Source organism: Ochlerotatus camptorhynchus, unplaced genomic scaffold (assembly GCF_037179485.1).
Source record: "Ochlerotatus camptorhynchus isolate MF236.1 unplaced genomic scaffold, CSIRO-AGI_Acam_v1.1 ptg000130l, whole genome shotgun sequence".
In the NCBI taxonomy this organism is placed as follows: domain Eukaryota; kingdom Metazoa; phylum Arthropoda; class Insecta; order Diptera; family Culicidae; genus Ochlerotatus; species Ochlerotatus camptorhynchus.
This window is the reverse complement of record NW_027040620.1, coordinates 2659647-2721195: the sequence shown is the minus strand read 5'-3', so window position 1 is coordinate 2721195 and position 61549 is coordinate 2659647. Positions and strand designations below refer to the sequence as shown.

At 38.9% G+C, this 61549-nt stretch overlaps 2 protein-coding genes across 2 annotated transcripts; both read right to left on the bottom strand.

Moving 5' to 3' along the window:
- Nucleotides 1-4110: 4110 nt before the first annotated feature.
- Nucleotides 4111-5052, bottom strand: LOC135700182 (heterogeneous nuclear ribonucleoprotein L-like). Its single transcript, XM_065220601.1, has 2 exons — nucleotides 4260-5052; nucleotides 4111-4145 (listed from the first exon to the last, which is right to left on the bottom strand). The coding sequence occupies exons 1-2, from the start codon at nucleotides 5050-5052 to the stop codon at nucleotides 4111-4113; spliced, it is 828 nt and encodes a 275-aa protein (XP_065076673.1).
- A 6663-nt stretch (nucleotides 5053-11715) lies between these two features.
- Nucleotides 11716-13146, bottom strand: LOC135700217 (uncharacterized). Its single transcript, XM_065220660.1, has 3 exons — nucleotides 12737-13146; nucleotides 12407-12582; nucleotides 11716-12347 (listed from the first exon to the last, which is right to left on the bottom strand). The coding sequence occupies exons 1-3, from the start codon at nucleotides 13114-13116 to the stop codon at nucleotides 11719-11721; spliced, it is 1185 nt and encodes a 394-aa protein (XP_065076732.1). The 5' UTR covers nucleotides 13117-13146; the 3' UTR covers nucleotides 11716-11718.
- Between the last annotated feature and the right edge of the window lie 48403 nt (nucleotides 13147-61549).

The window sequence follows — 61549 nt, the reverse complement described above, 5'->3', positions numbered from 1 at the left end:
CCCAAAATTGACCCAACAACACAACACGACATTAAGACAGTGACGATGAGCTTCAAATGAGAAAGGGGCTCTTCAAATTATGGTCACGTGAGAATTCGTTTTCACAGAAGTGATTGAATGGTTGTATTGGTTCATTTTCAATCGAATGATATGACAATTAACAGCACGATTCGTAACCCCCATTACTGGCAATGCGCGAAAAGAAGACTTAGAAAACCTAGCGACATGACTTGTAAAGCAATCAAAATGGAAGTTTCAGTCTATCGTTATTCAGCCTTTTGAATATTCAGCCTTACGAGGTTCAGCCTTTTGTTGCAAATCCGTTTCTAGGTACATAGTGTCTTTGGAACAGTTTTTTTTTTCATTTATTTGGGCAATATTTTTATGTGCAAGACATTAAGGTGGACCAGTTGAATTTGAAATGAGATGGCTAATTGTTTTTTTCAACTCTGGGTCACTGTTATACCACACACTTAGAAGTTACACGTGACGGATTCCATCTTTGACATAAAAGATAAGATGCTCGACGAAAAGTACGTTTGATTGAGCTTTATTTCGCTTCTGCTATGACTCAAATTTATGTCAAAATTGACGCTCGTATATGTCACTCTCAGAGCCACTAAATTTACATGATTTTTTTATAAGTGTGCAGCCACACATAACTCTCTTCAGTTTAGTAGTAATTTTTATTAAATCGAAGAAAAAGCGTTCTGAAAATCGAAAAAAAAAATTTCAAATGGGTAGTGAACTTTCTGTGTCATTAAAATTTGGATTTATTGCTGAAAAAGAATTTATTTGCTTGATAGGCCGAATTGAGGGGTTAAGCCTACACATTTAGAAATACCTAATCTTACATGTGACGGAATCCATCTTTGATATAATGGATGAGATGTAAAGCTCGAAAGTACGTTTGATTGAGCTGAATTTCACGTCTATTACGACTCAATTTGATGTCAAAATTGACGCTCGTATATGTCGTATGCTCAGAGCACCTAAATTTACATCATTTTTTCTAAGTGTGTAGTTTACATCCGTAACCCTATTCGATTTGATGTATTGCTATTTGCTATTGGCGTTGACGGCGACTCTGTAGCTCTTTACTCCTATGGTAAAATCCATAGCTAACGTCAAACTGTGCGTGAAACATGGCGGACTTCGTACTATCCTTTCACTCCACTGAAAATTCCCATAAGAAACTGTCAATCTTTGCTAGAAGAGACGATTTTTCGGCGGTGCCGTCAACGCCAATTGCATGCGATTTTGACTCATGTCAGATTCTCCTACCTTCTTCGGGGGCATCCACAGCATGTTCTAGTATGGTTACTGTGATTATGACCACTCAATAAGGCAATCAATAATCTTTATTTTTATTATTTTTTTTATTTGTTCGTGCTTTGAAGTTTCCCATCACAAATTCTAACCACTTTCTTGAGGATACCCAGATCACATACCAATGATTTTTTTTTGAAATTCGCAAGTGATTTGCTGTGTCGCATGTTGGGACTGACACGATTTATGTTATATCTACCTTCCAGATACGTGCTCTTCGGAAAATGACTTATCCATTTCTCCGGAACCCGTGGATAGATTGTATTCTATGGCACGATGATTCGTTTCATTTGACGTTAGTTTGGTCAAATTTGTTGAAGATGATTTCGAAAAACATACACACAAATGCAGACATGGTCTCAGTTCGTCGACCTGAATCGATTGGTGCATAAGAAATTCTCGCTGGAATCAGTCCCCTAGTTTTACGAAGTTCTAAAAGTCGGATAATTTAAAACAATATAATATTATTTTATAAGATTTTGTCTCTAATTATTGAAATTGCATACCATTCCATATGAGATATTTTCGAAAAATAAGTTTTTCATATTAAATTATATTCGAGTCGGATAACATTATTATAAAACAATATTATCGCTGAAACACCCACCGATCAAAATCTTAGGTGCCCCTCTTTCATTTCAAAATGTTCTATCGGAGGTAATTTTTCCATACATTATTTGGGCTTCAATGGTCGAGAGAGTCAAGCTTTGGACGTGATTTACACAGAAAAATACGAACAAATTAAAAATTGTTCTTGACCCCCCCCCCCCCCCCCCGATAGTCTCATACAAAAGGGGTGACCTTCTGCTAAATAAGTTTTTCTTTCAGAGACACCATGGAGTAATTTGTTCATCGGAAGAAAACAGAAGAAAATGAAGAAAATCAAGCTGAAATATGAATAGAAATATCATCATTGGCTTAAACTTGAACACCTAGGATTCCAAGTTCCATTATCTACGTCTAGTCCGCTCAAATTACACGCATTCGAGTGATGATTCGCGTTCGTCAGCTTTGTTCAAATCACTTCTTTACGGACTCGAATGGACATTGCGCGTTCTATTCTAATGGCGACCTACACCGCATTTAGACGTAAGGAAGAATAAGGCACTGGGTATAAAGTATGCGGTTGTACATTCACGCGCATTTGCAGAACGTTGAGCATGTGCGATACACAACACGCTACAAAAGGAATTCTAATGGTATTGGATGCGGCACCGCCTACGTGATTTTTTTACGTTGCGAGTGAAATTGAAAGCTTACGTGCTGTTGGTGCCATCAAGCTCTTCTTCTGTGACTGTTACGCCTTAACTGATTCTTTACCCTGCTCTGAACTATCATTTTTGCTTTCGTATTGTGTGCAAGCATGACAAACTCAATATTTACTCAATACAATCTCAAGATGAGATGCATTGTCCCACTTAATAATTTCCACGATTGTACTGAACTTAGGGGAAATGTTGGCTTCGGCAATACCTTATCCTATTATCATCAGGGGGGTAAACAACGTCCTTGAGAGCTCAATTTTGGTATGTGGATACATTGTGTTTCAGAGCATCTATTGGCCAAATTTGAGTACTCTAGGACTTTGTTTACCCCCCTGACGATAAAAGGTTAAGGTATTGCCGAAGTCAACATTTCCCCTATATGAGTGTACGAAATGTGAAAATATGCATGTTATCGTGTTTTAGTAAGATTGAGATATTCACGATTAATGAACAAACTAAATTTTTGCTTGCTATCTCATCAGCCTCGATAAAACTTTGTACAGCTTTTCAACTCAGTAGCATTTATTTTAATTTGATAGCATGGACATAAAACAAAAATGTGATAGCATGTCACTCATTTGCATGAATGAAATTAGGAAGTTCATATGCCATCAAAGTAATTTGACACGCATGGTTCGTCTGTATAAATGATTAGTGTTTTCTAAACTGTTCTGATAGAATGATAGCGGAAGCTACTTATAACTGGAGCAGAATTTTGGGTACTGTCTGGCACGTTCGTATGTGATGTTACATATTTTCACGTAATTAGATAGTTAATCATATGTTACTTTTCCACAGACATGCGTTTTTCTTTTCATTACTTCCTGGCTCATTGTCGATGCCAAAGTTTGTTGCAGTGTAAAGGTTTGCTTTTTACAACCACATCTAGTTATCCTATAAAAATCAACTAAGGACAGTCAATTAGCAGTATGAACATACGGAGCCTGTTGCTTGTGAAGATTTATACTGAATCTGCAATAGATCTATAATCTTCTAATTACCTAGCTAAAGCTAGTTACAGTTACCACCAAAATAGATCTAATTCACCCTGCCCACTAACAAAAACGTCTTTCCTGTGACAACCGTGGAGATGCAGAGATATACTCGGTCTCTGGAAGCAACAGGTGTCGAACTAACAATTTTATCCCTCCCCGATGACCGTACGGACTTGGTTGCGCTGTTATTGACCTAAAACCAAAGATTCGCCTGATTTTACACACTGGATTGCTAATCCCAAGTTCCATTCATATGGTTTTATGCGCAAATTTCGCTAAATCTAGTCAATCACGGCGTAGTAACTACTGAAATATATGGTCGTCAATGCTCATGTTAATGCTCATGCAAATATCTTGATTATACAGAAAATGATCAGTAGAATATATTTCTTGAACTGAGATATTTTTGGTTTTGTGGTTTTCCCAAGGGGTTGGTCACTCCGCACAGTGTGTCAAAAACAAGCTTGGGTACACCTAGGCAGAGTAATTGGCACTGTTTGGTACCCATGGTTCCAATTTTTCTAATCTTTAAAGTAACACTGAACTTTTTCTGCGTCTGCGCAATGTGCATGTGTCAAAATGTGTTATTGATGTTGCCACAATATAATCATTTTTTTTTAAAAACACAACCGGTTTTGTTTTCTTTCTAAGGACATGAACTTCATCTTACATTGGTCATCGTATTTGGATTTGAGATAATCGCCCGTCACCGAAATGGGCGTCACACCACCGGACGCTGCTGCCACGGCGGAGACTGTCGCGGCCGCTGCCGACATTGGGTTGCCAAGTGCCAGTGCCATGCCCATGTTTTCGGTGCTCTCGTTGCTCCAAGCACCGTTAATCGTCTTGGACGAGGAGAAGCACAGCTTCATAATGAACGGGAATTTTGTGCGTTTGTGATCGATCGCGCTGTGGTTGCTCTTCATGATAACATTCACCGCCAGGGCTACGCTCGGGAACTCAACCAATCCGGAAGAGGAACGTTCCGATTTCAGCGGGAACATTCGCACTTGCGACGGGTGGCAGTCCTTGGTGGTGAATGCAGTCAGCAGCAGATCCTCGGACATACCGGGTGGGGTATTGAAGAAGTGAAGAACCTTGCTCGGGTAAGGAAGCGATTGTTCTTGGAGGCGCTGTAGTCCTTGAAGCTGATCGAATTGTCCAGCAGAGCGTAGGGGTTGGTCGACTCTGACAAGTAGTTCTGCTTGGAAAATGCAATCTGAATTGGAATGTTGTTCAAGTGCTGGATGCTCTTTGGTCTTCAGGAACTTTATCCTGACAATATTTTCGTACAGGCAGAACAGATTGTACAGCTTATCGGTGATGACTGTGTTGTTATCGAGTCCGTTGACCATCATCACTGCGCCCTGTTGCTGTGCCGGTTGAATGAAGTTGGCTGGTCCGTTTCGGTTCAGCGGTGCTTCCTTCATCAGTTCGACATGTGTTCCGGTGTTGGTTTCCATTTTTCAGACGGATTAAACTCAGGCGGTTAAAGATTCTGTGCAAATCCGTTTCCTCCATCGGCTCCCAGGAGGGCTAGTTTAGGACCATGGTTGACTAATGATTGAAGGTCGTTGTACGGGGTGGGCCTTCTGCCGAAGATAGTAGGAGCGTGGTGCAACGGAGCAGGATATGGTTGGGCCGGGTTGCTACCTCGCGTTTTTGCCGAGACTCATGTTACGTTGAGGTTGTTGTTGTTCCGGCGATTGAGCGGAACCGTCTCGATCATCTCCTGGCCGGTACAGAGGCGCTTGTTGTGCGGTCCGTCCTGGCCACTGCCGGCACCTTTTCCATTGAACGCCATGATCGAAATTGAACTTTGTTTGCTTCACTTATCACTCGGGACAGCCTACGATAATAACCGCTCACTCGTACTAGGTGAAGCTCAGTGAAACTCCACCCGCAAGGTCCGTATCTCGGAACGGAAATGTCCTTCCTACTCCCGGGTCATCTCAGGTTTCGAAAAACAAAACAAAAACAAGCGCTGTTAAAATACCGGGTTGCCAAACAAGGCATTATTCTCGCGTCACTTTTCAAATAGACCAATGTAACAAATTTAAACAAACCGAGTTAAGCGATACAAACTGTTGCTCTTCTATCATTGTATGTCATACAAAAACATCCATCCAAATTCACTTTCATTTATTTAAGATAATCATAGGTAAAAAATTGTCCAATGCACAGTTTGACATGATGGGTACATGATTGTTACTTCGGTCATTCGGACTGCCTAACATGATTGGTGCTCATTTTCCAAAGGCGGGGCCAATCTAAAGTAAGGTACTATACTCTGAAATCTGTGAAAGGGAATCTAGTATCATGTAGACAAAACGTCCAATGTAACACTCATTGATTATGTCATTGAGAAAAATCGTCCAATGTAACATGTCCGATGTACAACTCGACTTGTCAAAACGTCCTATGTGGTTTTTTCTATGTTGTAGCATGAAATTCATAGTAAAATTGTGATTTTACCGTTTCTTCTGAATTTTCAACGTTATTATACACTGGCTACATTAAAAATAGTATTGCAAAATGTATTGTTTTTAAACAGTTAAATTAATAGTCTGTCGAACTTCAACTTCGATTTTCTCAAAATGGTGGATATGTTACATTGGTCTATTTGAAAAGTGACGCGAGTATTCACAAAAGTCAGTTCAATGACTTCTCGCCACTGCAGCGCCACTGGAACAGCTGCGGCACACTGAGTCACACTGAAAAAAAGTTGGCGCAAAATAATTGTGTAGAGTGACCACCCCTTGGGTTTTCCGGATTTTTGCATAGTAAAGTGATATTGATGAAGAACAGAGACTCTCTGAATAGAATTCCACAGTATCCGGATTGTATCAGACCGCCAAGAAGTACTCAAGACTACTTTCGGAATATTCTATGCAAGCTCTACCACAAACCGGATTAGTTCATATCGGCCCTCGTGAAGCGAACCGTCTTAATCTTTTCATCCTTAATTTCCGAGTACTAGTGATATCGGCGGTGAAATGGGACGTGTTCGCAATCTCGGTTAGTTTCGGAAATCATGTTGATTTTTTTCGCCGAGGTCATTCCAAGTGAATAGCTTCTGTACTACCGTTTTTTCACTGATCTTATGTTTTGGACAGTTCATCATCGTCGTCGCCGGTTTTTAATTAATTTAATATCAACTTGATCACACGTGGTGTGTTGTGATCAGGGTTGAAAAAATCATGAAAAAATCACCAGCATTCACTATGAAATGAATTTTTCATCCATAGTGAACTTTGATGAATTTAAGTGATTTTTTCAGCCCTGGTTGTGATTATGTGGCACGTGATAATTTTGGTTCAGCTTCGGTTGTGAATGCAGTTTTTTTCTAGTTCTGTTTTGCTCATTAAATTAGAAATTTGGGGAACATTGGAGGCATTTGGTGAAATCCTTCTATTATACTATATTATATAATTCATTATTATTATTCATTACATCACATATGATTGGTAAATTCACTCTTACAAAACTCGGAACGTTAGGTACGGTATGTCCATGCATCCTTCCACCCCTGTAGATTCACGAAATGCATCACTGTTTGAATATATTTATTTAAACTCGAATAATATCACAGAATCATCTTTATGGCAAATGCAACACAGTAGGCTTGACCGTTTTGATGTTTGTGTCATATCTCAGATATGCTGCAAACATCAATGCACTTTACTATCGGAAAGTTTCTTCATATTTTTTGGCCAATTTTTTCGTGTTAGTGAAATTAGGGTGGTCCATATAATTGGTAAAATGTTTGATGTTTTATAATATAAGCTAGCGTAAACCGTAGAATAAAGGCTATCTTTAATTATCTTTTCATACATTGATTTTTCGCAAAAACTTTGTTGTAGACACTTTTAGAACTTTTGATGCCGCACATTTTTGCCGAAGCAATTAAGATACTATCTTCTTCATTTGAAGAGTTACAGCAGTTTTTTGCATAAAAATATTATTTTTTTTTAAATTAAATGAACAAAATAATGATCTTTCGAATGGAATTAAAAACTTGAAAATCGGTTCGCTCCTTTAAGAGATATTGACAATTAAAAAAATGCCAGTTTTTTTTGAAAAAATCACCTTTAACTTTCCAATAAAAAAGATAGCAACTTGGTTGCTTCAGCAAAAATATTTTTGATTAAAAGTTCTAAAAGTGTCTAGAACATTTGTTTTACGAAAAATGAACGCATGAAAAGATATTCATTGAAAACCAATTTTCAGGGACCACTCTAACTTGATTGTTTAAAAAAAATCATAACTCATGAACCATAAGAGATGGAAGTTTGGTGTCAGCAAAGGTCCCGCAAATTGAAAAGAGCGCAATTTTCGCAGAGTTCCAAAAAAAAACCTGTAATTCGTGATTCAATAAGTTTAAAAAAGACCATTAATGGTTGCTTTACAGTACTTTTATTAAAGCTTCAAAGTTACAGCATTAGATGGTTACGTTTCTCCAGTTCGAACGAAATCTCTAACCTTTCTCTTGATGGAGCCAATCAGCGCCCGTACAGTGGAAACGGCCACGGAATCAGCGCATTTCTTCCATTTTGCCCGCATTTGCTGGATGTCCTTGACTGCCCCGCCGCTTTGTCGAAGTCGCTGCTTTGAAATTGCCCAGTATTTTTCGATAGGTCGAAATTTCAGGAAATTCGGAGGATTTATCAGTTTGGGGACAAAATCGATCTTGTTGGCAGCATACCATTCCAGAACCACCTTGGAGTAGTGGCAGTTGGACTTTGCCCCTATGCTTGCGGATGGACGGCAATACACGCTTTTTCAGGCATTCTTCGATGTAAACTTGGGATGTAATCGTCGAGGATGTGACGAATGGTTCCGTTTTCAGACCACAACTGCAAATCGCTTGCCAAATCCCAGCACATCTCCACGTCCAATCGCGATGTAAAATTTTTGACCGGGAAGCTGCTTAAAATCGAGTTTGTCATATGTTTCGTCATCGAGCAAAGTGCAGCCTTGCACTTTTTTTTGGCCACGGAATTCTGCTTCATGTGGTTCGGATGTTTACTGGCATTGTACGACTTGCATCCTTCCCTGGCAAGGATGTTCCCCACCGTTTGAATGTAGGCGTTGTATCTTCTGGCCACATCTCGGATCGAAAGACCTGGTTTGGCTTTAACGCACCTCAACACCTGACGATCCCTGGCTCCCGGTTTTTCGTAGGTCCGCTGTTTCCTTTCCACACTCAGGTGTTTTCGGCATCTGCAGCACTTTAGTCAGCTCTCCGGATTTATCAGGTGTTTGTGCACAATATTTTTTCTTCTTTCGAGTTCCATTTGACGTTATTTCTAAACGCGATCGACTACTTTGATCAAACTTGCACCCGTTGTTCTCTACATAAGTGTAAATAAACCACTGTCAAAGATTTTGGATTCCCAACACTAGAGGCGTAAAAGTAAATTAGTACGCCTCTCGCGCGCGGCTAGCACGTGAGTCAGCCTTTAGTTAAAATTGTTAGTTGGGATGGAAACGACAAGGTTCACTTCCAAATCCAAAGTTGATCCACTCAAACCCCAGTCAATTCCTTGATTGAAGCTTTGCGGAGCACTGCTAGCAGCACAAGTTCTCGAGAAAACTTTACCAAAGACACGTAACGTCTAAATATTACAGCAAAAGCTCTGGGACTTTTCCGGCTAAATTCCTATTCTGAACTACTTAAAGTTGTTTAAACTGTCAAATAACGCAACTTTGCCCAAAACGGCAGATTGCTATCATCAATATACATGACGGAATCTAGGAATATTCAGTGTAAGTATTTTGGTACAGGGTCGTGAGGGGGCGGCTTGATTTCTTCACAATTGTTTATCATTTTTCATGTACTTTCATATCATTACTGAACTGTTTTTGCTTGTTTATGATTTGGAAGTTGAGTCATTTTCGTATAAAATAACGTATCAAATATTGTTGATAGCAAGATGCTCCGTAAAGTTAACGCGATTGAGCCTTCCAAATAAACGAACTAGCCTTTTTTTAAATGCGGTACACGGGCTTACAAAAATAACTATTACATTTTAGTTGTTGGGTGATTAATCACCAAACTGCTGATAATAAGATGGAGATTTGCATACCAAGATACATTCTTCAAGACGTCCAACTTCTTAAATCAACCATTTCAGCGCATATAATAAAACGCCTGTTTTGATACCCCGACACCCCTGCACAGTAGTTCAGAATAGGAATTTAGCCGGAAAAGTAGTCTTTGGTAAAGTTTTCTCGTCAACTTGTGCTGCTAGCAGTGCTCCGCAAAGCTTCAATCGAGGAATTGACTGGGGTTTGAGTGGATCAACTTTGGATTTGGAAGTGAACCTTGACGTTTCCATCCTTATCATGACTTCGAATGTTGAAACATCCACCGTATGCCTTCATATTCACATTCGTGACGCATAGAATCTAGATTTGTACCTCTCGAGGAATGAATGACTACGAAACGATCTATCCGGATAATGTTGAGGATCGGTAGTTGGACGTGCAATCTTTTCCGACTCTTCATCCATCGTCGAAGGCAACGGTTAATCCCAATCTAATCTTTTGCCGCCTGTATCTTCCAACGTCTATAGGAGTTGCATGTAGACCTTGGCAGTTGTGATGGTGGCACCGATGAAGCCCAATATAAAATTTATAATTTAGTCAATGAGTATGAAAGGATTATGGATTCATTCCAAATAGACAGTTTTAGCTCCAGGATAGTTTATAAGGTATGCAGCTAAACTTATTTGGTTTGGTTTCAACAGTCATACTAGGTAATTCTCGAGCAAATAGAGCCTCTGTCATCGATAGTATGTGTTGATCAGTATTAGCATAGAGGTAACTCTAAGACTAGGGGCCTCCCTTAGCTCAGTCGGTAAAGGCGCAGCTACAAAGCAAGAGTATGCTGGAAGTGGCTGGGTTCGATTCCCGGTCCGGTCTAATAACTGTGGAAGTGCATCTAGAACACTAAGTTGAGAGCACGCAATAAGCTAATATGCGATAAGCCATAAGCTTGAAATGCGAAGAAGAAGAAGAACTCTAAGATTAGAAGGTCCCGAAGAAACGTGCTCAACTTTTTGGCTCAGCTCTGGTACTCTCTTCGGTCCCAAGCTAATCGATGTACCCCTCGAAACATAGGAAAATCAAAGAAATGCTATATTGATGAAGCCATTTCCATCTTCTATATAAAGCGGAATACGATCATCTGCGAAGTCGCGTCTTTGAAATAGCACATGTACATACGCCTGAAATAGCACATGTACATACGCCTACATACACAGAAAATAAACCTCAACCTTATTGGAATAACGAGGTTTAAAGTCTTCGGATGGACAATTGAAAGCGTACCCGCGAAATTCCTCAACATCTTCGTTACGGGGGAAAGACAGCCAGGCGGTCTTTCGAAGTTTGTAGTGTGCGTCCTCAGTGTTCTCTCGAAGTGTGTAAAGTTATAACCGTCCACTCTACGATTTGAATGAATTTAAATACTACTTCTCCCAAGAAAATGATCTCACTGGACCTGGATTGCGTGGATGTGTTTTTGATTCTAGGAAAATTTGCGTTTTAAGCCATTGTTTTCGTTTGGTTGTTCCACCTATTTCAATTGTTGGCCTAGATTGACTTGGAACATCCACTTTATAAATTGTAGACTGTAATTTTCACAATATCAACTTTATGCACTTGAGACATATATGCAATTACAGGCGGTACCAGTGATAGTACATCATTCATGGCTTTCTCTAGCATAACCAAAGGCGCATTTACTACGGTCTAACGACTACTACGCGTTCGTTTATTTTCCATCTATCAACCATCGTCAGTCGACTAAAGACTTCCATATGATCCAACGATTTTCCGTTTTCGCGTGCATAAGTAAATCAGCCGAGCCTCGTTGCAGCTCGCGAACTGCTTAGCACTCATTTTCACCTACATCATAATCTTCATCTTATTCTCACGCTTATCTCTAATTTAAACGTGATTCGTTTGTGTTCGTTTTATCAGTCAGTGCTGGCGCTAGTCGTCAGTTGGATTCAAATTTTCTAGTAAACTAATTTTTATATAATAAATAAAAAAAAACACATTCGCTTTTGCTTGCGACCGCGTGTGAAAACAGACACTTCGCTTTCAGGGTACGGTAAGATTCATTCCTTCTCCGAGGGTTTGCTCCTGTCCGTGTCCGAAATCGTCAGCTTAGGTGTCAACACCGATGGTTTACTGTTTCCGGTCAGTACGCTAGATTCTTCGGCTTCGATATCACGAATGTGCTGCGAGATCCTTTTGGTTCTTGGTGGCGGTACAGGTGGGCTGATGGATATGGCCGAGTCCTGTGCGCTCGCTTCCATATGTTGGGCCATCTTTTGGTTCTTGTCGCGGTTCCAGCGCATCAGAGCCTTTATCCGCCCCCCATGATAGTGATAAATATAGAGTGCAGCAAATCCACATAGGACAAGAAAAAGCGATAAAATGGCAACCAGTGGTCCCATGTACTTGACGGGTGGCATTTCCTCGTCGACGTTTGTTCCGTTGCCGGTTGCTCCACTCGCACCCTGGTCCGGTGTGACGGCAGGCACTCTGGTTGGCGTTGGGCGATATCCTGGTCGAAGCGGAGTACGATTCCCATTGTCACTGGTATCGCCAATTGACACATCAGAACAAGCACGGAATTCTTCCTGAGGGCCACAACCGACCGCCCCATTACCATCCGGACACATTCCCCAGTTGTTACCGGCAATGTATTTCCACTGGATAACGCAATTGGTGCACTGAAAACCTAAAAGAAAGAACCAGTGATAACCGTAAAATTCGTACAAATTCAACCGCAATAGATACTTTGAGGAAGTTCTGCCTTCATTTCGTAAATTCGACTGCCATTGCGAGGATAAAAACGAGTCTCCAAATCGTTCGGGTGCGGTATACTCGGTGTACCGCTGAGGATCTTCAAAACATGTTTGTCCAAACATTCCTGCTGTGCTTTCACGTTCTCGCAGATTCGGAACTCAAAGTATCTGAAAAAGGAGATTTTTTATTTTTATTCTATCATCCCAACCAGTGTTGGAAGAGTTCGCGATATTTCACGAAGTTCACCAAGGGAAAAGTTCGCGAGTCATAGTGAGTTTTCGCGAACTTTTCCATCACTGATCCCATCCATCCATCACTTACCCCATGTGACTGGCAGTGAGCTCCACTCTCACCGTAATCACCGATCCAGCTTTGTAGCGCCTCACAATCACTCCTTGACCCCATTTGCCACCGTACTCGTGAGGTCTCGGTTTCGGCACGTCGAACGCATCGCCACACTCGCCGCACTTGCCGTCGTTCTTCTGCCATTGCCGATTGAATCCCCCGCAGTACAGCTCATGGTCGTTGTAGTTTGGCGGCGTCGAAAATCCGTACCTCCAGGCGGACGCTCGACTCGGTGGCTCTATCAGTCTACCATGACCGTTGCAAAGTGTCACCAAGGTCAGCAACAGCAGCAGGGCAGTGAAACCCCGTACAGCTTCCAGCAACGGGGTTTGGGCGTCCGCTTTCCGCCCCGTCATCGTTCGCAGTCCGTCAGAGTGAGTATCTGCAATTAGACCGATTAAGAAAAACGTGCGAATTAGATGCTAACCAGAAAAGCGTTAAGCTATTGTTGGCGAAGACCGGGGGACACCGACCGTGATCCAAACTCGACAACGACTGGTTGCTGTTTGCAAGAAGGTGGAGAACAAAACGACTCTTTATGTTGAACCATATGGGGGGAGAGGGAGGAGTCTTTAGGTGAAATCGAGTTTAGATTTTTGGTTTTCCTTTGCAATAGTCTTCACTGACGGCTAAGACCAGTTTGGCTCATCTCACCTTTAGATTATTTGTTTCTTGCTGCGTAGCGTGTCTTGACGTGCATATTGGTAATGGAGAACAGCCCATAATGCACCCCTGGGGTAAAATGCCCACTTATAGAAAAACAGCGATAACTTTTCCTCAGATGCATTTTCCGGGTAATGGTTTGTGATTGTTTTCAACTGGAGGTTTAACAAATAATTCTTGATCATAAAATCATGTATTGACTTACTGATTCCTTAAAAAAATTGCATTTTGTGCAAAACAGGACACAGTTGTTAAAATCATCGACTGTAAATTAAGCTTTTATCATCATGTATCACAAAAAAAAATTAAAAAATTTACGTTTCGTATATTTTTTAGATATTTTACTTGATGAATCACAGTTTAACATTCTATTGAGATTTTGAGACCTTATTTCTGATGTAACATAAAGAAATAATCATTTGAAATACCGCATCCCTTTGCATTATCTACTTGCAGGGGTTATGGTTTGTTTACCATGGGGTGCATTTTACCCCAATGTTGTGGTGCGTTTTGGCCATTGTTGTCGTGCGTTTTGTCCCAATGTTGTGGTGCATATTGCATCATGAATCAGGCGTTTTGACCCGATATCATTTTGGAAGCAATTTAAAAAATACCTTGAAAGTCATGGAAAATCATCCTTTTGTAGTTCTAAATCACTTGATCTTTGTAGAAAACATGGTACTGAACCAAACGCCATTACTTTCTTCTTGATTTTAGCTTCCATTCGCCAGCCATTGACGATTTTGCTTAAACGGTGCGTTTTGCACCATCCTACCCTAAATGGTTTTCAACTAAGAATGATGATGGGTGTAACCAAGATAACTGCAAAAATGCGCCACAGTTGGATACTATGTGTCGTATGAACAAACTTTAAATAGTTGGTTTCATGATTGGTTATGATCTGGATTTGCACGAGAATTTAAAGCGTTATATGAGAAATGGAATGAAATTATGCATTTTCTTATCAAAAATCCAAAAATAGCTCAATTAATAGAACTTAGAACAACTTTGTTGAAGACTGCAAATTGATTTGACATGTATACATACAGTTGTTAACTTTTTACTTTAGACTAAGTACAACGAACGTTGAATCGATTTGCGGTCTTCGACAAATTGAGCTATTTTTTGGTTTTGTGACAAGCAAATTAAAAGTTCCTTCAATTTCCCATACATTTTCCTGTACACAATTTCAAAATTCACCCGTAAATCCAGATCATAATCAAATTCGTTCAAATTTGGCACAATCTTTGGGGACCTCAATACGCTTTGAAAGAGCATTGGAGAACTGGGTGTTGTGACCCGCAATATAAACTTGATCCACCTTAATGAATATATTTGCACATCCGTCAACAATTTCTCGCAAATAACAACTCAATCATTAAAATCAACATTACCAATAAATTGGGGATTGTCTTTTCTGTCCAATGTTGGCGTTACTTTGCGTGATTGAATGCTTGTTTGCAAGAAATCTGTGAAGGAATGCAGTATTTCATACTGCTTCATACCTTGCTTGATGCTCGGCCGATCTGTTGAGTTTCCTCCGAAAGGTAGACCTATGTCAGCAGATTTGACCTCCACCAAGTCATACATCGCTGCCGGCAGTGGACCCCTCAACAATTGGGGGTCAATGTTGGTGACTCTACCCTCGACCTCGACCTTCAAGTTTTACCAACGGCCTTACTTACGGAATTCTTAATCTTAATCATATTATGACTAGACTACCTCCCCCTTTGTCATTCGCCCCAGGAAACCCCCGACGAAGCAAATCCGACAGCTTTTATCTGACAGCAAACCAACAACAACGACAGCAAACAAGCAAGTTACTTTACCTCAAGACAGCTTAGGGGACTGAAGACCCACCCATTTTAAGATTTAAAATTACTAAACCTTGTGATTTGGGGAAACCCCTTCTGGGGTTCCCGGAGATGAACCAGCCTTGGGCAGAAATCTCCCAAATAAAGAAATCCAATTCAATCCAATCCTGTTCATAAACTACAGCATTCCCTCCATATATACAGGGTGGTACCGTCCACTAATCGCTATTTCTCGTTTGTCCTTGAATCAATTACGATGAAAGCCAAAATAGCGGTGGGTGGACGGTACCACACATATGGAGGGAATTCTGTACGTAGAAACTTGGAAGAGGGGGGGGGGGGAATTGTCGAGTGTCTCTACGTTTCTATAAAAATTGTATGGACGATTGCCTACGCGGGTGGAGGGGTCTATGTAGTTTAAGAACAGTCCTTTATCTGGCTCCTGTACAGCATTATAAATAAATATTCCGGAGATATAACCAAATAAGAGAATTTATGCACTCAGAAGCGATTTTACTGGTTCTACTTTTTTTTTGCATCTGACTTCCATAGAACTGTGACTCATTTTCCTCAGAGATGGCTCGACCGGTTTGAGTGCAACCGGTTTAATTTGGTTTGTATCTGACTCTCGTAGAATCCTGAAGATTTTTTTCTCGATCGGATGTTTGGTTCCACAGGGGCCTCCCTTAGTTCAGTCGGTAAACGCACAGCTATAAAGCAAGACCATGCTGGGGCGGCTGGGCTCGATTCTCAGACCGGTCTAGGAATTATTCGGTTTGACAAATTTCTCGACTTCTCTGGGCATAAATTGTTCTTGCCATACTAATGCAAAAATGATACACGCAAAACACATTTCTCTTACATCCAATGTAAGGTTGGATTCACTACATCCTCTGCATTTGTTTCATCCAACAAATGTAATGGCAGTTCTTGCTATGTACCTACTTTCTCTAGAGTGCATATTTTTGTATAAAACTTTCACGAGATGATTTTCTAGACGTAATGCATTTGGGGAAACAAAGACTTACCTTGCGTCACTGATATACGTTGGTCTACTCGTAACTCTCACGCAAAATGTTCCCATTTCTCACGCTCCCGAACAGTGAGCAAGCGCACGACTCATCGGTGATCTGGTACTTCAAACAAACCGATGATGCAAACGCTAAGCTAAGCTAAGTAATGCATTTGGGGAAACAAACTTTGTACGAAACATTAGCTAACATACAAATTACAAAATTATTTTAGAAACCTTCCGGCGACCATATTACAGAATCTGTTTACGTCGCCAAACATTGCAAATTTTGCATACTTTTCGACTCTCATTAATTAGCCTCTAAAAATTTAATCTCATTTGGTAAGAAACTGACTGGGCACAATCCATTTGAAGTTTATATGGAAATAACCATAAGAAATACATAGCAAAAAAATTATTTTGATATCACATCAAAGATGATGCACTTCAATCGTGTTAAAAATGTGGTGTAATATTACTTGCCAAAAAGGACAAAGTTAACTCTCATAAAGCCAAAATTGTTAAATCCTTTAAATTTGTCGAATCTCTTAACGGAATCCCTTTATGAAGAGCTTTGAGTGGGTTGGTTTATTTCCTTTAAATTAAGTTATAATTGCTTATCTTTTGACAGATACGCGTATTTCGTCTACTACTTGCAGACTTAATCAGTGCCAAGTACTCAACACCACTGAAGAATCCATCTTTTATCAATGAGTTATATACTAATCAATTTTTTGCTGATTTTTAGTACCTATTGATTAGTATATAACTCGTAGATAAAATATGGATTCTTCAGTGGTGTTGAGTACTTGGCACTGATTAAGTCTGCAAGTAGTAGACGAAATACGCGTATCTTTCAAAAGATAAGCAATTATAATGGAATTTAAAGGAAATAAACCAACCCACTCAAAGCTCTTCACAAAATTGTTACTTGGGTTATGAAACGCTGATAGCATTTATTTAATTTTAAAGTTAAAAAAATAATGCTTGTGATTTTGTAGAAAATGTACATCCATATAAACTAATTGGTCACTGTAAAAGGCACATTTTTTATTTATTTTGAAATCGATTTTACATCACACATGAAAGTTATAACAAAATGGCAACACTGCATGCACGAAGGTGCTTTGTGAGTCAGCCGGTCTATATGACGTACGTTCTTCTTCCTCTTGGATAGCGGAAGAATATTGACGAAGTGAAATAAAAATCAGTTTTTCAACAATCCAGTATTTTACGATCGCTTATGGCCGCCACAACCTGGCTGAGTTTCTGGTAGGGAACATAAGATTTGAAGTTTGTCTTGTGTCGTTTGACGTGTTAACGTTCAAATTTGAACGTTTACACGTCAAACGACACAACCCAAACGTCAAATCATATGTTCCCTACCAAAAACTCAGTCAGATTGTACCGGCCATAAGCGCTGGTAAAATGCTGGATACTCGTCATCAATATTACCTTTTCAATGATATCGTCAGTATGTCAATTTATTGTCAATGTATTGATCCGTGTAACGAGCGCTTAAGCGTGTTGTCACTCACGTTGTCAATATTTCTGTATTGATAATATTGTAAGGAAAATTGACAATACGATGTTTATCAATACATTGACATGTGTAATGGGCGCTTAAGAGTAACTACAATATCAAATATAGAAGACTCCAGATAGCCAGGTCAATAGACGGTCACAGGACCGAATTTGTGATGTAATTAATAAGTTTTAAAATAAATGTTAGATGTGTAGTGTAGTGTCTTACATTCCGCGGAACTACCATAAACCGGACTAATTCATATTGATCTTCGTCAAGCTTCGTCTACAATTTGGCTAAACTTGGTGAGATCGTTCCATTTTGTAAATTTTTATCTTTTCAAACCAGTAACGTTGGGAGATCACCTTTTTGTGGTGCGTTACTGGTATAAGTCGTGACAACTTCAAACTAGGGAATCAGGATTTTCCAGTAATCAAAGGATCACACTTTTTATGACTTGATAATAGTGGGTAGTGACCACCAGTTCTGCATTACTATATTGTATATTTCAAATCAAAAATATTGTTTATGTTCAAAGATATCACATAATCCTTTTCCCTTTGTCCTTCTTCTTTTCCTTTCCCTCTACTCTTTTCAGAAAGCGATAAAGGTGCTATACCCATAAGCAGTGGTGGCACGAGTCCTGGAGTTTAACATTTTTTCCTTAACATTTGATACTTTTTGCGATAACCATTGTGACGACATACAAAAACAAACTGGCAAGCGGCAAAAATGTCATGACATTTCTAAACTGTTTTCTGCCAGCGACAGAACATTTTCGTACAAAGAAGCAGACAAGACCGGCGGCACGCGCGACATAAATTTATGTCGTGTAGAATTTTGCTGATTTCTGGCTAATTACTGCATGTATTTGATGTTTATTGTATGGAATTAAAAGATAAGAATGAAGACTGACCACTCATAAGCATTGATGTTAAAATTATGCGTAAATAAGGGAGTTGGTAATTTACTGTCACACGCAAGCCTGCAGCTAAAATTTCATTACAATAAACTGTTTGGAAAAATCAGGCTGCGAGATTTTATTTATTCTCTACCTCCGCTGTTCGCTTGGAATGTAGTTATAAATGGCCGCCCGTGTGCTGGCTGTTTTGTTTCGCTTTGGACGATGGTTTTTCAAAAAATGTACTGTTGCCACCTCTGCCCATAAGTCATAAAAGGCTAGGACACGAGTTAGTGCTCATGCCCAACCGTCAGAAGAAAATTGAGCATCACTTAACCTTTCTAGCTTTGATGCTTCCAACGACCAACCAATCATATAATTACCAAAATCGGATCGTACGGAACAAGATTTCCACGTTTCATCCTTTTATTGGATTCTGAAGAATCGTGTTTAAATCTTCGATTTAAACAGGCCCGATATTTTCTGAAACATCTTGCCCCTTAAATGCTGCACAGTAGGCCTGGCCGTTTTATATCAAATAGACAAGAAAAATGATGTAGGAATATATACCTATATATCATTTTCCAGGATGCTTTCAAGAACTGGCTATGTTGGTGTTAGATTAGATTAGATTAGATTAGATTAGATATGAGGGGTAGTGTCTTAAATAAATTGTTTTCAATATTAAATTAACTGTATAGTTGTGTACTGAATGAATAGTGATTAGTGTCGTAAAAGGAAACCGGAAGAAATCCCAAGGAATCGGTTCTCCCAGACCGTATAGGAAGGATCTCCTTTTTCCAAAATTCCACCCAAGGAGGAAGAACCAGCACCCAGGTACAATATTTGGTCCTTCGAGCCGGATGACCGAGGAAAGATCATCCCAATTCGCCAAAACCTGATACGATCACAGTGGCCATCCGCCATTGGAAAGCGATTAGGATCGCTGAATTGCGCCAACTACACAATTCGCCATCTCGATCGCTATCCACGGTGATCGATCGCCATCGTGAAAGGTTCACAAAGCCACTATCAGCCACCCATTCTGCACTTTGAGGACAAAGGACAAAGCTGGGTAAGGGTTCACTGATTGGTCCCACAAGTGGGTACACATTAGTAATATGTCCAGCCGGAGCTACACAGCAAAAAAATAATTTTGATATCACATCAAAGTGGATGCACTACAATCATGTCGAAAATTTCATGTAATTTTTATGACCACATAAATAAACAAATGCAGTTAAAGCAGCGTAATGTCAGTTCATGCATTGTATTAATGATAATTTTGTCCTTTTTAGCAAGTAATATTACACCATATTTTCGACATGATTGTAGTGCATCCACTTTGATGTGATATCAAAATTATTTTTTTGCTGTGTAGTTTTGAAATATTGGCTAACTCTACTCTTCTCCGTACGAGCACTACACATATTGCACTATCAAACAACATCAACTGCAAGCCTAGGGAATCAATTCTGTTCACCAAAAATCTGCACAAAGTATCATCCGTCAACCAAATCATCTACTCAACCAATGGGCAGGCCGCCCTGGTTCGTCCAGGTAATTAAAAGCATAGTTATATGTCCAGCTATTGCCTGGTTTTGCGGACATTCTACACACAAAATCGTTTTAATTTCCATGAATGCACCTAAATCATCACTGGAGCAAACCAAAACAAGCAGCTGCATCAATTCACCACGAACAGCAGTATCGTCGCTTACCACCATCATCACGTTTTCACGTTTCAATATTATGAATTCGAAAACCTTTGAACAAGCACACAACAAAGTTATTCCTCTGTAATTCAAACAAATTGCACTTTTCCGAAGCGGAAGTGGCGACTTCATTACCCAGACACATCTCAACGGGTAACCCATTCTCCTTCTGTTTAGAGTTGACAAATTTCCAAAAATATCGTGGATGTCTTCGTAGGTTTTCCTGAGTTAGTTTGCAGTAGCGTTTGTACAGATAACGGTTATGATACAATAAAATAGTACTAGCACAAGCGAAATGCTGCTTGGCAAAAGGACAGTAGGTTCAGAGTAGAAACACTGGAATAAGACACCAGCGGAGAAAAAAAAAAACGCATGAATTTGGCAACAAGATAAACATCAAAGCAATCCTGGCATTACTTGCATTTGTAAATGCTTGCGAGTGACTGCGCAAATGCACCGACGAGCGAGTTCATGAGTGATTGTTAAAGGATTTTAATACTCCCCCCTAATTGAAGCAAACCATTTGTAAACATTGCAGATTGGAACCGCTTTTGACAGTTCAATTGGAATCATAACAGTGTCTCCGCTGGTCTCTTATTCCAGTGTTTCTAGTTCAGAGTACTTTGGATCTTAGACGTTTGAGTCGTCATAAATGTGTATTTCCCTAAGGTATTTTCAAATATGGTCTTCCTAGTGGAACAAAATCAACCAAGTAACTCTTCAACACACTGGTGAAGTACTCTACAGCAATCTCAATATCTTCAGCGGATTCAAGGATGTGCCAGTCAGTGTGGCGAAGCGCTTCAAATAATCCTTGAACATCAGAGCGGTGAATGTCAAGTCCAGGTTCGTCCGGGTAACTCTCAAATTCAGTAGGCTGTGAGAGACTAAAAGGCGGGATGATTGGCATCGAGAATAGAGAGCGGTTCTACAGCTTCTTCTGAGCGTTGCTTCATTCACCAAATCGAAATCCAAGATTCGCATGTAAATGGTATCAGCTAAGTAAATCATTCTTGCGATCAGGTGGATGGTAAATTATACCAATACTAACTGAACAGTGATGCAGTTTCAACATAACCCAGAGCTGTGCTAGAGATACGTTTACCGGAGTGAGATCAATCAAAAGCGTAGAAATGAGTTGCAATAGCGATCAACACTCCATCGCCACGTGATTTATTACTGTTAACATTGCTGCGATCTGTTCTGAAAACGGTGTATGAATCTCCGAAAAGTTGCGACGAAAATATTTTGTCATCGAAGCCATGTTTCCTTAAGTACTATAACGCCATAATGACAATTCGTGCGCACTCCTCGAACATTTAGGTAGTACACCTTTTATTTGTTATTAGAAACTGAGACCAGTTCGTTGCAAGCAAGCGTAACGGGAATTGACACAGAAGAATCGTTCTGGAAATTTGATCTACTTGTTTAGCATGCAGTACCATTCACAGCTTCGGCTGGACAAAAACCTAGAATGGCATCGAACTCAGTAGCAGAGTAGGAAGTATGGAAGGATGCGCAGGCAGTGGCATTGGGCCCACTGGCTGGAACGAATGCTGATGCTGTTTGCTCTGGTTCCATGAACGGTAACGGCTGAGCAGCAGGCACCGGGCAGGCATCAGGGCGTGGTACTGTATCAACTACTCCATTAATAAAAGCGGCGCTGTCAATGAGACAGATTTCAGGAAGCGAAGAAGCGATAATATAATCGTAGTTGCCTTGGTTAGCAAGTTGGAATACCCCCTCACCAGCTCCGAATACAGGAACGGAACGACTTGGATGGCAGGATCTTACCTGTTGCCACCGGAGAGTCGCGTCGATCTTCTCGTATAACCGACTAAGGATTACTTTGCACGAAACTGCATAGGTTTGAGAACAATGTTCCTTGATCGTTGGTAGACATATTCTAAGAAAGTTGAAAGGATCTTCGTGTTAAGAGTGAAAGAACTTACAAGGATGTTAGCAGAAATTTTCGTGTGTAGTTGGAAGAATCTTCTGAGGGAAGTCAATATAATCTTTCTGGTAAAAAAGTGGTGACACTCACTGAATATTCCTCACTTTTCAGGGAAAATGAGGAAATATGAGTAAAATCAACCAAACATTTTCTCAATCTTGGAGTATAAGGGCATTGATCACCCCCAATGGAAAGAGATTTTTCGGCATTTGAAATACACTTTTTACTTCTTCTTCGAGGATCTGTGAATCAGAATTGCTTGTTCAAAAGAAAATCTGTGAAGGAATGCTGTATTTCATACTGCTTCATACCTTGCTTGATGCTCGGCCGCTCTGTTGAGTTTCCTCCGAAAGGCAGACCGATGTCAGCAGATTTGACCTCCACCAAGCCAGACATCGCTGCCGGCAGTGGACCCCTCAACGATTGGGGGTCAATGTTGGTGGCTCAACCCTCGACCTCGACCTTCAAGTTTTACCAACGGCCTTACTTACGGAATTCTTAATCTTAATCATATTATGACTAGACTGCCTCCCCCTTTGTCATTCGCCCCAGGAAACCCCCGACTAAGCAAATCCGACAGCTTTTATCTGACAGCAAACCAACAACAACGACAGCAAACAAGCAAGTTACTTTACCTCAAGACAGCTTAGGGGACTGAAGACCCACCCATTTTAAGATTTAAAATTACTAAACCTTGTGATTTGGGGAAACCCCTTCTGGGGTTCCCGGAGATGAACCAGCCTTGGGCAGAAATCTCCCAAATAAAGAAATCCAATTCAATCCAATCCTGTTCATAAACTACAGCATTCCCTCCATATATACAGGGTGGTACCGTCCACTAATCGCTATTTCTCGTTTGTCCTTGAATCAATTACGATGAAAGCCAAAATAGCGGTGGGTGGACGGTACCACACATATGGAGGGAATTCTGTACGTAGAAACTTGGAAGAGGGGAGGGGGGGAATTGTCGAGTGTCTCTACGTTTCTGTAAAAATTGTATGGACGATTGCCTACGCGGGTGAAGGGGTCTACGTAGTTTAAGAACAGTCCTTTATCTGGCTCCTGTACAGCATTATAAAAAATATTCCGGAGATATAACCAAATAAGAGAATTTCTGCAATCAGAAGCGATTTTACTGGTTCCCCTTTTTTTGCATCTAACTTCCATAGAACTGTGTTGTTACTCATTTTCCTCAGAGATGGCTCGACCGGTTTGAGTGCAACCGGTTTAATTTTGTTTGTATCTGACTCTCGTAGAATCCTGATGATTTTTTTCTCGATCGGATGTTTGGTTCCACAGGGGCCTCCCTTAGTTCAGTCAGTAAAGGCACAGCTATAAAGCAAGACCATGCTGGGGCGGCTGGGCTCGATTCTCAGACCGGTCTAGGAATTATTCGGTTTGACAAATTTCTCGACTTTTCTGGGCATAAAGTGTTTTTGCCACACAATCCTACTAATGCAAAAAGGGTATACGCAAAACAAATTTCTCTTATATCCAATGTAGGGTTAGATTTACTACATACTCTGCATATGTTTCATACAACAAATGTAATGATAGTTCTTTCAATGGACTGCAGCGTACAAGCAAGTTTTTTTTTCCAGAGTGCATATTTTTGTATAAAACCTTCACGAGATGATTTTCTAGACGTAATGCATTTAGGGAAACAAACTTTGTACGAAACATCAGTTAACATACAAATTACAACATTATTTTAGAAACCTTCCGGCGACCACATTACAGAATCTTTTTAAGTCGCCAAACATTGCAAATTCTGCATACTTTTCGCCTCCCATTGATAAGCCTCTCAAAATTTGATCTCATTTGGTAAGAAACTGACTTGGCACAATCCATTTGAAGTTTATATGGAAATGACCATGAGAAATCCAAAGTTCTGTACACAGCAAAAAAAAAAAAATTTTGATATCACATCACAGATGATGCACTTCAATCGTGTTGAAAATGTGATGTAATATTACTTGCCAAAAAACTGCAAGGAACTGTAGTAACAATGTACCGTGAACGTGGGTTACTCTGCGTGAGCTGTAATTCCGCGAACTTGTCATTCAAATACCAATTTGGTATATCGAATGTTGTAACTTTTTGACAGGACACCGAAAATACACAGGACAACATGATAACACATATATATGCCTACAAAATGATCGAATTTAATCAAACTGATTGTCAATTGCGCGGAATTACCACTCGTGTGGAACAACCAAAGTTCACGGTATGCAGTTTCCCAAATATAAACTATTATGCTGATGTTTCGGTAAACATTCATAAATGAAAATCATGCATATAATTATAAATTTACCACACGTGTAGATAACCCAAGTAACATTGAAAGATTTATGGAGGATTTATAGCATTCTACAAGTCCAAATCATGGTCTACAGAACTCTCATAAAACCAAAATTGTTACTTGGGTTATGAACCGCTGATAGTATTTATTTTATTTTAAAGTTAAAAAATAAAGCTTGTGATTTTGTAAAAAATGTACATCCATATAAACTAATTGGTGACTGTAAAAAGGCACATTTTTTATTAAGTTTGAAATCGATTTTATATCACACATGAAAGTTTTAACAAAATAGCAACACTGCATGCGCAAAGGTGCTTTGTGAGTCAGCTGGTCTAAATGACGTACGTTCTCCTTCCTCTTGGATAGCGGAAGAATATTGACGAAGTGAAATGAAAATCAGATTGTCAACAATACTCGTCATCAATATTACCTTTTCAATAATATTGTCAGTATGTCAATTTATTGTCAATGTATTGATCCGTGTAACGAGTGCTTAAGCGTGTTGTCATTCACGTTGTCAATATTTATGTATTGATAATATTGTAAGGAAAATTGACAATACGATGTTTGTCAATACATTGACATGTGTAATGGGCGCTTAAGAGTAACTACAATATCAAATATAGAAGACTCCAGATAGCCAAGTCGATAGACGGTCACAGGACCGAATTTGTGATGTAATTAATAAGTTTTAAAATAAATGTTAGATGTGTAGTGTAGTGTCTTACATTCCGCGGAACTACCATAAACCGGACTAATTCATATTGATCTTCGTCAAGCTTCGTCTACAATTTGCCTAAACTTGGTGAGTTCGTTCCATTTTGAAAAAATTTTATCTTTTCAAACCAATTATCGTACTTGCCTTGGTTAGCAAGTTGGAAGACCCCCTCACCAGCTCCGAACACAGGAACGGAACGACTTGGATGGCAGGATCTTACCTGCTGCCACCGGAGAGTCGCGTCAATCTTCTCGTATAACCGACTAAGGATTACTTTGCACGAAACTGCATAGGTTTGAGAACAATGTTCCTTGATCGTTGGTAGACATATTCTAAGAAAGTTGAAAGGATCTTCGTGTTAAGAGTGAAAGAACTTACAAGGATGTTAGCAGAAATTTTCGTGTGTAGTTGGAAGAATCTTCTAAGGGAAGTCAATATAATCTTTCTGGTAAAAAAGTGGTGACACTCACTGAATATTCCTCACTTTTCAGGGAAAATGAGGAAATATGAGTAAAATCAACCAAAAATTTTCTCAATCTTGGAGTATAAGGGCATTGATCACCCCCAATGGAAAGAGATTTTTCGGCATTTGAAATACACTTTTTACTTCTTCTTCGAGGATCTGTGAATCAGAATTGCTTGTTCAATTTCTCAACTAGCAATGCTGCTAGATAAATACATGAACATTTTTTGAAAATGTATTTAAAATGGACAAAAAGTCATTTTGATCCGGGGGTGCATTTTATGTTCCCCCACTATTGAGGTGAGTGAAATATCTCTTAATTTTTATTCATATTCCTAAAAAAATTCCTGGAAAATCGAGAAACATTTTAAGTACTATTTCACTGAGAACCCCACATTTTGCAATTTTGAGTCAAATACGATTTGAGGTACTCTCATGGATCGTGAACTACTGCATTTAAGGTTGTTATTACCGGGTATGTTTTCTGGTAAATCCGGTAAAAAACCGGTAATGGACACATTTGATCATAAATGGAAAATGCTACTCATAAGCAGACAATATGCAACAATCCTTCTATAAGAAAAACACTTGAAATGATTGAGTTCTCATAGCGTATCCCTAGTCACCAACAAGGTTCTAATTATAATAATTACATGCTTACCCAAAGACACGTCTCATATAGTTAGAAGAGGTATCTTTGAGGAGAAAAATTACTTATCTGTTCCCAGGATTACTTTCACTCACTTCGCTATAAAAAATGTTTTTCGGAATTATGGAATCATTGGATGCTATTATGAAAGTTTGTACTTGTCAGTAACAAGAAGAGGTTGGAAGGTATGTATTTGACACATAAAACCTGTCAATTTTGCTTTCAGTGCGTCACAATCAGCGAATTTATGACACGTGAGCGTTCACTCAGAGTGAGCGCTCACTAATCGTAAAATCGCTGATTGTGACGTACTGAAAGCAATAATGACAGGTTTTATGTGTCAAACACCTAGTTTATAACCTTATCTTGTGACTTACAGCTACTAACTATCATTATAATATATAATGATTTCATAATTCCGGAAAACAATTTTGTATAACAAGTGAGTGGAAGCAAGTCTGTCTGTTCCTTTTAAAAGATAAATTATTATTATTGCAATTTTTAAATGATCGACCGCTAAAGATAGATGTCTCATAAGATTCCTTGTGTTAAATTCAATAATCCCTATCTTAAAAACAATATGTGGACACATCCCTACCCATCGAGCAAAATTGAAAAGATCCACGTTAAATCCGATTATCTACGCTACAACCCATGTAATACCCAGAACTGGATCTTTCCAACCGATCATGCACCAATTGTCGCTGGTGAATGTGATTATGCTCACCCCAGACAATCTGTCACCGCCATCCGTTACGTATTTACCTGAACATTATCCACCCAGGAAGGGAATCCCTGTCTAGGTAGGCACTGAACGCATATCACACTCGCCATTTCACGCTAGATTATTATGCAACTTGAGATCGCAATCTTCGATCGCAAATGTTGTCGCGCATCTTTTTCGCTCGTTACAAGCACACAATGTACTCATTGTGCGCTGTCCGCTGTTTGTTTGCTTTCTTTTCATGCTACACTGCCCCTATTATCATCACACCCATTGCTACGGTTTATTGTTGTTTTATTAGATGCACTCGTCGTCGCCGTCGTCGTTGAAATGTACCATCCAGTACACTCCAGAAGTGTTTGCATAAGTCTTCAAGAGCCTCTTTTCCCATGATGCACGTTCGAGTTTGGGTGGTTTGGTTGGTGGGTGCGGATAATTCAAAGGACCCGAAAATGAATTGCCGGTAAGTGCAAGTTACGCAAAAGCGAGTAAATCGAACAGATGAAGTCATTTTTGTCGCTCGTTACTCTACTTTTCAGTGGGTACGCCAAGTACATACTTTCCACTTCTGCTGTAATATGAAATGTTTATGGGTGGCAAACAAATTGCTTGGTACGGCAATTATGTCTAACGGAGGAAAAGTCGTGAGTGTCGATCGCACTTCGGTTGGTGCTAGAAATAGTTCGTTTCATCAACCTATCAATCGGGAAGACATAGAAGCTCAATGCCTCGATGTCTGTTGGTTAACTGATCCTACAAAATCAACAATATGTACATTTTGGTGTAACAAATTCAAAAGGAAAGGGATTTTAGTTTCGTTCCTGCTGTAAATTTGTATCAATTCTAAAGTTTGCTTGTTCTTACAATGTTCATAAAATTTTATTTTTTTTTTCTGATACTACTGAAAGCTTGCCTGGATTTTTTTTTCTTTAGTGCGTACTTTTGTTTATTTGGTTCTACATCAACAGACTGGGTTTATTCCTAAATTTGGCTGCCTTCAAGTGCAATAACTAAAGGAGGATGGTGTGGAACAGTCTTTATCAACGGAGAAACAGCCATAGACAAATGTGGAGCAGTATCGTGAGCGGTGATGAAGCAAAGGTCTAAGCTACGATTGTTCTCATTAACCACGTGGTTGATTTGCTTCAGAGTGGCGATACTGTAATGATCCAAAAGGCTTACAGCTCCAGAGTGAAATGTAGAACGATCGTGGTCCGGATACAGGAATCCACCGTAAAATGATCGCCAAGAAATGGCCGGTAGATTGAAGTTGCCAATGATTATCATCTCATCAGCAGCTGTAGTGATCTCCATTATAGCTCGAATAGACTGACTGTGGTTTTGAAAAAAATCGGCGATCACATGGAACTTCAGGACAGTTTAACTAATTTCAGAAAAATTACAGGAATTTTATAGAATTTTTGAGAAATTTAGAGCATATTAGAGTAATTTATAAAACCTCAGGAATGATCCAATATCTTTAGGGAATCGGAAATTTTTTTAAAGCTTCAGGTAAGTTCCGCGAACTACAGAAAAGTTCAGAACTTTGAGACCTACAGGATCTGAGGCTGAATTACAAATGCTACAGGGCTGTTAAATGAACTTCTGGAAAACTGGTGAACTAAGATGAAGAACAGAGAAATTCACGACAGTTTTATTAACTTCTAGAATATTTCAGGAACTTTGGAATTGTGGAAATTTTAGGGAAGTTTAGAGAACATCAGAAACAATTCGCGTACTTAAAGACCGACGGGGCTTGCCTTAGCTGAGTCGGTAAAGGCACAGCTACAAAGCAAGACCACGCTGGAGGTGGCTGGGTTCGATTCCCGGTCCGGTCTAGGAATTTTTCGGGTTGGGAAATTTCTCACCTTCCCTGGGCATATAGTTTGATTGTACTTGCCGCACAATTAGATTAATGCAAAAATGGCACAGGCATCGAAAGCTCGCAATTAATAATTGTGGAAGTACATCTAGAACACTAAGTTGAGAGCAAGCAATAAGCTAATATGCGATAAGCCATAAACTTGAAATGCGAGGAAGAAGATCGTTAAATTAACTTCAGAAGAAAAGCAGGAACTAAACAGATTTTCCAACAACAAAGTCCAGGAAACTTCAGAAAAGTTGGGAGTCCCATGACCGTCAGAAAAACTGCTAGAATTTTGATGAAGTTCTGAAATCTTTTAATTTTTTTTAACTTTTTGTTAGGTTCATTAACATCAAAGAATGAGATTTTTTAAGAATTTAAAGAAAGTTTCGAAAATTTAAGGGTAAGGCTTGTACTCGAAAAAAATGCACCATTTTTATCCGTGTGTAACTTTTTTATACGTGGGTAAAAAATGATGAAAATCTGGGTATAACTAGTTTGGAATGAATTGTTTACATGTGCAAAATTTTATAACAATCGGTTCAGTGGTTATTGAGAAGTCATCGAAACAAGAAGAAAATCGCCGGAGAATTTTGCGCGCCGTCATGGAAAAGCCGACTGCGACCATGAGATGGATCGGAATACAACTGGGAATCACCCATACAACTGTGTCTTGGGTGGTAACATCGTTTAAGGAGTCCCAGACGACCGAGCGGCGGGCTGGAAGTGGAAGAAAATCGAAGACAGCTGACCCTGTGAAGGCCTGGAAGGTGTTGGATTATTTCAAGCGTAATCCGAACCTTTCGATTCGCGATGCAGTTCTGAAGGCAAAGTATTCCGCCTGGTTCGTTCAGCAAACCATGAAATGAGCTGGGCTTCGTGTATTCAAGGTCCGGAAGGCACCGAACCGGCGTGATCAACAAAACACGGCGGCCAAATCCCGCGCAAGAAAGCTGTATCGAGAGTGGTTAACGAAACCGATGTGTGTGGTTATGGATGACGAAACCTACATCAAGGCAGACGCAAAGGAGATACCGGGGCTGGCGTTCTACGTTGCCAAATCACGGTTTGATGTTCCGGAAGATGTGGACAATTCGCCAAAAAATACTTGCTCTGGCAGGCCATATGCCAATGTGGTAAACTGAGTAAACCGTACATCACAATAGGTACCATCAACAGCGAAATTTACCGCTCCGAGTGCCTCCAGAAGCGTCTGTTGCCCTTCCTGTGGTCCCACGGAGGCGAGACATTATTTTGGCCGGACCTGGCATCATGCGCGACGTTGGATTGGTACAGAGACAATAACGTTGTTTTTGTACCAAAAACCGCCAACCCCCCAATTTCACCAGAGATTCGTCCAGTGGAAAGATTTTGGCCCATAATGAAGGCCAAAGTTCGAAAATCGTCCAAGGTGTTTAAGAACGAGCTGGAGTTGAAGAAAGAATGGATGAAAGTGACCAAAAAGGTCGGCTCCACCATTGCACAAAATGTAATGATGGGTCTTAAGGGAACGGTGCGGGCTTTCAGCGATGGAAAGGAAATTGAATAAAGTAATTCAGCCGAAACATAATCCATATGTATTAGTTCATTCCCTGAAAGTTTCAAGAAAATCCGACATAAAATAAATTTTTGGCGAAAACTTTTGTCTGGTGCATTTTTTTTCGAGTACACGCCTTAGTTCCCAAAACTTCAAGAGCGTCCAGAACTACGAGCAAGTTTTAAGATCTTTTAGATAAGTTCCGTTAGCTTCAGGGCAGTTCGTAGGATTTCAGTAAAAATTCTAGAAATTCAATGAAGATCAAAGAGCTTCAGGGCAGTCCCATTAAATCAAGGAAAACTACAGACACTTAACAGAAGTTTAAATAACTTTAGTTTAGTTAGAAGATCTTAAAGAATATTCTGAAAACTCAGACCATGATTATCAGAAAAATTGCGAGAATTGAGAAGTTTCGAAAACTCCAGGTTGAATTCCAGTGGGAACGTAGACGTAGACGTTACTGAAAACAAAAGGAAAGTTTAGAGAACTTAATTTTTTTTAACTTCACTGAAGTTCAGTGAAATTCACAGAGATTCAGAAAACGTCTGGATGTTTGGAGATCGTCAGGGATTTTTTTTTATTAATTTCTGAGAAATTGCAGGAACATCAACAGAAGAGTAGCGAGAACTTCAGGAAATATTAGAGAACTTCAAGAGAATTCACAAAAATTGTAGGAAGAAGTTCCGAGGAATAAAAGAAAATTCTGATGATTTTTGGGAAGTGTAATGAACAGACTGCGGCACAATAGGGAATAATAAACTTCGGTGAAATTTTGGGCATATCATCGTCAACTTCAAAGCAGATCCATCAGCTTCAAGGAAACAGCAGGATCTTTTAAAAAGTTCTATGACTTCAGAGACATCAAAGAAACTTCAGAAAAGTCAATGAATCATCTGAGAAGCCTGCAGAACGTTAGGAAAATTGTGCTAGCTCCAGAGATCTCCAGGGATGCTCAGAGAGATTATGTTGTTAAATTCAGCCTTTCGGGGAAGTTTAAAGGTCAGTAGTTTTTAGGAGAGGATACTAAGCAGTGGCGTCGCGTAATCTTACTTTTTAGCTGTACAACAACTCTGAAAATGTAATTTACAGCCATATCTATAATCAAATCGATCCCAAAATGCTTGGTGAATTGTAGTCTCACTGATTTGTATCGATTTAAAGCAATGTAGTTTTATTTATTTACGTTTTGAGAATTGTTGAACCGATAGATTGAGGTTAGGGTGACGCCACTCTTACTAAGTGGTGCTAAGATATGAAAATGTTAGCTTCTATAAATTCAGGACAGCACCATGAGCTTCAGTTTGAGTTTTGAGAAACTATAAGAAGTTTCGGGATTTGAAGGAAAGTCCTGAAAACTGCAGTTTTATTATTCTCATGGATGTTCCGAGCATTTTGAGAAACTCCATTAGTAACTGCAGGAACTTTGAAGATCTGCCGAAGAATTATACGATATTCCAAGAATTGTTCCAAACATTTCTGAAAAACTGTGGGGTTTTCAGGGAAGCTCCATAAATATTAAGAAAATTGTTGGAACTTAAGAGAAGTTTAGGGAACTTCATGAAGAAATTGAAACTCCAGGCAACTCCAGAGATGCTCAGGGAATTTTTTTGGAAGTTTTATGAGCTTCAATTATGCATTTGTTGATACAAACTAACTTCAGAAACATTTGGGAGCTTTATCATAGACCGTAGCAGGCCTGGGTTCAAATCCTTCGGATGGGAAGTAAAGCCGTTGGTCCCCGGTTCATGAGTTGATGGGTCGATAGGTAGGGTCCAGGTGTGGGAGCTGCCTTCCTGGCACGTCGGTAGCATTGGTGCTCAGCACGGAAAACAAGATCGACGGAAAAAACAAACCAAAGGAAAAAAAAAAAGATTATAGACTTCAAAGAAGCACCGAAAACATCTAGAAAATTCTAGACTAAAATCTAAGAAATTCTAAAAATCAATAAGATTTGTTTCGGCTCTACAGTTTTCTTGAAGCATACAGTGATTACAGTTTTATAAGCGTCAACGTTTTGATCCAGGGGGTCAGATATGAGATCTTCATCAGGTCTAAACACTAAGATTATTGAACTGATGGAAAGCTTTCAATTAACCCTGCTATTTCAAGGTAATTATTCATGACATACAAGGAATCACTTTTGACAAGACTAGTTGAAAATCGGTCATTCAACAACAGAGGGATTTCCAAACATTTTAATTTATTTTCGAAGTGTCAATTTTAAACGAAAATTCAGCAAATGGAACACTTAGCCTTATATACCTTGCTGTCTTCAATTGTAACTTCTTCGCTTTGCTGAGAGTTTAAATTTGAGAACAAAATTAAAATTCTCTACTCTATATCGAAAAAGGCGTGACTAATATTCTTAATGTGTTCTCTCAAATTTCGTATGTTTGCGAAAAAAGCCCATACAATTTAAAAATAACCTATCCACGAGATCCTACTGCATTTGCTAGTTCAATCGATACTCATTGATACAGAAGAGTATTCTTAATGGAGAACAATTACAAAATTCAGTAACGCATCAGCCAGGCGAAGAATTTCCCCAAAGAACAATAAATCGGTAATCTAAGCACTATCAATACTTCTCCCAAAATCACGATTTAAATAGACGTCTGCAAAGATGCAGATCCTCACTGTCGATGTAATCGAAAGTGAGAATAAGCTCTGCGAAATAGGGTTGACCTGATTCCCAGCCGCACCGACACTTCAGTTGAACTCAACATAGCCAGCCATCCAGTCAGTCAGGCCCGGCCATGGTTGCCGGTTGTCACCGTCGCCGGTGAGAAATAATAATGGTTGGTCTTGATTTTCTTTCTGTCTAAAAATAAACGATCGAGGCGATTGAAACAATGCCCTCACCTCACTGTTTGCCTAACTGGTTTCGGTACCCGCGAGTAGGCACACTGACTGTTGATTGATGGGTATCGAAGATTAATAAATTTACGCTCGCCACTCGGTGGTCAGGTTCGGTGCACTTGTTTTTATGGTCGCCATAATGGGTGGGAACCGCATTTAGGATATTGACGGCCATTCGCTGCTGCAGTATGTAGTGGTGCAGTCAGTGTCGCAATAGAGTCTAATATACATATAATCAATTGTATCTTCAAATTGCAATTCTTCACTTGTTTCACTACCTTTGGACTTTGTAACAATTTGAGTATTATTGCCATTGATCACGCACTCCCAATTTGTACATTAATAATCAGGTTACAATCGGTTGGTTGCGTAAAGTTTGCCATATATCTAGAGGCCATAGGGTACATTCGTACAGACAAAAAAAAATAGTGCCACATATGGAGTCAAAACAAAACGATAAACCCTTTGCCGAAGAACCTTGACCAAAAGCGCTAAATAGGTGTTGTGGTATGAATAGCGTTATTGGTATCGGGGTATGCGTTTATGATAGTAGCATATTTATACAGTTTCGCACATAAACAACAGAGCTAAGTATGAAGAAACATATGCAGAAATTAGCATTCGCCGTGGAGTGGCATATATGCAGTGATATATTTGTAGATTTTGCAATTGAGCAATTCTCACTGAAACTGGCACACTAGTTTTTCGAGGTCCTAAATATTGGATGTTTTAAATTAATAAACATTTAAAAATTCTTGCATACAATTCGAAAGGGAAACGTCAGGCCTTTGGCATGAATTTTTGGCAGCATATTGAAATTAGCCGCCATATTGGATTTTTTCGTAGAAATGGGTTTTTCATAAGCTTACCTACGAACAATTTTAAAACTAATCCTGCCATTTGAAAGCTGATGCTTTAAGGTACATATCAAATTATGATGGAGAAAATTCAATTTTTAAAGATCATATCGATTTAAATCATCCAATAACTTACACAAAATGATCTTTCCCTTAAACTGTTCGAGCCCTTAGCCCGAGGGGTCCATCGATTCAGCATTGTCTATGTTCATTACTATTTGGAAAATCATTCTTAAATCTTATTCATTTAGCCTCCCTGAGAGAATAAACTCGCGTACGAATCTGACAAACAAATCTCATGCTTGAGATTATCATGTATTTTCACGCACTCACTCACAATGCTAAAACATCATCTTAGCTTAAAACTCATAAACACTGCAGTGAAGATTGATGTGGGATTTTTTTAAACCTTGAATTAAAAAAAAAGTTTAAAGAAAAGCCTTTTGAGATCCTGGATATAGAAAAAAAAATTATTATAGCAGACAAAATATTCAAGATTCATGGATTTATTGAATTTTTGCAATTAGAACTACGATTTTATACAGACTTGGATAAATTTTCCCGTCAATGGTACGTCAAAAATACCGTATGCGTGATAATGTTTGCACCATCGTACAAATAAGGTTCCCGTTTCACCTGTGCATACAATGCCTTGGTTTTCTTTGCATGCACGTAACCTATAGCTCATACCGTAGTAGGCTGTATATACAAGAAAATGATTTACTTAGTTTGACAGTTGCACCATGACGAAGTGGCAGCGTATTCGTGATTTGTCCCGAGCGCAAATGCCGCAAAAAGACATTTCAATCGCCGTGTGAGTGTCCCGGTGGTCCATCAAAAGGGTTTTAGACCGAGAAAAGAAAGGACAACTATCCGCGAAGGTGGCCACAGATCGTCCGAGATCAGCTCGGGTTCCGAGGGTTATCGCTGCTATCAAAAGGAAGATTCGGGTGAATCCAGTGCGTTCAATAAGGAAAATGGCAAAGAAACACGGGATCAGAGACTTTACGGCACGGAAGATCGTAAAGGAAGATTGCGGGGCGAATTCGATGGCACGGAAAAAAAAACTCACATGATTACCAACCGCATCCGGGAGCTACGAGTCGAACGATGCAAGAAGATCTTGAACTTCCTTAAGCGAAAAAATCCGGTAATCCTGTTCACCGACAAGAGCATGTTTACCGTCGATCCCGCATCAAATTCCAGAAACGACCGGTATATTAGTTCTCTTCTGGTAAAAGACGTGGCCGGCGAGCACAAGAACATGTATCTGACCAAGCATCCTGCTAGCGTTATGGTGTTTGGATTGATGGCTTCCGATTGCAAAAAATGGATCCAGTGTTCATTCCAGATGGCAACAAGGTCAACACGGAGGTCTACATCGGGATTTTAAGTAAATATGTTCTTCCGTGGATCAAAGAACAGTACGGTCCGAAGCCAAATGTTGTATTTCAACAAGATGGGGCTCCGTGCCACACCTCGAACCCCACTTAGAAGTGGTTGCAGGAATATCTTCCGTTCTGGGCGAAGGATATGTGGCCGCCATCCAGCCCCGATCTTAATCCGCTGGATTACTCAATATGGCGCGTCATGAAGGCCAAGGCCTGTTCTAAACGCCACCCGAGTATAGCAAGCCTCAGACAAACATTTACCCGTACCTGGAGAGAAATGGATCCAGACTACATTATTAGAACCTGCCGTGCATTCCGGAAGCGTGTGGAGGCCGTAATTGCTGCAAGTGGAAACTCTATCGATGACTCTGACTCTGAGAGACTCTGAGAAACATCCCCCTGAATAAATAAAAAAAAACTTGAAAACGAAATTTTTTAGATTTTTTTTTTTTATTTGGCATTGCTCAATGGGGCAAACATTATCACGCATACGGTAATTATTTCTGTTAATCCATATACATTGCAGCTATAACTTAATAATTAAAAACGTGCCAGTATCAAATTAGTATTTTTTGATTCTGGAAGTGTGAATACACTTCAGATATCCATTTGATATGTGAATGTGTTCATGCGGGACTTACTGTATATGAAGATGACCTCAGAATGTACGTGTATGAACAGGCATACTTGAAATGGGTAATTGGATTTACAGTAGAGCTATTACCTTTCATCTCCCGGGCTAAAAATGTTTGCATCTATCGGTGATAACAGTTTTACCAACAAATAGGTGCAGGCAGGTTTCTTCCGTATAAGCACTGCCGGTCAGTTGGAGATGGATTGTAACCACAGACAGACAGACAGACTAATTAAACATTGCCAAAAAATACTTTTCACCGAAACTTGTGTATAGGCCCAATGTTAGGAACTCTCCAGCCGACATTAGGGATATTAACGCTTTGTTTTAAATTCGTAGAATGGAAAAAAGTAACATTTTATATTTCTTAATAGGAATTAAAGAAAGTGTTTAATAAATTGTTTGTCAAATGGCATCTGATCACTACTGTTATATTGACCTCAAATGGAAACTGTAGTTTGAGTTAAATGCAAAGACCTTTACTGCCGCTATTCGCATAACAGTCTCATGTCCTGTGCATTTTATATCTACATAGGAGTATTGTGTGAATGGCGGCAGTGCTGGCACTATATTAGAGTACGTTTTTGGAGCAATTCAAGCATAACTTTTCAAAAGGACGTAAGTCGCAAAAATAAACAAATCGATATTGTGCATCTAACCGAATATAAAATACATGCTTTTCCTACGAGTTAATGAAAAACAAGGTTTGAAATTGTAATACATTATGGAAAATATATTTAATAAACGCCCTATGTGACGTTCTTTCATTGTTTTTAAAATGGTGTTGATACACCCTTTTATTGTCAACATGACTCAACTGTTAAAATTTGATGATAACACAAAAACTGCAGATACGGTCACAGTGAAGCGTCGTATGTGAAAAAACAAAGCAACCACTATAAATCTGCAAATGCGTCAAGTTTGTATGTTTGTTTTTGTATTTCCGGGAGCAAGATGTTTATTATTTCAAAAGTATTCTAATGAAATTGCACTTTAATCTTGACTTAAATATTGAACTTTACATACCAATCTCACCAGCGCTTTCTGAATACGAAAAACACAAAACGTTTAACATCTGACAGCAGATAATGCAGTGACCTTCTCATCTCCGCTTTTAACATCGATTATTACGCAACTCTGAGTAGTTATGTAAATTAATCAACCAACCGACAATTCCTCAATGCTTTTCGAGCTGCCGACGTATCTTCACTACAAAACAAAAACCGGTGTATCTGATTTGACGTATGTGAAAACCCTTCTGTCAAATAGACGAATCATGCAGGGTGTATGTAACAATCAAGGTGTGATACCGACGAATCAATCAGGGTGTATGTGAGTAGTACACAAGTAAAAGGTGTATGATTTTGTTTTATCAAAAGTATTGTCCGTGTTTGCAAAACTCGAAATTTTTCACAATTCTCTTAAACGCAATCCCTTTATCCAACTAATAGCACAAACAAATTTAAAAAAATAGCATTAACTTTTAAATAGCATTTAATAATCTCATTTAGACATTGCTATCCAATGTTTCTAATTTCATATCCAATGTTACATACGTCCTGTTGAAAAGTTATGCTTGAATTGGTCTCAACAAATCCGGGGTGGTCAAATGAACACTTTAATTTTTCACTTCTAAGCCTTTAAGACATGCTGTTGTAAATGTATCAACCAAATCTAGATAAATATTTCAAAAGGTCCTATTGGACATTTGTAAAAAAAAATCGAGTTTAATGCTTCTCTGTACTGCAGAGCTCACCAAGTTTTGTTCTAGAAATTTTAATTATCAATATTCAGAAAATTATAAAAATATGTGAAATAAACGTCCGTTTTGGAAATTTGTTGAATATCGTCATTCAACCAAAACATTTGACAAATTCTAATAGGACCTTTGTTTCAGCTCATGTTTCACGTGGAATAGAAAAACTAAAACTAATAATAGTTAGTTGGAAATGCTATACTAATATAAGCTTAATGGTGATAATTTATTAGCTATATTTATCTATAGAAAGTCCTATGGATCAAACATCTAACCGGGAAGTGGTAGATGAGAAAGTTTCATTTACGATGCCTGTAAACAATCGCTTTGGTTCTGGATATGCCAATCGCGTACCTCTTATGGAGTTGACGAATTAATTGTGATTCTAGGAGTACACCACGGCAAAAGATTATTAAAATTTTGTCAAATCCAGCATGCGATATTACAAGCGTGGATTTGGATCCGATTGCGGATCAACCACTTGAATTTCCAAGCGCTAAATTTGACGATTTACGCTAACTGATGCCATATATCAAGCAAAAAGATTATTTTGCAACATTCCTTAAATATGTAGTTTCCGAAAAATCAGGAAGAACAACAAATAATACCGTTGTGGTCTTTGTTATCAGACCAATTCGACAGGTCCTAACTGATACTGAAAAAACCCAAATGTCCTATGTAACAAAACCACGAATTAACCCTGAAAATTATGAATAAAACGAGAAAACAAACACTTCAGTCGATTCTACGTGCTTCCTATGCATTTCACAATACAAAAGATTATCATTTTATGTCGTAATTAAAAATGGCATTTAAAAATATATTTCAAAAAATTAAATTAATTTTTCTGCAATCAGCTGCAATGTTAGATAGGACGTTTTGAAATGTTTGTCTATAAATGTAAGGGCATGCATGGATAGAGCATAATTTTTCTACTATACACATTCAAACACGGACCAAAACCTATTTACAAAATAATTCATTTCATCAACTTTCCTTCAACCTTGAACGCTGAGCACAGTTCGCTCATCCCGATGATGACCGACCACTTCATCCGCGTTTAAGATCAGCTTGAAAACACCACTCAAACCACCCACATTCAAGCTTTCAACTACACGCAATTGTTAGTAGTCGATTGTATCATCTTGTTTCAAAAGTTGGCATACATTACCGTGACGAAGCTAAAAGCAAACAACACAAAATCAATTTCGACAGAGATTTATTATCAAGTCTTTTCCATAACAATAACTTGTACGGAACTTGTGAGTGTTAAACGTAGACACCGTTTTGAAGAACTCAACAGCTGTTGCCAGTTCTGATTCGAGCGAGGCACGCGAAAATAACCTCTCCGTGTGCCAGGGTTACTACGCTGGATGATGATTCCGACACACGGCGCATGATTTTGATGAAATAAGATCGCATTAAACTGAAAAACGGCGAAAGGGTAAAAAGTTCTCATCGCAAGCGCCAGAGTTCATCTGCGGCTTGATAACATTGAAACAATTTCCACTGGCGCATGCAGCGGCGGAGGCAATGAGCCAGCTAAACTGCAATTTTCCACACTTGCACGCCGGTTCACATACATTCATATTTCCATCTCTTCCCAAGCACAGTGAACGCGTGTATTATTCAGTTGGGGCAATTAGCGCTTGATTTCCCTCCCGACACTCCATTCCGCCGGATTCACTTTCGATTTCGAACACACAAAGAAGGCACTCACGTCAAAATGCGTCCAAAATAAGCAATCACCCGACGTATCACATTGCACAGTAGGTCTTGTTATGGAGTAAACCGTCTGCGGGGTTCAAATTAGTACCCACAAAGCGCCGCACATGTGATTGAAAAATTAGCTTTCTGCTGATCCGAAAAAAAAATGGATACCACTTTCAGGGTTACTAAAATGTGTGATTTTACGATTTACAACGTGCTATTTAAATGTTTTTACACTTCTCAAACCCAAAACGAATAGAGTTGTACCTATAGTCAATTTCATTTCCGCCCGAAACGACATGGATGAGCTCTTCGCGGTAACCTATCACCGCAGCGTTGAGTCACGACTTGGCTGTGGAGAAAAGTACGGAGCTCAACCGCAACTTCCCACAGCAGAAATTCCAATCAAAGGGCAAAAACAAAACAAACCCGAGGACGCCGGCAAAACTCAACTGGCAATTGTTGTGGTTTTTGGCTGCTGGTTTGAAGAGCGCAGACGAAATTGTTTGGTAGAAGTAACAGGCATCCAACTGGAAAGCCTCAATCAAAGTTTGTTTCCAAAAACTACAACCCTGAAAGTTCCCATCATCTGTCGAGAGGCGATATTTTCTGCCTTATGGAAGCAGCCAGAGCGTTCTTAGCACCTTCCGAGACGGCTAGACACGTTTTCCTTTCGATGCATCGGTTCCGCTGCAAGGCCAATTATGACAAATGGTGAAGCGCGCTACAGAAAAGTGCATCATACAGGCAAGATGATGTACGACTGTGTGAACGTCACTGTAACTAGCTGCAGTGTTGCTGCGAATGAAACCACAAAATGTTGGTGGCATTCTGTTTTTGTTTTTCAAGCAGCCTAAAGGTAAATGCTGATATGTATTATGTTCGTTACGTAAACAATCAAGTGCCTGAGAATGGTTTCGTTATTGTTCCAACTGCTTGTTTTTTTTTTCTTTATTATAATCCTTTGTTTGCCTGAAAGAAAGTTGTCACGCAGATATTAATCAATTACAGTGCGGTGAGGTAATTAACCAATGTTAGCGCTTTTCTGTAGTTTTTGTATCATGCTTTTTTGCATATGTAAGTCCGTACCAGCATGAGTGCCAATCTACAGTGACATATGACTGAATGAGCGACTCTTGGGTCTGATGAAATTATAAATTAAACTGTTGTATAAAGGTGATAATTAGTAAGCCAGGATGTTTGGCGGATTGGACGTTTGGTCGAAAATTAAATTCACACTGGTTTACCATTTTAGTTACTCAGACTTGCTCAACTTTTTGAGAATTCGCGGAGAAATCCTCAAAACCCAATTCAGTGCTTAAACAACATGGTAACATTTTATTCATAAATGGGGAAATAGCTTAGAAACTTTCTAAACTGTTTGAAAGTGTCCTTTATTTCAGTTAAGGTCTAACTAATTCTATTCATAAATAGGTTGCTCGGGAGTCTCTGATTATTTTCTCTGGGGGAAATATTTTTGATGACTTCTGGGGAACTAATTTGGAAGAAGTAAGAGCCAGTATTGTAAGCGGTCACCGTAGTCGACACATTTTCTGTGATAATCGACTGCCTTTGTTTCGACACTTGCTCAAAGTACAGAACCAAACTAAAATGTCATATGACAGGCTCTGTCATACGACACTGTCGCCGAAGATCGTCACGAATGTATGTATTTTAGTTTTTCTCATCATAAGAGCTGCTGAAGTTGTGCTTGTGTGAATTCTGAAAATAACAAGCAACGATGTCCTAGTAATAACATTTCTGATCAGAAATGGTTTAATTTACACCAAATTGAGTGTTACCACGAGGCAATTAATTTAGCATTAAGTCTATAAGCCAACCCGCATAGTTGCATAAGTCTTAGCTGATGTCGATACCAAGGCCAAGGAAAAGAAATGAAAAGTAGGGCAACACAACGACAGCTCGCTTACATAATCACTGCACTATTTACTTAGGATGCATATTATTTGGATGCATGTTATTTAACATTTGAACTCATTTAGTGAGAAATTGACTTAGCACAAACCATTTGAAATTTATATGGGAATTACTATAGAGAAACCATAATTTCGGTTCATATCTATCTCAAAATTCACCAGTTCACCCTACTTTAGAAATATAGCTGATAGCTGAGCTTGTTGAAAATTTCTCAGCTACAACTTTGTTGAAGACCAGTTTTCGATCAAATGTAAGGAACAAAAATTATTAATGATTCAAGTCACTGATGTCTTATGATTATGCTCAATCAACTGTTCAACAGGCAACATTGGTGTTTATGGCGCGTATAATAGATGACACAAATCATGGCTACTATGCCACACTGCAGAATACAGTGTTGCCCACAATACAGTTGCATAATCTTGCCATATGGTTATCAATCTCTTAAACAATTAATAACTATTTAATTTGACGTTTGGCTGAAAAACGATTTTGTGCAAAGTTGTAGCTGATAAAAATTCCCATAAGAATAGCAATAGAATTTGTTAACAGTACAATATGTAAAAGGCTAAAAGACAATGAACAAAAAGCTTTCTTTTCCCATAGTAATTTCCATATAAACTTCAAATGGTTTGTGCCAAGTCAGTTTCTTATCAAATGAGTTTAAACTTATCAGGACCCGATTTGAAACCGTTTGAACACTGTGGAGCGAAAATTTCAAATTTTGCATCAGTCTTATGCATATGCGCTCGAGTAGGATAATCACGCCCACACGCGACATATCTGCGCATGTAGATTAAGATTAGTGTTCCCTCTTTTTTCATCCTTTACGGAGGATAATAATCTAATGTTTAAACGTTACAAATGTTCGAATTCTTATTTGTAGAGCCATATCGGATCTGAGTTACAAAAAGCAATCAATTCTTGAGCATATTTAGAAATCCCGGTTCCGAAAAGGACATAGTATATAAGGACTCGAAAACGTAGATTAGCCCTTTTTAAGCCCGCGTAGAAATTCGATTATAAATAGCAGAAATTAGCTTAAAGTTCGGTATTGAGAGGGACATGGAAAATTCCATAGTGACAGGAAATGATTTTACTTAATTAAAGATCGCTAATGTAACACATAAATTTAAGATCACCTTGTACAGAATGAAAAATGAAACTAAGTTCGTAGGTTACTCCAGATTCTTCTTATTTTTAAATCCGAAAGAACTTTCGGCCTAGAAGCGAAAACTTCTCTCCTTAACCGGAGAAAAAAGTAGTTCCTAGAAGAATTCTTGACCTAGAAGTGAAAACTTCTCTCCTTAACCGGAGAAAAAAGTAGCTCCTAGAATCAAAAAAACAGTGTCTGACCTAGTAAGCGAAAGACTCTCCCTAACCGGAGAAGAAAGTAGCGTTTGGCCGCGACATTGAGGAATTAGAACTAATGTCATATGATAGTTATTTGATAATTTTATTTTGGCTCGAATGTTGTTCTACCGTTTGTGTTGTGTGAGAGAGACGACGGTAGAGCATGATACCATGAGAGTACGAATACAAACAGACTGTCGCGCACGAGAACTATAATTAAAAAGTTTCCAAATATGAAAGCTCCAAGTCATGATGGAATTTTTTATATCCTTATCAAAACCTTCCACAGAATACCTTGTCTTTCTTTGTAAAATTAATGATGTTTCCATTTGGCATACCTTTAATTAAATTGGAAAATATCAAAGTTATTCCAATTTTGAAGCCGGAAAAAAAATCCAGCTGAACCTTTTAGCTGCCGCCCAAAAAGTTTATAACTAAGCTTTTTGTCCAACCACCACCAGTGCATATTCAAATATTATGTTCTTAGTCCTTTTCCCGCTATCCTTCTGATTATCAATTGTTACCACTAACCGCGAGCAAGCCACGGGTAATCGCCCCCCCCCCGCTACTAATTTTAGGTTTAAGAAATTTTGACAAACAAAAGACTAATTTTGGCTCCGTTAAGCTACTACGAATGAGCCTTTACAAATAAACAAACTATAAAAAAAAAAACAATTAAATGATGCATCATATCAAAACTCATTACTTTTGCAAATGAAGCAGTTTTGATTCCGCCATTGGCATTCAACTACTTATCAACTCTAAAGAGTCACTAATTTAATTCGGTAAAACAAATCTTAAAGTGCTCAACTGTAGTTGCCCTTCTTCTAGACAAAGAAAACACATTGTTTGGAACGAAGCATTGCCGAATTGAAAAAGTGTTATTTTCCATTCTACACACTTAGAAAATAATACCGAACTCGGTTTAATTTCCTACCGAACCTCTTCAATTACCAACGAGAAACCGAATAAATGGTTTAAAAACATTTTTTCAGGCGTATTTATCGTAGCAGACCCGAATTTCGGTAAAATAGTATAAATTTGACGGATAGAAATGAAGACTGAACCGAAAAGTACGGTAAAGTATCGACATTTACGAATTCGCTAAGTGAAAACTGAGAAACTCGGTTAGCTGAATATTTGCTAAAACGTGTTAAACGTCAAACGCTTAAACGTCAAACGTTCCACTTGCGCTCAACTTCACGACGGAAATTTTAACCGAAAACTAGGTTCTCTAAGCTGAGTCTAAAATTTGTCAGCCATTTTTTCACGCGTGTGCTCGTCGGACGTGTGCAAAACTTTAGTAAAATGGAAAAGTCCTGCAGCTGCAACAGGAGGATGCGCGTTTGATTGAAATCTTTTGTAAGTACCGTAAAACGGGGTAACATTGATAGTTTTTTAAAGTTTATTCTAAATAACTTTTACAGCAATCAATGTTTTTCAAATTTTGTATTTTTAAATAAGTACTGATGATCCAAGAGTCAATTCGTTAGTAATATTTTTAACGGAAAATGGAGCATTTGCACTATTTTTTTTAGATTTGTGACCGAACTTCAGTTTTTTTGATTTGGGGTTACTTTGATAATGAATGTAGAAAAAAATGGGTGAAACTCAAACAAGTTAGTTTTAAACTTCGAATGAGTATATAATCAGAAAACATCATAAACAATAAGAATACAACATTGAATTTGTGATGGCTATATCGGAAACATATTTCATAAGTGATGGTTTGAGTGCTTTTTCAAACAGGCGAAAAACACGAAAAATGTTTTTTAATATGTTTGTAAAAAATGTAACACATACTAAATAAAAACTATATACGATATCAACGAAAATACCCTAAGCTACAATATGGAACCAATGTTCCTAATTTGGAAAAAGCGCAGCGGGTAAATTTAATATTTACATTATACTATCAAAGTTACCCGCATTATCAAAGATACCCCGTTTTACGGTATTTGAAACTAACGGTATGATTTTATTTGCATGCATCTTGTGCTGTAGTTTGTTATAGATTGTGAAAATGTACAATGTAATCTTAAAAACCATTTGAATAAGAATGTCTTCAAAGTCAGTGATATTTTTTTGACTGTACTTTTCACGCTGTAACTCGCGTTACGGAAGTTTTTATTTGCCAAATAAAATAAAATAAAATGTACAAAATATTTCTTTGACAAAACTGATGTTATTTTTATGAAAATTTGAAGCAACTCATCCTTAATCAAAATTTAAAGCAGGATTTGAAGAGAAAACCGAGCGCTGCCCAAGAGAACCGAATTCCGTAATTACAACAGGTGGGTCGGTTTGTTTGACAGCGTTCGGTAATTCTTGAGTAAACCGATGTTCGGTTATTTTTGCTTAAATTTATTTTTCGTCAACCGAGACTTTCGGTAACTTTGACAGATTGTGGGTAACGAAAAGAACTAACAACAGCTCGGTTATTCCTCTTTGAACCGAACAGACCACCGAGCGTTCAGCAGATAAAAAGTCGATTGAAATAAAACCGAGCTCGGTTATCTAAGTGTGTATATTTGAAATTATTTCAAAATCATTAAACGGACAGAACTATGTAAGTAAAATATATGATCTAGTAAGAATCAGAAATTCCCGGATAAAATTCTAATGATAATGTTCGATTGGCTCAGATTTTGACAGTTCATGTGACTCAAACATTCCCTCCGTTCATCTCTTCTTCTGAGGATTTTTATGTTCAACTATCCTATACTATACTATCGTATGATTGATGCGTTTACATCGAAATCATTGATATAATTGATGTTTCTGTTTGATATGACGGAAATGGACGCTTATGTTGAAGTAGTGCTCTACCCTTTATATTTCTTATTTCCTCCATACACGGCGATATTGACAAAACAGCTTTGGTTGCTCATTCGAGCTAAGAGTCATCTTCAAGGGAAACCATATCATTTGTCAATGACAATCCTATGCTGTTTTGTAATTAAATATATTTGTAACGAAATTAAATGAATTAAGTAAAACAATTCCATGGAGCCGTTAAAGTGAGCAAGCATCAGCGTACTTAACTGCCTGGAGAACAATAATGTGACGCACAATACACGAAATTACACTTTTTGTTATCAAGTGAATCTTTGCCATTAACAAAAAAAGAATGAGATTTTGTCAAGGGTTTTTTCAAGAATCGATGTGGAGATCGTAGTGAGCTGTGCTCGAAGAGAGACTTATGTCGTTTTCGTTTTTGCGGTGTAGCTACACCGGTGCTACACTGCCGAACACCGAAAAAAATTAGGGTGTAGCTATCGGTTGCACCTTTGTTTACAAACAAATGATGATGAACTGTCAATGACTCGCACTTATTGCTGCTTACACTACACCGGTGTAGTGTAGTAAAAACGAAAACGACATTAGAAAATTTTCAACCGTCAATTTTTGCTCCGTTTTTTCTAGACTTTTGTGTAGTTGTAATTAGTGTTCCTTCAACTATTTGCCACCCCAGAGTTCTTAAACCACTGATCATCTCGGAACCTAGCACCATTGGTTATTCTTTGTGGCTCTTTGTGTTCCTTACAAGTGGGTCAGATTCTCCGATTAGCAGCCTGAATCCATTCAGCCACAATTGTGCTTTCATCATCTGACTAATCAACTGATTGGCCATACAGGATTTTTGGTTCGCTTGTCCGATACTTAGAATAGGAAAACCTATTTTCGAACCCAGTCAACCAGCCGTTGAGTATGGAGATCACTGTAACAAGACATCGTTCATGGATCAATTTGGTGAGTCCGTTGCAATTTATTCTGGTGCTAATAATTGGCAGGATCCAATATTGGACAGTTTGATGTTTATAAAGTACTATCAGTTAAAACTGTGTTTTTGAGATTTGTCTATATATATTCTTTGGTGCTTCCTACATCGGTTGCAGGACAGTGTTACCGATTTATATTGGATAATCCAAAGCTATGTTGATCATTATTAAATTTTGAATAACAACCCTAATAAACAAATACCATAAACGAACTGTATCTCGGATAGGTAAACCATCCCACATAGGGTTTGGATGATACCCCGAACACGTCGTTAAGCTCTCTTTTATGGTTATTTTTATTAGGGAAATGATAAGACAATCTTATTCAAATGTCGTAATAATACCTCTGACCAAGGAAGAATGATTTATATAGTTTTCATAAAAGTTGACGATACAAATACTAATGAGGAAAGGAATTCCGCATTTCCTTTTCCCAAGTCCTTTTTCTCTCCTTCCCTTCCCTTCTTCTCTTTTCAGAAAGCGAGTAATGGCGCTATAACCATATGCCATATAGGGCTAGGACAAGAGTTAGTGCTCAGGTCCCAACCGCTAGAAGAAAATGGTAGCGAGCAAGGGCGCTATAACCTAGGCGAATACAGCATTCCCTCCGTATAGGTTACGTCCGCACACCGCTCTCTGTTGTCCTTCGACTGAGGTCGGCTGGATCGATTGAGGGATGGCAGTGGGTTGGCGGTGCCGTCCACGCTTGTACGGAGGGAGGACTGTACGCTCGAACACAAGGGGTAAATACCTGTGTTCCATCCCAGGAGATCGGACAATCAAGGAGTGTACATTAACTTTCTTAGCTCTGTCACTCCCAACGATTTATATAGCCTATTTTCAAATCCTGCATACGGAGCGGTTGGTACGGTATGTCCCCGCTCTTTGATTACCTGTGGATTAAATGTTAACCACTGTCTATACTTATTAAGTAGACATGGTAAACATTCACTTCCACAAAAATTAACTTAACGCTACACAGTAGGCCTGGCCGCTTTATTGTTTGTTTCACATCCTTGATGTGCAGCATGCATTAATAATGACAAGAAAAATGATAGATGTATCATTTTCCAGGATTCTTTCAAGTACTGGCTGTGTATGTGTAGACTAGACTAGACTAGACTAGACTAGACTAGGGTTTTTTCAAGAATCGATGTCAAAAATAGTTTTGTCAACATCGCGTAGAGTCTTCCAATGACAATGACAAATCTCAGCACTCTCAACTTAGTATCCAATTTTTGAGTAGGTTCCGTTTTGACCGATCTGAGTGGTTTCTACTCAAATTTTGGTAGTTTTAAAATAGCATGTAAATCAAACTAGCTACCTAACGGATCGATGGCATATTATGTTGGCAACACATTTTGACTTGTTTACTGTTCAAATGCTTGAAAACTTCTAAAAGTAGATATCGTTATGAAATGGATTCGTCGCTTATTGCATAACATCACATCTTCTATCCAGTTCAATTATATTTTTAATTCTCAAATGTAAAACTTATGACAATCAAAGATACATATAATCACATAAGGTGGATTTTTGATTCAATGTCACCCATGGTGAAGGTACCAAAAATAAAAACATACCAAAAATAAAAACATTACCGAACAATGGAAAATAATTACAACGTATAACCTTGTGTAGTTATTGGCAGTCGACATCCCTTCAAAATAACCTACCTTGGAAATATCCATATGCATTAAGATATGACAAACAGTGAAGTTAATTATTCATACCTTCCATTATGTTCATCGTTTTAGACAAATCTTTATCGGCTTTGTTTTGCATACATCATCTTCTATTACACCTCCAAACTTTAGTTCACTCGCAAAACCTACCTTCCTATCGCTAATTAGCGATGCACGAAACAAAAACTAGCATCATGGCTAAATGTCGCGGATCGATGCCGCTGTTGTTGCTTTGCATGACTTCCGAGGTGCATATCAAATTCAACGTATATGCTCGTCACCAAGCGTACTCGTGATTCGAATGGTGATGGATCACACTTTAATGTTCAGCAGAAGAAATAATTCATTATCACTTGCCCAAAATGATCGCTGGTCCATTATTTTGGGGACCGGAATCAAATTGCGCCCATATGGAATGTTTTTTTTTATTACACACGCACGCATACCAACCATCCAACCCTGATGATTTGGATGCGTAGCCCTTCGTGCATAGCTGAGCTGCTGCGACGCGTTATCAATCCAAACTAGTTGAACATTGGTTGATTTTGAAATGTGCAAGTATGTTCGATAATAGCATTTATGTATGCGTATTATGCTGGAAGCGAACTGCTTCCGTTTGAAAATGCTTTGTTTCATTGATACGCTACAGTTTTGAATGCTGTTATTTTACATATCAATAGTGGTTTTTCAAGGTAATGTCTCACGCTATGTCTGAAGGCACTTATTATGCAAGTTTCATGAACCTCAGTTTTTTCTTCACAGAAAGGTTCACGCAAAACAAATTTCTCTTGCATTCAATAATTCAATATGCAATATGGATTTATTACATTCTCTGCATATGTTTCATACAACAAATGTAATGGCAGTTCTTGCAATGGACTGCAGGGTACACGCAAGATGATCCAGAATGCATATTTTTGTATAAAACCTTTACAGATGATTTTCTAATCGCATTTGGGGAAACAGAATCTGTTCTTGTTGCGAAACATTGCAAATTCTGCATAAGTGTCATGCAAATCTGTAATAGAATCTTACAGTTCCCGCTTCAGTGTAGTATTAATCTTATAAATCAAACCTGTGAAGGTTTTAACAACCGTTGTTCGACGTGTATAATCGATAATAGGGTGAAAATAATGTTTGTAAACATGGCAACCACTGTCCAGTTCGATTCATATCTCTAAAATATAAACCTGCATAAATATTGGAAAAAAATATAGGAGATGTTTCAGGGGTCGCGCCAAAGATTTGATTGCGATTACTATGGCAAATTAAAAAAAAATCACATTGTCATTATATAGGGTAGAGCACTACTTCGGCCTAATCGGCCATTTTGGGCCTATCGAGCAGAAAACTTCAAATAAATCCATTATTTCAGAGTTAAAAAGTCAATTATGCGTTTGGTACGATACTTTAGTTAATAAGCTACCGAACGAAGTCAATGAGAACGCGTGGTATGAAAGTTTGCATCCATTATTCCCAAAAACAAAAGAAGCGCTCCCACCGAATCAATTTTTATCTTCATACAATAGGCCGAAGTGAATTCATTGGCGTTTCAATTGAGTTTCAATGCGTTAGGCCGAGTTTAAAATCCGTAGGCCGAGTTTGGCGTCAAGAAGCAGTGTTGGACTTTTGACAATATCTCAACCATTGCTTTCTCGTTTTCAAATCTTATGGTACGTACGGAAAGGCAAATAAATTTGGAAGTCATCAGTAATAATAATATTCCGTTTGGTGCTGAACTGATCTAGATAAAGAAAGACTAAGTGCGTGTTATGCTTAATAGGCCGGAAATGGGGTATTTAACCCTACGTCGAACATCAATGGCTATGTAAAACACCTTTTCTCTAAAAACCCTCGAAGATATTTTTTAAAATCATCACACACACTTAGAAAAAATCCCCAAAGGTAATTCATTTTACCGAATTCTCAACAGCTGAACGGTGGGTGATGTTTTCGGTAAGGGAGAACATTTCCGGAAAATCTGTAAACTGGATCAGCAAAATTAGCTGTCAAATTTACCGAACGATCGGTAACGTTGACCGATGTGCATTGCTTGATTTGTAGTCGACTTTACCGGAGAACTGTAATTTTGAGGACGATATGCAAATCGAAAATTACCGAGAGATCTGTAATTGTTTAAAAAGGTAACCGACTAAACTGTAACTTGCTTTAATATTGTTTCAAGGTGGCGGTCACTGCAAGCCATGCAAAAATTTGGCTACAGTCGTGATCAATGTGTTAATGTAGCAAATTGCTCCACCAATGAACAAAAGCAAGTTTTTGTCGGAAGGATTCGGAGCTAAACTGAACACAGGGAAGCATTGAATGAAGATTCTAAATGTTGTTTTCAGATCATTGCCAACGGGAATGAAACTTGGACCGACAGAAAAAAAACAAGCAACAACATCGGCGATCTGTATTCGGTATTTATTTAGATAACGGAAATTCATTAATTTCGAAAAATATCTACGATTCTTTCATCTTGGTGTTGCATGACAGCATCCATAATTTCACCTTTTTATTTAATGCTTTTTGTGGTAAAACATCACCAAGATGTAGGGTGCTTAAAGTTAACGGAGATACCATCGAGGAGCCCACTCTTATTGCTGAGAATCTAGCAGAATTCTTCGAAAAAATGTCACAAACAACCAACACTAACTCGTTTCAACCTAACAAACCATCGATTTTCGACGACTCTCATGAAACAGAGGACGAATATAACAAGGACTTCACAATCGAAGAACTCATGTGGGCTTTAGACAGAGGAGGCAGCGAATCCGTAGGCATCGACAACATCAGTTACCCTATGCTCCGTCGACTTCCCTTCAGGGTGAAGGCTCAGCTCATCGAAACAATAAATGGCATCTGGAGATCCGGCTCGTTACCCCCCGGCTGGAAAGAGGGATTAATCATTCCGATACCAAAACCCGGCAAAGATCCTAAAGTTCTTGGAAATCAAAGACCAATCACTCTACTAAGCTGCTTCAGCAAAACGGTAGAACGAATGGTTAACCGTCGGTTACTCGACACACTCGAACAACGTCATCTTCTGAACAAGCACCAATTCGCCTTTCGCAGAGGACGAGGTGTCGACACATACCTGGTAATCCTGGAAAACAAAATCCATAGAAGGTGGAGAGCATTGTGAGATACTAATGGTGGATATCGCAGACAGAGAAACAATCAACACTAGATTAACAGAATGGAGCCTTCGCGGACGAATGATCAAATTCGTGAAAAATTTCCTATCTGACCGGTACTTTCGTGTTGTAGTAGGAGACACTCTCTCCTCTCGTAAAGTACAAATCAATGGCGTGCCACAAGGCTCGATTCTAGCAGTTACACTATTTCTGGTTTTAATGCATTTGCATTTTCGAGCAAATCCCCGCAGAAATCGAAATCCTAGTCTACGCCGACGACGTTATTCTTATAGTAACCGACCTTGATCCTAAAAAAGTCAGAAAGAAATCTAAAAAAGCTACAAGAATTCTGGAAACATGGAGCACACACGTTGGCCTTACTATTTCAGCGGAAAAATCGAGCCTCATGCATATCTGCAGAAAACGCAAACACCCAGAAACCCTCGAACTAAAAATCAACAACATATCAATACCAATCGTACAATCGGCAAGGATACTCGGCATTCATCTGAACAAAAACTTTAACTTCAAAAATTAAAGAGTTGTGTCCTAGACACGACCGCAGTATGACGTAGAACCTATCTACCTATCTATATCTATGATGCATGATATCAAGGGTGATACGGTCAAAATTTGGTCAAGGGAAAACGCGTGTAAATCGGTGAAATCGTTTATTTAAAAAATCAAATTAAATTTCTTTTTCAAGTTCAATTAGTATAAAATTCAGGAAAAATATTCAGTTAGGCTTCCGCTTTTCCAAATCCGAATTGCCGGGCCTTACGCTTGACCCCTGCCATCAGATTTTGTACAGCCACCTTGTCCACCTTCTTCGCCGCAGAAAGCCAGTTTGCCTTGAACTGCTGCTCGCCCTTAGCAGTTTTTTGGTCTTCTTTAGGTTCCGCTTGACAATAGCCCAGTATTTCTCAATTGGGCGGAGCTCTGGCGTGTTGGGAGGGTTCTTGTCCTTGGGAACCACCTGCACGTTGTTGGCGGCGTACCACTCCATGGCCTTTTTACCGTAATGGCAAGATGCCAAATCCGGCCAAAACAGTACGGAACAACCGTGTTTCTTCAGGAAAGGCAGCAGACGTTTATTCAAACACTCTTTCACGTAAATTTCTTGGTTGACAGTCACGGAAGCTATGAAAATGCTGCTTTTCAAGCCACAGGTACAGATGGCTTGCCAACCCAGATATTTCTTTGCGAACTTTGACAGTTTCATGTGCTTGAAAACATCTGCTATCTTTCCCCTTCCTTTTGCCGTATAAAACTCCTGTCCCGGAAGCTGCTTGTAGTCGGCTTTGACGTAGGTTTCGTCGTCCATTACCACGCAGTCAAACTTCGTCAGCATCGTCGTGTACAGCCTCCGGGATCGCGCTTTGGCCGTCGTATTCTGTTTATCATCGCGATTTGGAGTCACTACCTTCTTGTAAGTCGATAGTCCGGCTCGTTTTTTGGCTCGATGCACGGTTGTAGACGATACACCCAGCTTATTTGCGGCATCTCGGAGAGAGAGGTTAGGGTTTCGCTTGAAACTACCGGCAACTCTCTTTGTCGTCTCAGCGGCTTCCGGTTTTCGATTTCCCCCCGATCCAGACTTCCTGGCTGTCGACAAACGTTCCCCAAACACTTTAATTACATTTGTAACGGTTGATTTGGCAACTTTTAGCGATTTTGCCAACTTTGCGTGCGAGTAGCTCGGATTTTCGCGATGCGCGAGCAAAATTTTGATACGCTGCTCTTCTTGCTTGGACGGCATTTTGACAACTGAAGAGTGAATTCCAAAATCAAAATAGGAGCAACATTCTACACACACACACCTTCAAAATGAGGGGTGTTCAGGTTTTTTAAATGCAAAATTGAAAGAAATACGTCAAGTTGATATTGACCAAATTTTGTCCGTATCACCCTTTATGTATTTAGGTTAACATTCGACGTCCCTCCTTTTTTACATATTTTGCAGAAAAAATACATCCGAAGTCCCTCCTTTTTTACATATTCTGCACAAAACATACTTTCTAAGCCCCGCAACTGACAGGATTTCCCGCCATTTTATTATGAATGGGGGTGGGGCAGAACGTTTCTTTTCTGCAGAATATGTAAAAAAGGATGGACTTTGGATCTTAATATAATTGCATATATTGAGGTACCAGATATGTTTTATAGTCAGTTCTTGGTAATTCATCGAGTGTATGTCTCCTGTTAAGCTATTTTTTTTTTTGAAAATGTTGGCTCTGCATGTAAAAAATCAATTGTTTAAACATAATTGTGGTTTGCTTATAATGTATTTCCCGAAAAAAAAAATGATCGTCAAAGTCCATGTCTTTTTCGGGTTATGTTAAGGGGGGAGGGGGGGATGTTGTTAAGGGGGAAGGGAAGAGGTTGTTAAGGGGAAGGGGGATTTACATGCACGTTTTTTCAAGTCTCATTCCTCATTGTAGTGGACACGCCGTGATCCATCTTTGGCAGCTGACTTGGTCCTGCTTACTGCAGGACCTAGTGCCACGCCGTTCGAAGCGGTAATGAGCAGAGGCATGAGAGCAGCGCTGATTTATATCTTTTTAGGTTCAAGCAGAATGATGTGCAACCAAGTGGTATTCGTTTATGATGACTGGGTTTGGGAAAAAGGCTTATTTCATGAAAACAGTGATAAAAATATCATTTGTACATTTTCAAAAGTTTAATTACAGAAAAATTGGAAAAATATTTATTTCAGCAGGTTTGTAATGTAATATCCTATCGATTGGCGTATTTGGATTTAAATTTTATCTATAAATGACAATGTTACAAGCGTTCAAAACCTAACACTCCTTCACCACACATATTTTTTGATTTGCACCCCAGTATAGTCGACAAAGACGTAGTTCTACGTCAAAAACACTCTTCTGAAGTTCGCAATAAATGCCAAACAACGATCAATCTCCTCAAGACTATTGGAAATCGAAGGGAAGGTAGAGCAAGGACAACTCTTTTCAAGGTCCTTAAAACTGTTCTGATTCCAAAAAATTTCTTTGGAATAGGTCTCGTCAGCGGTGGCAGCGTGTCGAATCCTAAACATCTACAACCCTTATACAACGTGGGTGTCAGAGAATCCAGCGGTGCTTTTTGTTCCAGCCCTGTTGAATCGATAATGGTCGAGTCAGGACAGCTTCCTTTCTCATATCTTTGGGTTCAACATATGACTACAAAAGACATCCGTCTGTTAGAGATGGGCGGTATTTTATTCGGATACGAAATGTCATGGTCAAATGAAAATTCAGGTGGCAGCTTTCCTTCAGTGCGAAGAGCAAGTCTTGCCTATGAAAAACTTACTGGTGAAGTTTTGCCTGAAATAACTCCCTTAAAGAGAGCCGGTAGAAGGTTTTGGAATTCACGAATACCTCGAGTAGATTGGACCCTTAAAAAGCAATATAAAGTAGGGGATCCGCCTGTGATAGCACAACGAATACATCTCGATCTGTGCCAACATAAATATCTATTCCATAGACGTTTATTCACGGATGGCTCTGTGGACTCCGGAAGGGTTGGTTTCGGGATATTCTCTGAAACACAACAAGCTCACTTCCAACTACCTGCGATATGCTCCATTTTTTTCAGCTGAAGCCATGGCCATCCTCTACGCTACAACCAATTTTGTCAAGACAAACGAAGCCACCGTAATCTACACAGATTTTGCCAGCGTACTGGAAGCATTAGAGAAAGGACTATCACGACACCCTTGGATTCAATCTATTGAAATCGAAGCAGAAAGCAAAAACATCGACTTCTGTTGGATCCCGGGCCACGTTGGAATATTAAAAAACACCAAAGCAGACGATTTAGCCAAACAAGTAAGATGTGGAGATCTTTTGAATATTGCAGTTCCCGGTGAAGACGTAGTAAGACGATGTAAACAACAAGTTCGACATTAATGGGAGGTCCAATGGAATAACAGCAGTAGTTTTCTTCGAATTTGTAAACTATCCACACTTGCCTAGACTGATTGATCCTCCCCCATGGAGCAGCGAGCTCTCACTCGTTTGAGAATCGGTCACACACGCTTTACACATCAGCACCTGAATTGAACGGAACCATTAAACGTTCGTCACCTCCTGGTTGATTGCAGGAAGTATGATCAACAACGGCAAGAGTGTCACCTAAAGGACAATGTTACTGAAATATTATATTGTGACAGAATAGAAGAATCCAAACTTATGAAATTCTTACGGAAAACAAATTTGATCAACCAGATTTAAAAGTTACTAAGTTAGGTAAATTTGAACTATCGGCTTAGAACACTATGTAATAACTATTTATTTATTTATTTTTTTCCTTGAAATACATTTACAGGGATGAATAACTGCACAAGCAGTTAAAATTCCCTTAAAAAAAATCTTTTTATTTTTCACAAACACGAACGTTTTCAAAGTCTATTGAAAATCACAATATGGTAGATTTGACGTTTACCGAGACCGTTACCGAACTCAGTAATGGAACGCTTTGTTTACCGAAACTTCAGTAAAATATTTCACCGAAGTCAGTGATGAAGCTGATTAACAGACCTTCCTGTAAAAATGTCTACCGTTTTCGGTAAAGTAAAATGTAACATCTGTAATTTTTAGCATTACCGATCTAAGACGGTATTTTTTTTACCGAACTGAGGGTCTCTGTTTAAGTGTGCACGTTTGATTTCCAAGATGGAAAAAAAAAACTGATCGCTTAGCTCAGTCGGTAAAGGTACAGCTATGAAGTAACACAATGACTGGGTTCAATTACCGGTCCAATCTAGGTAATTTTCGGGATGGAAAATTGCTCGACTTCTCTTGGAGTATGATTATGTTTGCCACACGATATATACTAATGCAAAAATGATACTGGTACAGCAAGAACTATCAAGAAATCTTAGAACATCAAGTTGAGACCCGGCGTAAAAGTACCAGCGAGGACGTAATGAAGTCAATGAAGAATATCGTATGCAAAAATTATTTCACTTGTCTCTCATAACAACATCATCGAGTAGTTTATGATTCGACATGCATGCTAAATGTTCCCTCTTTCTACCTCTCCCTCTCTTTCTCTAGATTGCATAAGACCGCTTCCGAGCCCAAAATTTAAAAACCGGTCCCCAAAAAAAAAAAATATTGTGTCACGTTGTCAACCGGACAAACCTGACGCCAATAGTCAACGGTCTCTACATGCCTTCTCTCCGTCTTTACATCATTCTGTGCAACTTGCCGCTGAACGCCACACGGTGAAAGGTGAAAACCCAAACGAATCTCAGACTGAATTCCAAAAAAAAAAAAAACAAACTGTTCCATCCGGTCCAGAAAACCAACGAAAGCAAAATCAACGGTACACTAATGAATATTTGATGTGGCTTTATAGGATGTTGTGTCATAATGCTACCCGTCCGCAGCTTTTTACTACGCCACGCTGTAGAAGAAGTGACTGAACATGAAATAGCATAGGCGTAAATGCGGGGGCGGGCATTCCATCGCTATTTTCCAGATTCCCGAGAATAAACTCTGCTTTTTTAAATTTCTTAATGTAATACCTGTTTACAGCTGTTTTCAGCTGTTTATTAGCTTTTATCTTTTATTTATGTGTATGGTACACGCAAACGTCTCATAAAAAGTTTGATTCCCTTCAGTGTAGCTACACGTTGATAATGCTTGTTGAAGTACCCACATTTATCATTGGGCATACTTCGCTAACAGGTGGCAGCAAGCGCTGCCAAACTGTATTCACTATTAATAAAATTATTTGAGATAAGCTTGAACATTTTTAATATTGATGAACTGCAATACTTATATTCGTTTCATAGAGGGGAAAGTAAAAAATTGGTGCGTCTTCGCATCACCCAGGGCATACCTTTACCACAGAGAACAGACATTGAGGCTCGATCAAAACTTCTGCAAAAACTTGTGTAAAGCTTCTCATTTTACTTAAGCGCTACCAACGCTAACTACTCCACTTAAAAACCCCCGTTGGCAACATGATGGCGCCTGCGTTGCACAACTTACACTAGACACTAAGTTCCGTTATCACCGAGCGGCAATTTCAACAAAACATATATCGACACTAGCGCCAAATTTGTTGAAAGTGTAAAATTTAAAGAAGAAATCAGGAGATGCTAGCGCCACGTAACGGTTATGTTCCCACTTATGTTCACACAAGTTTCTGACGGAAGTTGAACTTCTGTTCTTTGTGCCTTTGCTTTGATATCTTCACATTAAAAACACGATTAATAGAAGCCACATATGGGACAAGGTAAATCAGCCATATCAGCCGCCTAGTTTTGTATTCTATAAACCTTGTTCTTAACCGCACATAACATCCGGATCTGACGCGTTGCGAGAAAATGACAACTAAATCTATTGCCCAACACCAGACAAACAGACATAACACATTGAATATTTCTCACTGTAAAATATCGTCGCGGAAACATTACCGCCATCTGTGAGGACACAGTGGTGGGCAGTACGCTGAACAGATGTCGGTAGTGTGTGAACATCAAACACGAGGAAATTGACTATGTGCGCCACAGGTAGCGGTACTACCAACTACGATACTTTTAAATTGTCCGTTAAATGCTAGTTCGATGAACAGCTTGCGAGTGTTATGACTATTTTTCTGTGGTCTAACTATCAGATTTAAATCAACGAATCTAATGTGGGTGGCCCTTAAGGTGATTCCTTGTAGAGTCCACAAATGGCCAACACGAAGGCTATACATGCACTTCCACTTCGAATGCACAAATCTCGGAAATTAATGCCCCATTTCATCTAAAATTGCTGCTTCATGTATGCTGCAGTACAGTAAACGTGAAGTATCAGTTTAAATGTGGTACGTTTCTAGGAAGCTGATATTTGTAAGCTTAAAGTTTTGAAGTGGCTACGAGAATAAGGACCTCACAGCGAAACACCTTAACTGTTTATCGCCCTAACTGTTATATGAGGGGATGGGATTTAAGATACTATTATCACAGAGAACAGACATCCAAGTCATATTCCTAAAGTGTATTTTGAATGGACATTTCAAACTAGCAATATCGTGGTGGCGCTACCCGAGCAAAGTTAGAGATCAAATTGAAATCAGAATTTGCTGTTATGATGTAACTTATTTAGAATACTCCATTTGATCTCATTTTGGTTGACTTAACGGTTAACACAGCAAAAATGAGAGCAACATTTTACACTGCTGAATCAAACGGAAAACTAATCCTGCTCTCAATTAAATCAATTTGATTACTGATTTTGCATTCATAACGTTTAACTGAATACGGTCCTGGCGTAATGGTTAGCATCCATGCTTTTCACGCTGAAAGAATTGATCTCAAATCTCACCTCGGTTTAGTCACGAATGACCTAAAACGTGTTAGACAAAACAAATAACCAATAATCGTTAGTTCAACGACAGATGAACTTAAATCAAATTTTAAACAAGAAATTAACAGCAGAACTTCAAGTTAAGTTGCTTTGATTTAAAATGTCTTGACTGCATAATGACAGCTCAATATGAAATCAGACTTTTGTCGCGACAGTTGACATCAAAATGAGTCTTCATTATGATAGGAACTGCAAACATTGATATCGATTTGCTTTCATTTTGTTAACCGACTTTGCTCGGGTAGTGCTGCTGCCCATCGACGTCGATGACAGCATTGTTGTGAGCAAAACATTGTTCGTTTAAAACCGATCAACATATGGGCCGCAAGTACGAGTTTTATTGGTGCGCAATTAAACAAGGTGTTACCAAGCGAAAATCTATTCACAATTTTCCTAAGGATACTAAATTGCCTGAACTACAGGAGATTTTCTTCTCACGTGGATTCGAAGCGCTTGAATTGAAAAATTTATGTTCCGATCACTTCCCCCCGGAGGCATTTCGAATTTCTGATGCAGAGTTCAAATCTTATCACATTTTTCTGAATTTAAATGAGGGCTAATTGGAGTTCACACCCTCACTGAATCATTTGAAGATACGCCGCCAGTGAATCAAGAAAAGTCAGTTTTGCTCCTGACTACTATGCCCAGTTAACATTGAAACGAAAAAACGGTTGAAGATCTACAGGAAACTGTAAAAGAACTTAGTTTATTCTAAAATAATAGTTCCGCAGAAACAGGATCGATTTCCGTTGTTTTGTCTTATTTGTTTTGAACAGATTTGACAGTTCATTTGGATACACGATCAATAAAATCAACCCAAATTTTAGTTTACTCATTAATCCCTGATAACGCGTGTCGCAACATTCCGTATGGCAGCGCTAGTGTTTCTAACGTATTTTAATTTGAATTCTTACACATAATTTTTCGAAAATTTGTTTAAGTTTGCTATTATTTAGTATAATTTAGCTTCTATGTGCTATTATTTAGTAATTAAGAATTTAAAATTTCAATGACAAACGACCTTAAAAAATTATCTTTACAAAATTATCTGGTAACAAGCCATTCAGCGGCGCCTGTGGTGTAGTGGTAAGCGTGATTACCACTCACCCCAGCAGGCCTGGAATCAATCCCAGTCGGCGCCGCCGAGATGTTGTGTCTCTGATCACGCCTTCCTTCGGAAGGGAAGTAAAGCCGTTGGTCCCCGGTTCATGAGTTGATGGGTCAATAGGTAGGGTCCAGATCGACGGTAAACAAATCAAGGGAGAAAAAACAAGCCATTCGCCTTAAAATGTCTGTACATACTAAACGTTTAAGGGGGTTTATTAAAGTAAGAATCTTATCTCCAGATAAGCGGAACCTTTGAAAAAATATGAAAATGCAATAACAGTTGACTATGTACACTAGGCTGATGCAAAATTTGAAATTTTCGCTCCACAGTGCTCAAACGGTTTCAAATCAGGTCCTGATTAGCCTCCCAAAATTTAAACTCATTTGGTAAGAAACTGACTTGGCACAAACTATTTGAAGTTTATATGGAAATTACTATGGGAAAACCAAACTTTTCGTTCAGTGTCTTCTACCCATTTTCCATATTGCTTTTTCGAAAATTTCATTTCGGAAATTTTCTAAGCTACAACTTAGCGGAATTTCGTTTTTCAGCCAAATGTCAAATTAAATTGTTATTAATTGTTTAAGAGATTGATAATCTTATGGCATGATCAAGCAGCTGTTCTGTAGGCAACTGCTGAACAGTTGAATGAGCATAATCATAAGACATCAGTGACTTGAATCATTAATAACTTTTGTTCCTTACATTTAATTGAAAAGTGGTTTTCAACAAAGTTGTAGCTGAGAAAATTTGCTACAATCCTTTTTATTTTCAAAAGCATAGCGATGTGGTGAATTGTTAGATAGATATGAACAAAAACATAAGTTTTCCTATAGTAATTCCCATATAAACTTGAAATGGTTTGTGCCAAGTCAGTTTCTTACTAAAGTAGTTCAAATTTTGGGAGGCTAAGCAGGACCCAATTTGGAACCTCTTAAGCACGGTGGAGCGAAAATTTCAAATTTTGCATCAGTCTAATGTACACCCTCAATCTCATATTTGGCCTGGCCAAATTCTACGTTCCATTTACATTTTTGAAATTTTGTATGGATAAAAGTCTACGAGGGGGAAAAGGCTCTGGAGTGGCCAAAATGAGTCTACCGCGGTGATCAGTGAACCAGAAATTCATATTCACCTTTAAAAAGCCGGGAAAAACCCGTGAATTTCCTACTGGACTAGATTTGCAGGATAAAGTCACAGAATTTAACCAATTTTGAAAAGATTTAAGAATGAATAATAGACATAACACCAAAGTATTTCAGAAAAATTTTACCAAGTGAGTTTCGTGAAAAGTTTTGACTAGATCTCCTGTCCAATTGTGAGGGTTCAGAGTAAATCTGAAGAAAATTCCATGACGATTATAAA

What these genes read in the sequence shown, in the direction of transcription:
- LOC135700182 (XM_065220601.1), bottom strand. Translation starts at nt 5,052, where the DNA reads ATGGAAACCAACACCGGAACACATGTCGAACTGATGAAGGAAGCACCG. An exon ending in ATCCAAATACGATGACCAAT is followed by an intron (nt 4,146 to 4,259) that starts GTAAGATGAAGT and finishes CACATTGCGCAG; the next exon opens with ACGCAGAAAAAGTTCAGTGT.
- LOC135700217 (XM_065220660.1), bottom strand. Translation starts at nt 13,116, where the DNA reads ATGACGGGGCGGAAAGCGGACGCCCAAACCCCGTTGCTGGAAGCTGTA. An exon ending in CTCACTGCCAGTCACATGGG is followed by an intron (nt 12,583 to 12,736) that starts GTAAGTGATGGA and finishes CTCCTTTTTCAG; the next exon opens with ATACTTTGAGTTCCGAATCT. An exon ending in GAAGGCAGAACTTCCTCAAA is followed by an intron (nt 12,348 to 12,406) that starts GTATCTATTGCG and finishes TCTTTCTTTTAG; the next exon opens with GTTTTCAGTGCACCAATTGC.